Raw genomic sequence first — 72,089 nt, 5'->3', positions numbered from 1 at the left:
CTTTGCAATAAGCAGTGATTTTTTTTCAATCGTTTCACCATTAATTTGATGTTACCCTGTTAGCTATCATCAACTGTGTCTTCTGTCATCTTCAGACTAGTGCTGACTCACTTGTGAAAAGATGAACAAAGACTTGTGAATAGATGAACAAAGAGGAACATTGTCAATCTAATGAATATGTTTATGGATATATATGTTTGTATTGCAATAGAAGAAGATGATTAACCTACACTTTTCATAAAAAAAATAGTCGCTGATCTCATATCTTGTTCTCTATTAGGAAGGATATTATAACTCATGGTTGGGAGGATCTGACTGTTCAAGAAGGCTCCCTCTGTGTTGCTCAGTATTATCAAGATAATAGATGGTACAGAGCAAGAGTGGAGAAACTCAAAGAGGTGAGTATTATCTCTTTAGTAATTCCATGAAGTATGTACGTGTGACTTCATCTATATCGGACTTTGCTGAATTTATTATTCTCTGTTTCCTATTTTCTTGTATCATCTGCCCTGAAGTGCATTGAGCATGTGATTAGGATGGGAAGTGTGCTATATAAATCATATGTATTATTGCTATTATATGATCAGTTGTAATTTTCTCATATCGTCATAGCATGAGCAGTTCTTGAAGTAAAGAAAGGATTGAGAACAAAAACTTGTTGCTTCTACAGCTCTTTAACCTACTTCCCCAAAGCATTTACAATAGTTATGGAATGAAATTATGAAGAATGTCAAATCTGAACCCAGTCGAGGTGCGATTATTAGACTATGCACAGACTGATAAGATGCAGCTGCTGAGCCATAGTCGGTTGTAAAGATGGAAAATGTTCTATTTGATCTTTGAATCCTATGTATGATGATGATTTGTCTTTGCAGCATACAGCAGAGGTACGATGGTTAGATTATGCACACGCTGATGAGGTTCAGCTTAGTCACATTCAGCCGTTGAGAGAACGCTTCATGGATATTCCATTCCAGGTCAGTACATGTGTTATATCTTTGCTGTTACCACAACATCACATTTCATTGCTGTTCACCACAGGAGAAAGCAATGTATGCCTAGGTTATGAGGCAACCGTGACAAGGGGCTTTGGAATAGAATATATCAGTAGACATAACAATAATAATGATAATTATAATGTTATATTTACCCAGGGAAGCTTCCTAAATTCTGAAAACTAGTCTCCCAGCGGGCCTTGCTAGTATTATTATCCCCAGCTTTAGTCCTATTCAAAATTTTAGAGAAATCAAAATTCCTAGTATAAGTAAACTATTTGACGGATCAACTTCAGACTTGATGCAAGTTTGGATGATAAAGATCCGTTCCAATTGTGAAAATTGGGGGCCATTAGGTCAAAGGTCATTGATTTAAAATGTTGAAGTTGGGTGCTTAATGTATTTCTGATGTGACAGTGGCTGAGGTATTAATTTCAACTCTGCAATCAAGAATCTATCAAGATTTTGTTTTAGTGACTTGATGATCTATCCAGTTATTTCCTATTCAGATTTTTCTAGATGCATGCAAGGTTTTATCACTGGCAGTGTTATACTGGTGTTACATCACATTGACATGGTTTGATACCAGTTCTCCAAATTATGATACCTTTATATAATTGCTCAAATGAACCAATATGTTCTCATGGAAGCGTTCATTGCTCCTAAATAAAATGTTTGATTCTGATACTATCCCAGCTAAGAAACAAACTTTTGTACATACAGGGCTTGGAGTGTTCACTGTTTGCTGATATGTCAGAGGAAATGCCTCGTCAAGCTCGTTGGGAGTTCTCTGATCTTGTCTCTAATATGATCTTGGATTGCAGTGTCATCAGGAAGGTAAGGGATTAGTCAAATGATCAATGATGTAATAAAACTATCCCAAGGCTTGGTGTCGACGTAGATATCAATGACTTTATTTATTACAAAGAGAATTAAAATATGTATAGTTAGCATTGTCATATTATTACTGTATCATTACCTTTTTACCAAGAAATACCTTCTCTGTTGTGTTGATTTTTTTTTCTTCTCTATTTCCCCAATCCATAAAGAGATTTCTTCTGGATCTAGTATACTCAGACAAAAAATTAATGTGTTGTGCAATGAGAAGATTAGCTTATTTAAGTTTATTTAAGTATGTAATAAATTTACATTTATTAGTACATTATTGTACACAATCTCCATCTTGAATATGGAAGAATTATGATTAGAGAAATGCTGTTTTTCCATAGAACCATGGACTATGCTTTTTCATTGTGGTTAAACTGAGGTTTAATCATCAGAATACTTGTTTATCTTTCTTTGATGTAGTTATCTTCAGCCAATCAAGGGAAGGTTCCTCTGTATCTCATCAGATTGGATCAAACTGAGGGAGAAAAACATGATATTGCAGAATGTGTCTGGAACAAAGGTATCTATACCATTTCCATCTACGTCAAATTTCATTAGAAAGTCTGACTTTTTTCTCCCAAGTTATGAATTCCCTCTTTGTTACATGTATGTATGTTCATTGATCTCCTTGCATGCCTTTGCCTAGAATAATAAATATTCAGTTATTGTTTAGGGAATATCACATCATCTAGCATCTCTCTGTGTGTATTTCTCAGGACTTTGTCTTTTACAGTGCACAAGAATAATAATGAAAAAATTATTCCTGTTCGTGTTAATGAGTCAAACACAGTACTGTGTAGTTCAAAATCATACACATATGCACTGATAATGCCCTTTAGTTCAATTCCCCCCCCCCCAAAAAAAAAAAAATCTTTTTTTTCTCTATTCATCTCATTGTCTTTCTTAATATTTTCATTGTTTCTATTGTTCTCAGCCCAAGATTCAAGAAGTAGTAAGGTGAGTATCAGTGTAAGCCCCCACAGCAATGAAATCTTGCATCCATTTTGCTTCAAAATCTTATCAATTTTAGTTGTTTAGTTTAAGGTTAAGTCCACCTCAGAAAAATGTTGATTTGAATCAATAGAGAAAAATTAGACAAGCACAATGCTGAAAATTTCATCAAAATCGGATGAAGAAAGTTATGACATTTCAAAGTTTCGCTTATTTTTAACAAAATAGTTATATGAACGAGCCAGTTACATCCAAATGAGAGAATCGATGACATCACTCACTCACTATTTCTTTTGTTTTTTATTGTTTGAATTATACAATATTTCAATTTTTATGAATTTGATGATTAGGACCTCCTTGCCTGCAGCACAAAATGTTAAAATAATGGAATTTCACGTGTTCAGGGAGAAATGAATCTTCATTTTGCATGACAATGAGGAGAAATCAAAATATTTCATATTTCATATAATAAAATACAAAAGAAATAGTGAGTGAGTGATGTCATCAGTTCCCTCATTTGCATACCGACCGAGATGTGCATATAACTATTTTTGTGAAAGGAAGCGAAACTTTAAAATGTCATAACTTTCTTATTTTACATCCGATTTTGATGAAATTGTTAGTGTTATGCTTATTTTTCTCTTTTTATTCAAATCAAGTTTTTGTTGGGGTGGACTTGTCCTTTAAAGGACCTATGTATACGGAATTCAAGTTGATTACTATTGATGCATAGTGCTTAATCAAATTCTTATGTCGCTATTTAAGCATCCAAATAAGTTATGCAAATTGTGAAATGATTTTCAAAAGAATATTTTTCAACTTCCTGTGACTTCATCCGTCAATTTTCAGTCTTTTGTTAGTGAGCTAACAAAAGGATGGGAGTTTGTAGTTTTACCAGAGCTAACCATGTGTTAACAGTCTCAACATAAAGATGAAATAAGTTATAAAGTAAGGCAATATGATGGTATTGTACAAGTGTGTTTAATTCTTTCATCGGCATGTCGTGAGCTGTGGGAAGTAACATTGTCTAATTGATTTTAGGGAATCCGATATTGATGACTTGCACATTCTAGTGTCAATACCAATTAACAAATGTTTTGGAATTGTACAAGTTTTCTGAACAATTAACTGTTCAATTGTTGTCCCGCCCAATTGAAGGTCAGCAGAGACCTAGTGATTACTTTTCCTTTTGGTTTGTTACAAAAAAGTGTTTTCAAGTTTTTGTTCAATTTTCTAATATTTCTGTATCATTTATGTTAATACTTAGCATGTTTCATGCTTGGGGGATACTATATGTGTCTTGTTGAGGATGATGGGTCAAAGGTCATCTAGGGGTGAGGGCGCCCTTGACCATCTGTCATGAAAGTTGTGAGTGGAATTTAATCCCACATTTTCACTAAAAACCGGCGGAGGACACACGATTGGTGACAAGAAAAGTTATTGGTCTTTTTGAGCAGTGTTTCGTGAATTTTTAGGGACGAGATGAGTCTTAAGAGGCAGCTGAATACTCCAGAAAAGCCGAATCCGAATACGAAAATGGGGAAATCGAATAAGTTTGAAGTGCTACGGGATGAGCTGATGGACTCCCCCGCATCTTCGGCAAAGAAACCTGATGAATCTCCGATGAAGCAGAAAGTCGATAAAGATTTAGCTGATGCCAAGAACAGCGCAGCCAACATCAGGCGAGGGCTCACTCTTACGTTTGATGAACAAGAAGGAGATACCAATTCCCCTCCACGATGGTTCAGTAAGTTCACCAGCATGTTAGATCAAAGATTTACTAATCTAGAACATTATATGGAGATGCTTGTGGTGGAAAAAGTTGAGAAAATCAATGAGAAAGTAAAAGCCAACGAGGAAACAATATCAGCTTGTACTATCCAGTTGGATGAAGTTGTCAGGGAAGTGAACAAATTGAAAGCTGAGAACGAGGTTTTGGTATCAAAGCTAGACGACCTTGAGAATCGCAGCAGGAGAAATAACCTGGTATTCCATGGGGTCACAGACGCTCGAAGCCGTGGAGAAAACACCCAAAAGCTCGTGGAGAATCTCATTCATGATTTTGTCGGAGTTCAGCCATCCAGTGATGTTCCCAAGATATCTATTGAGCGTTGTCATCGCACACCCACTGTCGTACGAGCAGATTCACAAGCAGCCAAATCCCCAAGGGTCATCCATGTTGCTTTCTCAACATACGCTGGGAAAGAATTTGTGCGCAAAGCATGCATTGCTAAATTTAAGCAGAGCACCTACCAGGGGCAAAAAATCTATGTTTCTGAAGATTTTTCAAAACGCGTGGCTGAGCTGAGAAGGGGAAAACTAGACCAACTCAAGAACTTGAAAAGAGAGGGCAAGAAAGCATTTTTTATGTACCCGGCAAGGTTGGCTTTTAGAGACGCTGCAGGGAAACTTCATGTTGTTGGTTAAATATTTATTAGCTTATGTACAAGGAAACCTCATTTTATAGGAAAGCTGTTTACACAGTATACAGCAAGTTGGTTTAGCTGGATCATGATATTTACAGTTGACCTTTTGCTGGGTCTTTTTATTTTTATGTTATATTTTATCTTTAAGTAGACCAAACAGATTAATTATTTTCTTTTGCCAGAAGTCGGTTTTTAGTGCATATGTGTGTGTGGTTTTTTTTTTTTGCCTATCTTTTCATCAGTGCACATATGATCAGGACTGTGTTTTGATTTGAAGTCCTGTCCTTTTATCATGTGCCCGCCTTCCTTTTTCTTGTCTTTAATAATAGTTTTCAATCTTTTTTCTTTTTTATTTATATTTATTAATTGTGAGAAGAAAATATACCCATACGTCATGAAGATCAACCATAATTTGTTGCTTGTGTTTTTCAATTATTATTATCCTTTTTTACAAAGCATGGTTAATATTTTTTTATATGATGATTTTTACAATGAACTGCAGCTAACATTCATATTGTGTAAGTTTTGTATGCTTTGCTTGCTGGCAGTACCTTATTTCTGTTTGAAGAATTCAGCAGGCCTGCCTGTATGCATCAAGGTGGTTATTCAATTGGAATTATGGACATGAAATTCCTTACTTTTAACTGTAGGGGCTTACAAGATTTTGTGAAAAGACGAAAAATATTTCATTATTTAAGATCACTTGAGTCAGATATAATTTTTCTTCAAGAGACTCACTCTTCAAAATCAGACGAAGTTACCTGGAAACAGCAATGGGGTGAAAGAATTTGGTTTTCGAGTCATAATTCTAATAGTAGAGGAGTCGCTATTTTAATTCGTAATTCTGTGTCTTTTACTTTTAAATCACTGTATAATGACCCGAATGGTAGATATTTATTGTTATCTGCTAGTATCAATGATGTACCATTGATTTTAATGAACGTATATGGTCCCAATAACGATGACCCAGACTTTTTTCTGGAAGTGTTTAGCAAATTGGACAATTTTGAGTATTCATCCATAATTTGTGCAGGGGATTTTAATGTTGTTTTAGGGCCTTTGGATTATCAACTAACCAAAGAGAGACACTCAAACGTGAATGCAAGTAATATGTTACTTGCGCTCATTGAGGAATTTAATTTATGTGACATCTGGCGGAATTTTCACCAGAATGTTAAACAATATTCCAGGCATCAAAAAAAACCCAAAGTCTTATCTCGTCTTGATTTTATTCTGGTTTCAGATAACTTTATTACAAATTGTTTGCAATCTAAAATTATTCCTGGTATTCAATCTGACCATTCTGCAGTTATACTAAAATTTAAAGGAATCCATCCAGTTAGAGGTAAATCTTTTTGGAAGTTAAATTGCCAATACCTGCACAATGATTCAAACTTTATTGAAACCATAAAACACAAAATTGAAGAATTTAAGATGATTCATATAGACTCAAAATGTAATGCTAACGTATTATGGGATGCCTTGAAATGTACTTTGACAGGAACATGTCTGGAGTATTGTGCGAGGAAAAAGAAGGAAAAAAACTTTGCTAAAAATCATTTGTTGAAGGAAATAGAAGAAATTGATGGAAAATTGAAGGTTGATTCTGATAATGAAGCTTTGCTTGTTGAAAAGGAATTTCTGACCAAGGCTTTAGATGATATGTTAGAAGTGGAAACAAGGGGTCTCATTGTTCGTTCTAGAATCAAATGGGCTGAAGAAGGAGAAAGAAGTTCAAAATATTTCTGCAATCTAGAAAAGCGAATGGGTGAAAAAAAGACTATTTTTAAACTTAAAGATGGAGATGGAAATATATATGGCAGTCAAAAGAAAATACTTGAGGAAATTCACTCTTTTTACCAAAATTTGTACACAGAGAATCATTGTACTGACCAAAATAAAACCATAGAGGACTTTTTGAACTCTATTGAAACACCATCTGTAAATGAAGATGACAGGCATTTTCTTGAAAAACCCTTTTCAAAACAGGAACTTTATACTACTATTTGCTCTATGAAACAGAATAAATCACCTGGATTTGATGGTTTACCAGTAGAATTTTATATTGTTTTTTGGAAGGATTTATCAGATATGCTTCTTGACTCATTTAATTTTTCCTTACAAAATGGTTCGATGTCCTCTTCTCAAAGGAATGGAGTAATCACATTGATTCCTAAAAAAGATAAAGATATTTTATATTTAAAAAATTATAGACCCATATCTCTTCTAACAGTTGATTATAAAATTTTAGCAAAAACAATTGCAAATCGTTTGAAAAGGTGTTTGGATTCACTTATTCATTCTGATCAGTCTGGGTTTTTGAAAGGAAGAAGTATTGGAAATAATGTTCGCTTAATTATAGACATAATTGAATACACCAAATCAAAAGACATCCCTGGTGCAATCCTCCTCCTTGATATCCAAAAAGCTTTTGATAGTGTCTCACATTCCTTTTCAAGGTTTTATCTAAATTCAATTTTAGTGAAAATTTTATCAGTTGGATCAAGGTTTTGTATGCTGAAAGAAAAAGTTATTTAATTAATTATGGAAATCTGACAAACCAAATAGATATGCAAAGAGGAATTTTCCAGGGGTGCCCAATTTCCCCATATTTATTTTTGTTAGTAATAGAATGTATGGCACTTGCAATTAGACAAAACCCTAATATCAGAGGAATACCTGTAGAAAACACAGACCTAAAAATTTCCTTATTGGCAGATGACTCCACTTGCTTTATTGATGGTTCAGAAAACTCATTCCAATCTTTATTTGATACCATTGAATTCTTTTCCGAGAGTTCAGGATGTAGATTAAATATCAATAAATCAGAGGCAATATGGATTGGCTCAAAAGAGGGCTTAACCTCCTACCCCTTTGCAAGTAAGGAATTAAAATGGAGCCAACGTACGTTTAAAACATTGGGCATCCATTTTTTCAATAAACACAGCTGATCTATATAATCTTAATCATAAACTAAAACTTAAATCTATTGAAACTACCTTAAATTGTTGGAGAGCCAGAAATTTGTCCCTTGTTGGGAAGATCTGTGTGATAAAGACCCTATTGCTACCACAGCTGCTTTATTTCTTTTCTGTGCTGTGTATTAGAATTCCTAAAAGATTTTTTAAACAATTGAATTCACTGTTTTACAAGTTTATTTGGAACAATGGTAGTGATAGGGTCAGAAGGCAATTCTTGTGTAATGATTTTTCTCAGGGGGGTTTACGCATGATTGACCCCTATACCTTTTCTCTGGCGCAGAAAATGTTTTGGGTAAAATTATTATTGGATGACAAGTATCAAAGTTTGTGGAAAGAGATAGAAATTTCTGTTCAAAAGAGATTTAGTTCTAAAGAAAATTTATTATGGTATGCTAATGCTCCCTCATGTGTTCTTGATAAATTAATTTCCTCGCAATTAGCTGAATCACTTCAAACATGGTACTTGTTTAGGGAATATTTTACTATACTGGAATGGGATACACCATTTTCATTGATTGGTAAATGCCAGTGTATTTGGTACAATAAAAATGTCAGATCTAAGTCAAAGCAGTATTTCTTGTATCAGAATTGGCTAAATAATGGAATTGTATTTATTTCTGATTTACTGAACCCCCCTCTCCCTGGCAGTATGTTATTTGAAGAGTTGATACTAGAGTATGATATAGCCCCTCATGAGAGGAGAAAATATAATTTCCTGATGAAGAATATTCCTGAAGACTGGCTGTCCTACTCTGAGTTCACACCTGACACAATATTTGAGGAAATTAAAAGAAAACTTCTTGCAAGTCACAAAATCCCAAAATATGCTTATGGTGTCATGTTGAAAACTTTTTTACCCGAAAAACAATTTGAATATTGGGGGAATTTCAGTGAATCAGGTATAAATGATTGGGAGAAAATTCATTTAAGTAATTTGAAATCTACAAATATTACACGTATTCGTTCATTTTACTTCAAACTGTTTCATAGGGCTATAGCCCTGAACAATTTTTTATATAAAATAAAAAGGAAAGATTCCCCAGATTGTGTTTTTTGTTCCTCATCACCAGAGACCTATATTCACTTGTTTGTGGAATGCCCTGTAATTAAACCCATTTGGAGCGAGATTATTCATGTTATGAGTAAGAAAATGAATAGAGTGGTGAACCCCTCGATCTTTGAGAAGATGTTTGGTTGTGAGAAGGACAAATTTGTTACATTTCTGTTTCTTTTACTTAAATATTACATATATATATGTAAATTTCAAGGGAAAATTCCATCATTTGAAGGTTACAAAACATATATTGTTACTCACAAAAATTTAGAATATGCTATTGCAAAAAAGAATAACAAATTGCCTCTTCATTTCAAGAAATGGAGGTTTATATTTTGAATCCTCTATTGTATTTTTTATAAGGTGCCACAAATTTTAATGGCTGTACAGTATTCCCCCTATACCCAAAACAATATTCAACTGACCTACCCTACTAGACGGAAACACTCATAAGAAAGTTGTACAGGATAATCAATACTGAGAAGGATGCTATCTGACAAAAGGTGTAATATTTTGGTTTCTTTATAATGTTTACATTTTGCCATTTTATAGGGTAGAAAGCTATTTTTTCACATAATGATGCTGAGCTTCAGCTTGTTTTGGTTTGCAGAGGTCATTGGTTCGCAGAGGTCATTCGCATCCTGTTAATGTGTTTTCTTCCCACCCCCCTAAATTCCACCAATAGGGCAGACATCATTCAATCCTGATCTTTATTCTGATTAATGATTGTGAAGCTTAGCGAGTAGTTTTACCAAGCAGACACCATGCTTTGTATTATGTGTTTTTTTTCTAACTTTTTTTTTTTTTTTTTTTTTTTTTGTTTTGTTATATTGTAACTATTGTTTTACATCTATTTTAAATCATTGTAACAATCACTTGTAAATTTGTAATTTTGTTGATCCAATAAAACATATAAAAAAAAAAAAAAAAAAAAAAAAAAAAAAAAAAAGGTCATCTAGGGGTCAAATGATACGAGGTCATGTCTATCCTTTTTGAAGTTTTGTTCAACTTGCTCCCATTTCTTTATTTCTGCATAAATTTTTATCGCACAAGGTTCAAATGATCCTTTGGTAATATGAAATGAGTGTTCATGAGGATAATGAGGATAATAAGGTCGAAGGTCATCTAAGGGTAAAAAAAATCATTTTATATAATATTGATCGCAAAATTAGGTAAAACTCCTGGTTTGTGATCCACCTTGTTGAAAATGGCATTGTGGGTTACTTGCTTGTCCATTTTGGTCATGATCATTGGATCAACTGCCAGGTTTTTTTTTCTTTGAAGGGAGGGGGCTGAATCAGCCTCCTTGTCTTGTTAGGCATCAACATAGTCCAGACCTAAGGGTTAAAGGTGACTTGCAAAAAAACATTTCATATAGTACATGCAGGTCTTGCAAACCCTAAATGATATATTTTATGTAACAATATGTACATGTAGGGGAAGGCGGGGTAAGTTGTGACAGTTTTTGCTTTTTGCATGTTAGAATTTATATGATTAACAATCTTGTCGAAATAAGTACCTTGCCTTGAAATTTAATTCTTCTGAAATATTTTCCACCTATATATAACTTTCTATCCCCACACTGAAAGTCATTGTGACCTTTGAAAAAAACGATGTCAAATGGCTCAACTTGCCCCATATATGGGGTAAGTTTGAGCCACCTTCTGGGGTAAGTTGAGCCACAAAAACTATGTACAAAATGTATGAGGGGAGAACCAGCATGTCAATTTTTTGTTTAAAGTCTTTTCACTTGCTAATTCTCTATAAATACTTACATCCTTTAAAAGGAAAAGAGCAGTCATTTAAATTTGCTCCTTTCAGCCAGCATTTCAATTGATTTTTATGGTTTGTTTAATTTTTAAGATACATTACCATAGGAATTACCATGGCTCAACTTGCCCCATGCTGTTTGGCTCAACTTACCCCAGTCCGTACTTAGTGCGATAATTTTGTATCCACACATTTATTATGCATCCATCATATAAAAGACTATGACAAGAATAAAGATCCATACCTGGACTAATAATGTTGTTATCATGTCTTTATTATATTTAAAGACGTGTGTGTTTTCAAAGCACTTATCTATTTCACACTCTTTTTTACTTTTTTGGCTGAAATTCATGTTTTTCCCTCTAAAAAACTACTTTTTGTTTCAAAGTTGAAAACAATGTGGTGGGGTTAGGGGTTATGCTATGGGTCATGTCTGACTCATTCATTATTGGCCTGGGGCTGGTGGCTCAACTTGCCCCTATGCTCAACTTACCCCGCCTTCCCCTACTATTTATGGAAGCATCGTGGTGTAGTGGTTCTAACTCTTGCAGTGTAATCAGAGGGTCATGTGTTCAACTCCCACTATGGCCTAGCGTCAATCCGCACTTGGCCAGTGTCATCAAGGGGCTAATTGGTTACCGGTAGGAAACAACCGTCATTTTTGGCTTAGCAAGTGTATGTCTAATAGGCTGTAAAAAAAAAAGAATCCAGTGACCGGTTAATAATAATTGTGAAGTGCTTTGAGCAGTCATAGCTTGATATCTCGCTATATAAAAGCCAATTATTATCATTATTATTATTGTTATTATTATCATTATTATTATTATCAGGGACCAATTGCATACCGGGACATCCGTCTACTCAACGAAGAAGCCAAGGATATACAGGTCATCAAGGAAGTGGTCAATTCAAGCAAGAAAGCGTCTGATGATGCAGCCAAGACGACATCGGAGGAGATAGAGGGTGACAAGGATGAGGAAGGGCAGAAAGAAGATGGTGAGGAGAAGAATGAACAACTAAAAGAAGAAGAAAAACCTCTTGAATCTGAAGATGGACCTCCCATGAATGATGAGAAGAAAGAAGAATTGAAAAAAGAAGAAAAGAAAGCAGATAGAAGGGAAGATGAAAAACCTCTTGAAATGGAAAGGGAACCTCCAAAGGTGGGGAAGAATGAGGAAGAAGGGGAATCAAAGATAGAAGAGATTGACAAGAATAAGAAAGAAGAAAACACAAGTGAAGAGTCACAAAGAGGTAATGATGGGATGAAGATGAGTGAAAAAAAGAAGAGGAGAAAGTTGAATTTTTGTTTTAAAGGATTATAAAATCTCTGGGTAAACAACCGTTCTTTATTTTTGGCATCGTAGATGTAGAAAGAGATTTAGCTATTACTTGTAATTTGTGTGTTCTGCAATCTATTTAATCTCTTTTTTCATTGCACAAACTATTCTCTGCAAGGCTTATCCGAAAAATCTAGCATGCCCTTTGTTTTTGTGTATATCCTAAAAGTATGCTTTATTTCTTATTTTACTTAGTATTCATATAATTTCTCTTTCTCTTTTTTTCTTCTGTCTTTATTCAGTTCTCTTTCATTCAGCTTTCCATTCATTTCTATATACCTGTTTCTGTCTCCCTTTGTTTGAGTATTTTTGTGTCACTAATTTTATCCCCCCTCTCTCCTCAGGTTGTTATTTGTTCTATGTCTTTGATATCTTTATCTAATTTTCATGCCATCCTTTCTTTATCTTTCTTACTTTGTCAATGACTTTATGGTCTGCATTCTCACATTTCTTTCCTCTGTATTTATACTGAATGTCTTGCACAAATGCTTCATGTTTCCTTGTTTGTTTAGACAAATTTTTAGACACTGTTAAAAAATAGATGAGCACATTCTAAGTATCAGTGCTGACTCATATTTTTTCCCTCATATTGTGTATTGTACTTTGCATTCCTGCTTAGCAGAAGAAACTAAGGAGTCAAAGCCAGAAGACGAAGAAGAAGACGTGAAGCTGTTGAATGGAGAGACTGAAGGTGTGAAAGATGAAGGATTGAAGGATGAAGAAGAAGTGAAAGAAGAAGGGAAAGATGGAGAAGAAGACCTAAGTCTAGCTCAGAAGCTTGAAAAACAAGGAGATACTGCCCCGGCTGATGGAGGTAAGAGTTGAACAAGTCCATGTTTATTTACATACACATTCATTAAGGGTCTTAGACAAGAAGTGTAATTCTTTGAGCTTAACATGACAAATTGTATGAAAATTTTTACTTTACAGAGATTTTGTAAAAATACCACACTGACCTCCTTGTCCATTTGTGTGGATGTGATTGTAGACATAGAATTTCATTTGGTCCAACTTCAATTGGAATAAAGATCAAGTCGTACTAATAGACATATGTATGAAAGCAGCTTTGTAACCTATGCAAAAGTGCTCAATTTGTGTCTCTTATTGTAACCAATGTGAAAAAGATTGACATTGGTTTAAAAATCAACACCAAGTTGCGAGTTCCGTATCATTACCAGGGGCTAATGACATGAAACTCAGTGAATGATTGTATACCCGGTAGTTTATTTGTATGTTTGAATATTGATCAAAATTATCAATATTCAAAATCTTACTGATTGTATACAAAGCACTTCTCAGTCAAGCTCCCGGCTATACACTGGCGTACGTAGGATTTTCCAAAAGGGGGGCACATTTTTGGTAAAAAATTTGACAAGAAAAAAATAGGTCTTTTACCCCCAAAATAATTTCTTAGCAGAAAAAAATTTGACAAGAAGAAAAAAAAGGTCGTCAAGTTCAAAAGAGGGGGTATACATCTTTTTTCATTGCATTTTTACATTACAAATTATTAATTTGGCTTCTCAAAAGGGGGGGGACGTCCCCTAGATCAGTTGTGACTCGTCAAGGGGGGGGCAGGGATACGTCCCCTGCATGAGTTATCACTCGTGGGGGGGGTAGGCAGTCTGCTCCCCTTAGATATGCTAATGTGGCTATATAACAGAATTGTTAATTTATAAAACCAGTCATCTAGGTTGCAACTTGCGTAGTTCATTGGATTCCTTACTTTTGCAGATCCCATCCTTCCAAAAAAAGTGATGCTAGTTGATCAAGCATTTTTTTGTGTAACCCCAAAATTCTGGAACAGCTTACCCTTGGAAGTCAGGAAGCCGCCATCTGTAAATAACTTCAAAACATCACTTAAAACACATCAATTCCATGGACAATTGCATACTTAAGTTGATAGTTAATGCACTCTACAAGTTAGTGTTATTGGTTTTATTATTATCATATTCAACTGTAAAAATCAGCTGAATGATCATTGCTAAGCTTTGTGTTTTGAAGCCCAGGGCCCCATCTTACAAAGAGTTGCGATTGGTCCGTCCAGCCTCAACTATGTGGAAATCCATCATTGTCAGAAGTTTTTCTCCTGGACATTTTCACAATGTCCTTTGTAAACAAAGAGAATCACACTGAATTCTCTTGAAAGCAATTATTGTATGAATATACTTCATATCTACAAAGTATTTTTGAAGAAATGTGTATTTTAGATGTTGACATTGCTGGCTTTCCATAGTTGTGGTTGATTGGATCAATCGTAACTCTTTGTAAGACAGGCCCAGGGTAGGTATATTGAAGAGAGGTTACAATCAAAAGTACATTGGGGCAAAATATATACAGTGCATGTGCTCTATTTTTTTAACATAAGTAGTCTTTCATAAAGACTTCCCTTACCTTAAAGACTGATATTCCTTTATTTCTTGAGTAATCTTTCATTTCATCCCTAAATTATTTCAACTGTCTAAATGTTCATTGATGTTTCAGTTCCTACTGGTACACGTATGTCCCCGATGGCATTCATCGCAGCCCATGGGAGCTATACTGCTATCAATGGTATCAGTAGCAATGAGAATACTGGTAACACCATGCCACCGTTTGTTGGACCTCAACCTCAACTAGACACTGGATGGTATCAACACTATACAAGCCATTATGCTGTTACCAGTATGGGGTAAGTCCTTCCTTGGAGCAATATATGTGAACATTTTTGGAATAGAACAGTGTAGAAAGTGTTAGGGGTACCTACCCCCGGTGTCATTGCTTTGAGAGAGATGGGGGTGGGGGGTCATGCTTGGTTGGAGAGTTTTGTTTGTGGGGGCTTGTCACAGAATTTTTTAATTAGAGTAGGCCCCTTTGTTGGCCCCAACTGCTGGTCAATCCTGGATCTAATGGCAAAATCTTGACTGAAATTATGGAAAGCCAGAATAAAAAAATAAAATAAAAATTTGTCTCCATTATTTACGTTTTGGGGTCTTTTATTATGCTTTCATATTTGTGAGAATTGTTTTCTTTCCCAGACTGTTTCCAATAGTTCGAGAGTCGTATGTGCTGACAAATTGAGCGTAGGACTACTATTAGAGTGTATTACACTTGGCTATCCATAATAAACCATCAATTGAATATTGCTAGCCCTAGCAATGTCTTTTTTTTGCATGATGAGTGTATTGCTCAATCTTTCTGAACTAAATGTGTTTCCCTATTATTATAAGGATAGAATTCCACCATGTGTTCATGAACTCATTTTATGCATTATAAATTTGATGTTGGGATGGAAATTTCCTTGATGAGACAAAGCTGCATGATAGATGATATGCACTGTAGTCATGTATAATGTTTTTATGTATTGTTAACTGTGCTCTCTCTTTCTTTCTCTCATTCTTTTTTCTATTCATTTTTTTTCGTTTGACTAACTTTCATTATATTTATAATATATCTTTCTCATTTCCACAATCTTTTTCCTGTCCTTGCTATTTCTTTTTGCCACCCCTAACTCCTTTTCCCCATTTCAATCTCATGCCCCTGATCCTCACATTCTCTCTTCTCACATTGCAGGCTTCCAGCAGTGGTATCAGCTTCAAATGGTGATGCCTATGGCATGGGTACGTTAACAAAACATGTATTATCCTGTATCAATATGCAGTTGAATGGCATCCTTGTGTTCATTGCAATAATTTTTTTTTTTATCAGCTTGTAAATGATTGCAAACTTTTATTCATGGGCAGTGTAAATTAATGTAAACAAATGTAAAAATGTGTAAATGAATGCTGAGTGAAAAAGTTGGCTTGTGTTATATTTGTTCTTAACCCTATCTAGGCCGGGGGGGGCCTCGGAGGCCCCCCCCTCAACGAATCGCGCGATATTTTTGCCGTGCAAAATTTTTTGACCGCGCCGCTCGCTGACTTTTTACTTTCAAGTCTTGCGCAACTTTTGAGACCAATTTTGCATCACCCGGGTACGTGGTTCCGAAATTACGCAACATTATGTAAGTGCATGTCAGACCGAAAATTGCTCAAAAACGTGATTTCGTGTACAAAGTCAATGCAAATTGTGTTTTCAACCAAAATTCATAAATGTATGATTATTTTTAGTTTTGCTAGTCTAAATGTATTAATTTTAGGCTTTTTATGATCACAGAAGAGTCCCCAACAAATTTCATTGAAAAAACAATGAAAAACAAAAGGTCCAAAAAACAAAGAAATACATAAGAAATTGCAAAAAACAATATAATACATAAGAAAATGATTTGATATCACAATTTTTTTCATGTACACTTGCTAAGGACACCACAAATACTTTCTATACCAAAAATTAGTACATTTGGAGTTTTATTTAGGGAGTTAGAGGAAAAAGTATGATTTCGCATACTAATTACGCATAAATTAGCATAATCACTTAATAGCGATTTGCATGAAATAAATTACTATACAATCTTGTAGATTATGTCCCAGGCAACCCGCGTGCCAATTTTCGGCGCGATCGCGCGGTCGACGGCCGAGATCTTAGGGGGGGGCCTGGGAGGCCCCCCCGGCCATAGGAACTCCCAAAATACCCCGGCCTAGATAGGGTTATGAGATATGCTTTCAGCTCACAAATACGTTTTATCAAGGTTATCTAAGGATCGGTAAACCTCTCATTCTTTTCATGAAATGATATCTGTCTTGTAGAGTTACTTTATTAGTCTTCATCTTTGATTCAAAGCAATATTTACCTTTCTCTCTTCCCCCTGTATTATCAGTACCAGGGTCCCATCTTGGTGTTCATGTTGCCACCCCTCTGACAGCGGATGGAACATTCTGGGCAGCTAAGGTCAGAGGTCATGAGCAAGAGATTAGATTCAGGAGGCTCATGCATGAGATCAGGTATGAAGGATGTTCATTAGTCTTAACCGGTTGGAACACTAAATTCTAGAATTCACATAGGCATTTCCAGCAGACAGCAGGTTCTTGCAGCCAATGGGTTAACAGTAACTTGGTGTTTGTAGTTTCATAAAGCACAGTGAAACCTGCTGTACAATACCTGCATAGAAGTACCACCTGTCTATAAAGAAGTAGTTGGTTTCCAAGAACCTGAACACAAAGAACACCTTGGCTCCATCTTACAAACATTTGCAATGGATTCAAACCAAACTGAAGTTATGATTGATCTCAAATTTCATCACACAAATATAGATCTATGGCAATTTAAGTTTTGACTGTTTGTTAGACGGGCCCTGATCAAGTTTGTTTTCCTCTAGCAGTCTTCACGTACAGTTTTCACTATCACAGATATGGAAGTTGAGGTCACTAGTCAACTTGGGGACAAGTTAGTATGGTATAAATGGTCATCAGATTACTAAAGTCATGTGCAGAGGACAAGGTGTATTGAGAAATTTATCATTCCATATTAAATACCTTTTTTGAATATTAGCATTCTACAAACCTATCACTTTGTTCAGATATATATCAGTAGTATAGTTGTACATGTACATGGACGCTGTTCCATGTCTTGATTTGTATGTACATTGATGATGACCATGTGATGTGCCGGTTCAGGATAGTTCCTTGTAATATCTGTATTTTACCATTTGGTGCATACTCTCTCATGCATTCTCTTTGTCCTCCCTCCTCTCTGTCTCTGCCTCTCTTTCTCAAACTCTTGTTTGCCCCTGTATTCTGTAACCATCTGTCTCTCTTGCTCAAACTTCTGTTTGCCCCATCTGGGAGTCTCTCTCTCTCTCTTTCCCTCACTCTCCCTCTATTCTCTATTACCCTCTGTCTTTTTTGTTTAAAGAAAAATTCCAGTTTTGGTAACGATCTCAAAATGACTTTTTACAGAATCTAATATAATGACCACCCAAGTGTCTGTTTGTATGAATAAAAAATATGTGCCAAAGGATTCTGGAAGAAATTGTGTAATTACTGAGAAATAAGCAAAATAAGCGCGGATTCGGTCACTTCCGTGTGAATATTTTTCAGCGTAGATTTCAAGATTTCACAAAGTTCAGTTTATGTAACTGTACCAGATCTAGATCCTCGATAATATACTGACAATTAAGCCTGGATTTACAGACTTTCTCATGAAATCAGTGTTTACTGCAACTACTGGAATTTCTCTTTAATCCTACTATGTTTCTTTCTGTACCACATTCTCCTTTTATTTCTGTCCCACAGTGCTCCAGGTGATCCATTGCCCAAAGATCAGCTTCACAGAGGCAAGATGGTCTGCGCCTTTCAACATGATATGGGACATTGGTGCAGGGCTAAGGTGGAAGAAATCGCTCAAGACACGGTAAGTTTGAACGTTCTCTTTTGCTGTGTAGATACTGCAGTAAGGTTGATTTTTTTTTCAAAAGGAGTCAGTCATCTATGTTTTAAATCCAGTTTAGTTCCCAACTACGGGGATAGACAGCTTCACCTCGCACTCACAGTGATCACCCATTCCCCTCGCTCCACTTTCCTTTAGTTAGTGCGTCCTTTTCCCTCAACACAGCCCTCAGACTACACTTGCCAGCACTTGCTTCTTCTTCCTTCTACTTGCTTTCCCAACACGCTTCAGCTTTAGTGGAGACATTGTACACTATTGGCAACAACAGTCTCGATAATTCCATGATAGTGTTTGATGCATTGTCTTAATGATATTTGACAAAATATAAAATCGTAATGAACCAAGTATCGTTTTAACTCTTTGTTTGATTTAACCTTTCAGGTTCATGTTCGATTGATAGACTTTGGATCTGTAGCTTCATTGGATTGTAAGCAGCTCAAAGCATTGGATGTAAGGCATGGTGTCTTCCCATTCCAGGTCAGTTAATCCTTTTCATGTCATTACCATACACTTATATTGCATAGAGCTAAGCTTTCCTTGATTGTCTAAAGTTTCGGGCAGGTTTATATTTTGAAGAACTTTGTTCTGCCTCTCTACTCTCCAGTTTCTAGATATTGGATAAAGTCGGTTGATTTTCATTTTATGAAATGTTACTTTCATAAAGAATCACATCACAATTGATCTGTTCTGTTGGTATTTTTGATCTTGTTGAGCAAAATCAGATGTTGTCTTTTTCAAGTTGCCAAAATGTAGGAAAAATTGCGATTCCAGCATTTTTAGCAGATATGCCAATGCTCCTGATTTGGTCTGGAGGCTTTCGGAAATTCATGCCTTTACTCTATCACCTTTGCCATCTTCCTGAACTTGTTGAAATTTTGCAGTGATGAGAATTAAGTACATGACATGTAAATTGAGTCAGAAATATTGTTTGTTTTCCTAAATTTGTGCATGTAGTAATACTGTGATGTTCGCTGTTACTGAATTCTGTGTGAATGCATAATGAAATTTGGAGCAGCGAAACTTTGGTTTGGCCTGCGATGAAGCAGCTACAATGTACGCATGCAATGTGCCTAAGCTGGAGTGGATATCTGACCAGCCCTGTAGGTGATGTGTGAGCAGCTGTCAGAGTTGAAAGCTCTCAATTTGCGCAATGGAATGTCAATGGATAATGCTGGGTGTAACCAATTTGGAAATTGGCACAGAATGGCAGGAGATATGCGTGACAACATCATTATTCTTTGAAGCGTATTGACGGATTATAGTCGCCAAAACTTTTGTATCATCAAATTTGAAAGGCACAATATGCACAAAATGTGGTGTTGAAATTCACTCGATTGAGAATACACAGACGTGAATGAAAAGGAGCGCTTGCGGCAGGCTGGAGAGAAAGGCATGGATATGTTTGCTATACTCTGACATTAAGGTGAGCTTAGGGAGGTCAGTGGGTTATTGCATGGACACACAGGGCAAGCTTCTCTGAAATATAGCAGAACCTTTATTCATACATCGTGGAAGTGAACATACCAATATATGTACACTCCATGATGACCCCTTGTTTATATTCAATCTGCTTCTCGATATTGTTTTAGGTTTAGTAAATGAGGCCAAATCTAACTTTATCTAGTTAAATATGCTTGTTATATATTTTTCTTAAAAATCTGTGTTTTGTTAAAAAGAAGTCACTATTCAAAAAAAAGTAGAATCCTCCCAACTTGTTCACACCCTCTTAACTTACTTAAAAATCAAATGATGTCCATCTGCTCATGCTTATGATATCTTGATTAGAAGACAAATTATAAGTGCACTTCTGTAAAATAGTTTATCTTTGTGATCATTTCAAGGCATTTGAGTGCAGTCTAGCAAAGAAGGACCTGACAAATTTCTCAGAGAGTTCCAGACAGCTGTTCCATCATCTCACTGCTGTTAAATTAATCACTGCCAAAGTGGTGAGTATATCTAATACGCACATTCCAGGGCCATGTCTTACAAAGAATTACAATCAATCTCAAGCATGGAGATCAAGTAATGTCTCTATTCTTCATATAGGAGACATACGAGATATATACAACCTTTCTGTGTGATTGAAGAGGCGCACAATTATTGGTCAAGATAATAATGCATACATGAGTTTACATCGTACAGACATATTTGATCAAACATGGATCTTAGGTGCTGTTGTCACTGGATTTTCAAAGCTGAACATAGTCTGATCTGCTATGTGAGACAGGGCCGAAAGCTGACAATTTTTGTTTTTTATGTGAGAAGATGTCTAGCAAATTTAATCATTTAAAGAATGAACATTACCAGCAGTCAATGTCTTCCAGACTGTTACATGAGCTGCTTTGATAAGTTGTATGTTGTGCAATTAGAGGATCATATCCCTTGTAGTGAATTCTCTCTGGAGTCAATAAGAAACCACATTGGGCTTCTTACCAAGCAATTAGAGCTTTGTCTTGTCCAAGAATCCCATTGCTTTGTCTCTGTCCCAAAACCTTTCCTGCAATCCCCATTGTTTTTCTATGACGAATGTGAAGATTTGTGATAAAATGATGCTTTCTGGATTCCTGTTTGATAGATGAGGCTCTGGCATTTTTTCAGGTTGCCTTTATGATTTTAGCTATACAGTGAGATCATAGACCCCCAAAAAAGAAATTAAATCTTCAGGGAATGAAATAACAGATATAAGAAAAAAAGTAAATATGAGAAAGATACAATATAAACAAATTGTTGACATCTTTGGCTTCCCATAATTTTAGCACAGAGTTGGACCATGGTCTAGTGAAACTGGAGTTCATATTACAGGCCATAGTATTGTAAATATAATGTTATTTTTTCATAAATGATTTCTGTTCAACCAGGATGCTGTCTCAGACTTCGTTGTGTATGTGTCTCTCTTCTTGACTGCTGAGGGAGGAGATGTGGTAGATGTGGTGGCAGAACTCGCCAAAAATGGTAAGCAATAATCATTATCGATGATGAGTGTCGGAGCGTTGTGGTCTGATGGTTGTTAGTCTCGTCTCTCAAAAGGGAGGCCATGGCTTTGAGTCGGGGTCACAGCGGGTTTTCCTTCTGTAGGAAATTTGTCCACATTGTGATTGTGCTGCACTCAACCCAGGTGACATAACTGGCTACCTGGTGGGAGTCAATCCCTGTGGGAAAGATGTTATATAAATCCAGTTACTATTATTATCAACTAGCCCAAAGACTTGAAAAATCGGTGCAAGAGCTATAATTGGAATATACTTTTTGTGATATCAGTAGCATAAATTCAAAGTGGCTTCAAATTTTCCTCTCCTACTTCTGGTTAGCCAATTCCTTCTGATCCTAAAGACAAACTTTTCCAAGGCTACTCTATCCTGAGCAAACGTTCAATAGATTTGCCAAATTCTGTGGTTATCCACTTCTATCATTTATCAGTTCATTAATCTATTTACCTCTGTATCTTTCATAGAATACTTGGCCTTCTTGTCATCTGACTTCATTTTACTCTATTCTGGAATAATTTCATGTTCATTAGCCCAAACCATCTTGATTTGATATCATTGTAATATTCATGAACTAGAAAACTGAAATAATTTCAAGAAGGTCCCTTATAGAGTATGGGAGATACATAATTTACGGCATCGCCCCTCTTCCTCCTCTGAGAGGTCTTTCTATTCTTTTATATCATTTAATTTTTTTTAATTTCATTTTTCTTCTAAACAAAAGAATCTTCCAGAGGAGCTCAAGGGAAAGAAGAAATTGCACCTTCACAACAAAAAGGGTCAGTATCTCATTTCAGATTCTCGTAAATAAACCCAAAACATAGGTTGTCTTTGACAACTAGCATTGGAAATACTTACAGTGAAAATGTGATTACATTCTTGCATAATCATGTTCCTACACTTGTGACATCTTTATGAAAGGGATGTTTGGTGTGAACCCAGATTTTTGGTCTTACAATCATTTTATGTCTTTGGTCTTAAAGTCATTCTCAAAGTAATGAACTTTTAGGCTATTAATCATCAGGTTACCATCAGGTTAAATGGGAATCTCTTTGGTCATATTTTATTTTTTATTAATGTATCGTAGTTTCTCATTTTAGTTTCAGTCTCATTTGTTCAAAATCTACTATGTTATTAACAAGGTTAAATATTTGTTTTATGGTGATTGCAATCATCTATTATATTCATAAGCTTATCATATTCTTTACATTTTTTATCAGTTGTAACACACAAGTTTCTGTTTGTTTTGAATCTGTAACATTTTTATTGTTTATTCCCTGATAGGAGCATGACAAATGGCCAGCCCAAATCTACATCGAAAGTAAGCTTCTCGCCATTCCTGAAAGAAACATATAGGTATGTTGAAGAAAATAATAACAAATATAATCACTCAATTCAGTCAGTATAATGCTCATTTTACTAAAGAGTTTTCATATTTTGCCATCTTTCTTGTATTTACCTTATTTCAAAATATTTATTCTTATGTAGAATTTTTTTCAAGTTAATTTAGATTTAATAGTCATAATCTTTATTTATCCCAAATCTAAATTTCATGAACAAAAAGTGCTAAAACATGAATGTACATGGCAGTTTGTTGATATTATTCAACTTGTACAAAATTATACTAAGTGCACTCTGTAGGGTCTGGCTTGACTAGTTACATCCAAATGAGAGTGTCGATGATGTCACTCACTCACTATTTCTTTCGTTTTTTATTGTTTGAATTATACAATATTTCAATTTTTACGAATTTGATGATTAGTACCTCCTTGCCTGAAGCACAAAATGTTAAAATAATGGAATTCCACGTGTTCAGGGAGGAATGAAACTTCATTTCACACAAAATGTTAAAATAATGGAATTCCACGTGTTCAGGGAGGAATGAAACTTCATTTCACATGACAATGACGAGAAAATCAAAATATTTCATATGTCATATAATAAAATACAAAAGAAATAGTGATGTCATCAGTTCCCTCATTTGCATACCGACCGAGATGTGCATATAACTGTTTTGTGAAATGAAGTGAAACTTTAAAATGCCATAACTTTCTTATTTTACATCCGATTTTGATGAAATTTTCAGTGTTATGCTTGTTGAATTTTTCTCTTTTAATTCAAATCAAGTTTTTGTTGGGGTGGACCTGTCCTTCAACGATACAGACCTTTATAGGTATGAAGGTGTAACTTTAAGTGAAAGCTTGTAAAGCATGTTAAAGCACTTTTATTGTGACGTCCCTCATACATGTTCCTAAGAGATGCACATTCTACATGCACCTTATTATTTTTCAAAGTGATTACAAACCTCACTACATATTTCCTAGGATCTCATAGCTCTGCTGATTGATCTTTATTCTACCCTTTATTTTCAATTCATTGTAACATATTTCTTTGATTTTCCAATTCATACTTGTGACCTGTGCTATGGTGTATGTCTTGGAAAAAATGATAAACCAACAAATCTCAGAACCCAATCACACAGTCGAAGCCTGCGAAGTTCCACAGATAAATTATTGTTCCAGATCCTATTTCACAAAGCAAAAGTTGCACTTGGTGATCGTGCATTTGCACTTGCTGCCCCCAAACTATGGAATAGCCTGCCAATTGACATAAGAAGCTCTTCATCCTTGACTCTCTTCAAATTGAAATTAAAAACATACCTCTTTAGTTAAGAAAATTTGCTGTTTAGAATTAAGTAAAAAAAGCTGTGAACAAGCACAGCTGAATATACCTGTATAAAAGCTGTGCTATAAAAACCTCTTATGATAACAAACGTTGGTTGCGAATTGATTATGAAACCCCCAAACTAATAAATCTTTTTCTGTTATATTGATTTTGTTTCCATTTCACAGGAAGTCACCCCCTTTTGTGGCTGATGTTGAAAGAGATTTTGCCAACTTAATAAACAGCGTGAATAAAGAGGTAAGATTATGGCTCATTTTAAATTTAATAATTGATCAAAGTTAAATTTTAGCTTATGAGTTTATTTCGGAGTGACAGTAACCTGATGTGATTTGTGACATTGTCAAAGGTTATATAAAGGTCATTACTCATTGTCACAATCATTGATTCCATAGATAGCTGAGAATTAAACCTGGTTCATGGATGTACATGGTTGTGCCAATCAGATGGGATTAGGACAGCTTATGACAATTTTTAATAGAAAGATAGTAGTGCAATATATTTCAAATCACTGGTGCCAGCGTAGGTTTCAACACAGTGCAATGAAGAATTCATCAATTTAACTATTTGAATACTAAATATATATATTATATAAGAGCCATTTTAAAGTGAAAATATGATATTGTTAACCAATAACTTATGATTTCTCTATTGTCTCCTCTCCAGTCACAACATCCAACCCAGAACTATACATTCCCTCCTATGCCCAGAGACCAACGTGCATTTGTTCATGAGTTAGCTGATTTATACTGCCTACCATCAGATAGTGCAGGTCAGGATGCTGCAAGGCATGTTATCATCACTGCTACAAGGTAATTAAAAAATCCCTTTTATCATCAGGGGTGTTTGTCAGAAGGTGGTTTCAAACCGCCTCGATCACAAGAATCCCCGTTAAATTACGAGAACTTTCTTCAGGCAAGGTAATACCTGTTTATTATTCACACATTCAAACCGCCCTGAAACATACCTGTCGGGATAAGTTCCTGAAGGTACGAGCATGCGCAGTATACGGTCTGATAAGCAAACAAGGCGCGAGATTCAAAATCGCTAGCTCAGCAGCCACCCACGGCGCCCGCGCCCTACAACGCTGTGCTAAAAGTTCCCGTAATTTGCTTTCACATTGCCAAAATACCTGCGACCTTGGACAATCCCTGCGAAAGTTCTCATAATTTTGACAAGTACCTACTATTTAGTTGTTGTTTTTTTCGGGGAGATTACGCGTAATTTGCTTTCACATTACCAAAATACCTGGAACTGACGGACTTCGAGTCGGTCTGAAACCACCTATTGTGTGACTCAAAAGCAAACTTAAATACCATGTGCATACCTGTCAACCGTACCATAGGGTTATCTATGGGGGTATCAGTGACCGTCCTGATTTTTGTGTTTGTGAAATAGTGAGAGCCACTTCATCCACTACACCTGTTTTAGTAAAAAATGTATATAAAGCTATGCATGACCCTATTTTCAGCCTCTGTCTCCCTGTTATTGGTATTATAACATGTAGATCTAGTATCAGGTATATCATTAGCTACCTATTTAAACCTTTTTAGTTTGACATGTTGAGGTGAGGATGTTGCTAATGGCGAGTTAATACTTTGGCGAGCTTAACGTTGATGGAATGTCAATCTTATCTGGCACGTAGTGAACAATGAAGTTTGATGGGCCACCACCCCGCGTCTGGCCGCCTGGAAACCTCTTGTCCTGCATGGTGATGAATTGCCCAGTGCTGTAGCTCGGTACCTTCAACTCGGTTCGATCCCGGCTCGTAAATATTATGACAATCAAAGCTCGACCCGGAAAAGCCCGGTAACCCGGTCCACCTAAAATTGATTTATGTACATGTACAAATACAATTTTTTTAACCCACTTGACTCTAAATCTATGACCATACCACCTTCTGACCTTGTTCTCAAAAGAGGATACAAACCCTGATGATGATTTATTCACTGTTTATATTATCCAGTAATAATGTGGAGAGGGGATGAGATGAGGCCAACTTGCCTCCAACCACCTGTAGTCTGCCAGCACAGACTCATATTTGACACTTCAACCAATGACAGGTCTAGGGTGAAGACTAGATGCCAGTAGCTCTGTCTGTTGTTTGAGCCAGCAGCACTACATTGTGTATCTAGTCTCACTAATTAAGACTCTGCATTATATACTATGCCAATTGCAAAAACCAATGGTCTGTGTCTGCAGACTAGTCATCATGGGGGGAAAGAATAAAAAACTGTAAGGTCAGAAGATATGGCCTCTGACCTGTCCCCTTGATCATCACACTGGGTGAATTGATTGATTGTTAAAACATTTTAATGGCTCTTAGTCTTATTGCGATGCCTTAATAAATCTTTTTAAACCTTTCGAGTTTATTTACCGGGTTCAAGGGATTACAAATGAAACTCGACCCGAAACATCCGGCCGGACAACCTTAACCCGGCAAGTTTCAGTCCGGTAAACAATCCGAGCTACAGGACTATGATGAATTGCCCAGTTATGTTGATAAAGCCAACATGAAGTTGAAATTGAATAAGTTTAAATGTCAATCTTCGACAATATGGTAATGAAAATCAATCCAAATTGATTGGTGGGTTAGATGAAAATGAAATAATTCTAAGACAGAACTGGGAAATAATAATTTTAATCCAAAAATGGATTTAGAGGAGATTTTGCTCCTCCGGAGTACCAAAAAATGTGACCCCTCTCTCATGTGCGTGCGCGATTTGGTTGTTTCGGGAGTGTTTCATAAAAGGACTTTACCAAGGCTATTTCCGACAAGTCCGTCTTATCTGACAGTTACCATGGTTACAGAGATCCCCAGCCAATCAAAATCAAGAATAGTTGTCAGATCTGACAACTTGTCAGTCAGACAGAAGTGTTGATGAAATGTTACCCTGATTAAGATAATATTCCCTGTAAAGTACATATAGAATTTTCCTTGAATGGTGAACATCAATAGTAATTAATTTACAATATTTTTCTTTTCTTGTTGATTAGGGGAAAGAGTTTTGTTCCATCTCCTACTCTGTCAGAGGTGTGTCAGAATGAACCAGTAAATCCACCAGGGGCTTATGTAGAAGAACAACAGAGGTATGGTAGTAGAGAAAATAAGATGAAGAATTGATGGGAGTGAGGAGAAGGGCTGGGAGGAGAGACAATAAGATGAAGAATTGAGCAAAGATGGGAGTGAGGAGTAGGGCTGGGAGGAGAGACAATAAGATGAAGAATTGAGCAAAGATGGGAGTGAGGAGTAGGGCCGGGAGGAGAGACAATAAGATGAAGAATTGAGTAAAGATAGGAGTGAGGGGTAGGGCCGGGAGGAGAGACAATAACATGAAGAATTGAGTAAAGATGGGAGTGAGGAGTAGGGCTGGGAGGAGAGACAATAAGATGAAGAATTGAGCAAAGATAGGAGTGAGGGGTAGGGCCGGGAGGAGAGACAATAAGATGAAGAATTGAGCAAAGATAGGAGTGAGGAGTAGGGTCTGGAGGAGAGACAATAAGATGAAGAATTGAGCAAAGATAGGAGTGAGGAGTAGGGTCTGGAGGAGAGACAATAAGATGAAGAATTGAGCAAAGATGGGAGTGAGGAGTAGGGCCGGGAGGAGAGACAATAAGATGAAGAATTGAGCAAAGATGGGAGTGAGGAGTAGGGCCGGGAGGAGAGACATAAGATGAAGAATTGAGTAAAGATGGGAGTGAGGAGTAGGGCCGGGAGGAGAGACAATAAGATGAAGAATTGAGTAAAGATGGGAGTGAGGGGTAGGGCCGGGAGGAGAGACAATAAGATGAAGAATTGAGCAAAGATGGGAGTGAGGAGTAGGGCCGGGAGGAGAGACAATAAAATGAAGAATTGAGTAAAGATGGGAGTGAGGAGTAGGGCCGGGAGGAGAGACAATAAGATGAAGAATTGAGCAAAGATGGGAGTGAGGAGTAGGGCCGGAGGAGAGACAATAAGATGAAGAATTGAGTAAAGATAGGAGTGAGGGGTAGGGCCGGGAGGAGAGACAATAAGATGAAGAATTGAGTAAAGATGGGAGTGAGGAGTAGGGCCGGGAGGAGAGACATAAGATGAAGAATTGAGTAAAGATGGGAGTGAGGAGTAGGGCTGGGAGGAGAGACAATAAGATGAAGAATTGAGCAAAGATGGGAGTGAGGAGTAGGGCTGGGAGGAGAGACAATAAGATGAAGAATTGAGCAAAGATGGGAGTGAGGAGGAGGGCGAGGAGGAGAGACAGTAAAGTACATTGAGGCGTTGTGGTATCAGTGATGCAATTTATGTCTGGCTTTCAATTGGAATGATGATAGAAACTGTTTCAAAGTGAACATGAAATGTTGTTCATAAAAATGAGCATAAGAACTTTTGTTTTATTTAAAGCAATGGAGTTGTCAAAATTATAGAGAAATTTACGCTATTATTTCAAAGTGCACCTGGATATAGATTATTTCTTGATAGATGGCACTATATTATTGATTTTTATTATTGTTATTTAAGTTTACATGTACTGCACATGGATAAGCATGTATAGGACTACACTCAAATTGTTGGCTTGACAGATTTGGCTATTGTATTTTGAATCCATAAGTTGTGTTTAGTTTAATAGAGAGGTAGATTGGGATTCATGCACCCAAGCTGCCTCATTCAAATAACTAGTTTCAGTCGCATGTGATGAGGAACTAAGCTGGCTAGTTTTGGAAAAACAAGGGAAAACTCAAGAATTTCAAAATTTATAAGCCTTTTTAATTCCTCCTCTGATGGGCTAAGACTGCACACTGAAATGTTATCAATAATAATAATAATAATACTCAATATTTATAACGCGCTTTTCCCAAATGGCCCAAAGTGCTCACAATTTCAATTAACATATTTATACAAACAAAAATCAGAATGATATATTATTATACTGAAGGCAACTGCCTAGAGCAATAGAGTTTTAAGGGACTTGATTGTTGGGGATTGTCTTATTGCGAGAGAGAGCTTGTTCCATTCCACTGAGGACGCAAAGGTGAATGTTCTATCTGTTTTCTTTTTGTTGGATATGTTAATTTAAGTGGGTCTTCAGAGGTTCTAGTTCTTCTACCTGGGACATCAATTTCTAAACAATCAGACAAGTATCGGACAAGACAATTATCATTGAAGTTAGGAAACCAAAAGAGGAATTTCAGTCTATGCTTCTGTCGTCTGCAGACGGCAAAAGCTTGCATTGGGTAGGGACACCCACAATCAACTTTCTGGACTAACATCGGCTAGTTTTCTTTTGTTTGTCTAGTGAGAGAGACCATGGGAGGTACATGGGAGGTAATGTACGAGGTGATGATGGTAGACAAGGATGCTTCGTCTGTGGTGATATAGGACACCGGAAAACAAACTGCCCTAGGAATAGGAACCGAGAAAGGAGTAAGAACGCATCATGGTGGGGAGGAGATAGTGGAAGAAAGGTAAGTCATGTCTCAAGGATAGATTTTATTTCTAGGTCGGAATTCTGAAATTTATTCTGAAATTGTGATGAAAAATTTTGAAGGTGCTCTTGTGGTTGATCAAAGTGCGCAGCTCTACACTCATGGACAAGCATGCAGGTCAAAAGTATGCAGTGTTAACATAGAGCCGGGATATCTGGACCCTTGTTTGATAGTCAGGAGGGGGGGGTAAAACTATGTCACATCTCATCTCTGATAACTATGACAATAAAAATAAGATAATTGATATTTTTTCAGAATACCGGCCGAAATCATATATCCTTGAAAATCTACTATTTTCACTATAAAGTTGTATTGTATTCAAATGCGTTGACTCTCTGATTTGGGAATTTCTTAAATGATACAAATATTTATTCATTCATGCTTTCCAAAAGATAATTGCACTTGATACAGAAAGAGATATACATGTATGTGAAGATTCTGCCCCAATGAGCTTTACACTGTTATTCTCATCAATATATTTTACTCAGTGCAGTAGCCTGTATTATTCATGGGTCTTGTAGAGGGATCATCTTGTTCCAGTAGAGAACTTGTTAATATTAATCTCTTTATTGTTTGTTTGCATTATAAAACCTCAGCATAAACTGTGTCTGTGCACTCATAACTGTAAATTGTAAGAATGCTGGTGTCTTATTTGTTTACTACATTACATTGTTATAATGTCTCTCCTCACCTCATATTACAGGGTCGCAAAGGAGGCGGCGGAGGCAGGAGAAACTGATCGTTTTATATCATTGGAGGGAAATAGACTGAGAATGAAGAAGAGAAGACCTTTATTCATGATCTAGGGAGCCAATTCAGATATGTTTCTTGCAATCTTCATAGTGCATCGAGACGGGTGTTGAAAAGTATGTCTCTGTTCATTGAAAACATCGATCGGTTGGAAATCCAAGTTTTGGTGCTTGAAGTGTATGCATTAACATCTTGTACTAATGCAAACACCAAGTTATTAGCACCAAACTGTGTTGCTATATATTAGTAGTTGGTTTTTTTCTGCGTTGAAGATTGGCCTGGCAATTGGACTTTGTGGTCTGTTAAGGGCATTGAAGTCAAACAAAATAGAAGGGATTCCATCAGCTATTATTTTCTGAAAAGATAACAGTTTCTTATTTTGTTTTATTTTATTTTTGGACAGTTGCCATCAGAGGAAAACGGTAGATCAATTGCTGTTATTGTGTAGCCCTTGGGGAAATTAAAAACTGATCAAGACAAAGTATTATTCTCTATTTGATTATTATTATTTTCATTTTTATTCTTGTTATTCATATCATCATTATTATATATTTTTTTATTCCAGCTTTTGTGGTAAGGAAAGGAAAAGAAGGGAAATTGAAAGGCAGTATCAGTTTACTTAATTTTGATCATTAAATGTAATTTTTTGAGATCTTAAAGCTCCCAAAGTTTTCATATATCCCCGCAAGTGTCTGTCACTTTTCCATGTGATTACTCCATAGTAAAAACTTGTCTGTCCGAAAACCTTCATGGTGTTGATAATAATGAAAAAGCTTTATTTGATGTAGTTTATGATCTTACAAGCACATTCTTTTTTGATTGGATGCCTGATCAAAATAAAATATCAACATATCTTTTTGATGTAAAGTAACTTTTCAATTAAGGAATGGGCTGAAATTTTCAGGATATGATCATTGTATGTAGCTTTCATGTATGTCATCAGTGAATTCTTAATTAGGTGTTCAAAGAGTCCTCCCCCAAAAAAAAGGACTGAAAGAATGCAATGTAAATTTTACTTTTGATAATTTAGAATTTTTTCATTAATGACCCTTGGTACTGAAATTTCATTTTGGAAAGAAAAGGGAGCGACATGCAGTTAGATTGAGGTGCAAAAGCAATTTTGCATGATTTTTTTTGTACTTTATTTTGTACAGGGTCATAAATATGGGCAATGATTCTTTGAATATGCAGAAATGGAAACCAATTTAAATTGTCACTTATTTTCAATTTTCCATGATGCAGTCATCTTGGATGCTCATAAATCCAGTCCTTCTCAATCAGGGGGATGTTTCACAAAGATTTTACTATGACTTATGGGGCGTTGCAAGAAACTTGCGATCAATTGCAAGTCTATTTCCGTTCACAAAATCAAGCATATGCCGTGCAATTAATTGCAAATTTGCGATTGATTGCTAATCTGCTCCATGAAACAAGGAGTGTAATATGATTTGCTATAGTTAAAAGTGATCAATCAATTGTAAAATTGCTACTGAATATTTGCGATTGCATTATTTTCTTGCAGCACCCCCTTGGAGTTGCACTTAAATGCCGACTTGCACATATATGAAATGCGCAATCTTATTGATCAATGCGCAGTAGTGCGCATCCTCTTCGCATGATCTGAAGAATGCAGTCATGCCTTTTATTCTGCATGCAACTAGGCATTTAAGTGCGACGCATAAGTCATACTTAAGTTTTTGTGAAACACCCCCTGGGGATCATTTCATAGGGCTGTGACATCAACTGTTGATCCTTTCTTCTGCTTAATCTTACACCACTATGGAGCTGACTTACACCTAAAAAATTGTTTCAGTAGTCCATCAGCTTTGTGAGACATTCCACTGTTGTTCTAGTACATTGACATCACAAAGTGTGACCAGTGTTTCTAACCCCCTTTCCAGCGGGGGGGTGTTTCACAAAGATTTATGTATGACTTAGAGTCGCACTTAAAGGCCTGGTTGCGTACGGTATAAAAGGCATTATCGCATTCTTTAGTTCATGCCAAGAGGACCACACTACTGCCCATTGATCAATAAGATTGCGCGTTGTGTATCGTACACGCCGACATTTAAGTGCAACTCTAAGTCATACTTCAATCTTTGTGAAAAACCCCCCAGATGTTATTGCCACTAGCCAGCGGTGACTTATCATCTTTTTGATAGAACAACGTCTGGATGTAAGTAAATCATGAGTGGCAATCAATCAATTTATCACCCCTTCAAACCGTGTTTGTCGTACGGATAACAAGCAGTGATTTCGCTGAATAAAGTACGATTTATCACTGAGATTAGACTGCATTATGCCTCTCAGTGCACAACATGCTATTATTTGCATTAATAACATACGTCACAACAAGTATTATATGATATGTCGCAATACTGTCTATGAGGTTCATAAACTGTGGTGATAACATCTGAATTACCTGTTGCTATCGATCCCATGTGTGAATAACAAGGTAGTGATCCTCAATGAATGGTGATAAGGTCTGATAAGACCTAAAGTCGTCCATATGTCTCCTTTTACCTTCTTTTCTTGCCATTCTAGTAACATTACCTCGTATTTCTTGTTTATATTTGCCTGCACAAATATATCTCTTTTATTACTTACGTTATGTGATTATATGTCTACACCAGTTCACAAATGTCACATCGTATTCTTCCCTCGCTGTAATCTCAAGTATTTTCTTTATTGATTGAGTAAGATTGAGTTTTCACAAGTTTTTATGATTGCTTTGGAATTTCTATCGCAACCAAGATATACATGGATTCGTACTTACATAGTTGCATATATAGCCCATCCATAACAACTGTGTGGAATAGTTACAGTTAGTTGGAACAATTGTTTAGACCATATCCCCTTTAACATAGAGAGATACGATAAATAGTTGAAATGATTTATATATTTTTTTGTACATGGTTGGCCATAAACTGTTAATTACAATTGCCTGTATCGTGTTTGACACAGGGTTTATATTGTGCAAAATGCGATATTTTTTTTTGGTCCAATTTCTTGCTAAGAGATCTGACTTTCATTGGCAAATTCACCTTCACCCCTAGTGCTGCTATGATGGATCTGACCAGAATTTCTTGGCCTCAGCCTTGGCTCGAGTCACATGTACAAAGTCTATTTGAGAAGTTTTTTTTCCAGTGGCCTCATGACTCGGAAATACCAAACTCAACTACTTCCCTGATTTCTCTGCAGGCTCAAGAGCATCCCTCTCTTTCTATCACACTTCAATACCTCTGTTCATGCAAGATTCTTTAGGCCTTTTGCTATGTGTAATGTGACGCATGGAGACATTGGTTACTAGTAAGTGACAAAGGCCTAAAACGATCCTGAAACGCCTAGAAAGAGACAGAGAGAATGACACATGAACCTTAATCCAATTTATTGCTTCTATTTACTCCAGTTTTCAGGGATTGCTTTGTATGCAGATGATCTTTGGAAAAGAAAATGAAATCCTGATCAATACCACTCAAAAAAAAGAAGAAAAGAACATGGAAGTACAGGATAGGCTAAAAAAAATCGGCCATATGTATGTCTAAAAATTCCTTGGGTATTGTATAATCCTTGGTGAAAAATAAGTAATTTTAAATATTGAAAATTGGTCAGATGTTGTGATTTTTTAAAGAGTTCTTACGAAGTTTCACTGTGTATACTTCAAAGATTAGGCTTTTGCATGGACAGGAATGATGTATTTTAATGAAAAGAATAGTTTACGTCAGATTTTTTGTCTTAAAAAGTTTTGAAAAGGCGTAATCTGAATTAAGTTAATTCTTTCTTACTTTCAGTTATTAAAATAAATTTTTGAAAATGTTGAATTGGTTAGCACTTTACTTCATTTTCACTCCAGCTTTAATGGTCTATATTCGTGAATTAATTTATCAAAGATACATGTCCGAGAGAACACAGATGTGTTCAGGATTACAGTATGTACAGGCGAAAACATTGATTTGACAATGCGTATCATCTGATCTATATATTTTTTGTAATGTGTAATATCAACACCTTTTTTAAGCATCACACTTCCAGTCATTGATTGTTCCATATTATGTGCACAGAAAATGAGGTGGGCGTTTTCATTTGGTCAAAGTGAAATGTAGAATATGTTAATATGTTAGACACATGTATAAAACAAACATGGATGGAATATTTCCGTGACAATTGAGAATAAGATGAATACAAGCACAAGCCAGTGACATGGTAGTTTATTTTTGGTGAATCATGAAAAGCAAAGTGGGTTTCGCCATTGAAATTTTTGGTAATTTTTTCATTCATTTCAGGCACTTCTGGTTGAAATATAAGCACAAGATGCTCTCCTGTGTAATAAACAACTTCCCATGATAAACTTAATAGCTGTATGCAGACATTTTTCTTGGGGGAGGAGAGTAAGCATTTTTGAAAAAAACTTGGAAAGCAAGGAAGCTTGTCATTTGGATGCTTTTGCATTTTGTTAAGTGAAATTGAAAGACTTTGTGTAGACTTTTGTTGAATTTGATTTGGCCAAGAAGATATCTTGGGTCTTTCATAACAGACCCCTGATTAGGTCACCAAAGTTGAAGGGAACATGACAAATGTGAAAGGTGACGAAATGTGACCTCTCAAGACCTTTCAAACTATTGTTTGAATACCTTTTTGCTAAGAAAACTTTTGACACATTTTAGTATTAAATTGCTATGGAAATGAGAACTAGAAGATTGCGATGAAGCATGGACCCATTACAAAGTAGCAGTAGGTCCATGGATGAAGTGAGTAAATAATTCATGTACATTTCTGATCACCCATTTATGATTTCCTTTCCAAACTGAACAAATTTGTTGTAATAGAAAGAAAAAATCAGATAAAGCAGAGATTTAAAGATAAGTACACTTTGTCGTCACCAAATATGGGAAATTTTGATAAAAATGTACGAAAGAATTAGTGTATGTTGATATCATGTAATCACCAGAACGATTGAGATATTGAGCGTTTGGCTGCAAATTCAAAATACATGTTTAAGACTGCATGCAATTTTTCAACCTGAACTTTTCAGCTCTTTGTCTTGTTTTGAATATTAGGTCATTTGGAGAATAGTCCTTTGCATGTTTTTTTTTCTTTTTTTAACCATAAATGATGTTTAATGAATAACTGGAAAACATTTTTCACTTTTCCAACAATGAGAGGTTGGGTTGGCTTAATTTTTTTCTGTCATTTTTTTTTTAAACAATTTTTTTTGGTTTATTTATGTTTATATGAGAAGAGGGGGTTAATTGTCTTTGCTTTACAGAGAGAGAGAGAATTTTTTTTTAGATGATAGCTTAGTCCCTTGAAAAGTAGTTATACCTGCATGGTGTACAAATACACTGTCATGTATGTGATGCTAAGACATGTATGATGGATTTCATTAGCACAATGTGGAAGAAAAAAGAAAAGGGATGGAAGAAATTTCAAGCACAGACTATTCATTTTATGTACTTCATACAGTAACCTTACATTGGATAATGTGTATTCATGTTTTGTGCTACTGTTGGTTGTTCATTTTGTGTATGTTTTATGACATGTTGTGAACTACCTATAAATGCATTGGTAGTTTGTAATAAATCAAGTCAAGAAGTTGAATTAGTCATGACTTTGTTTTGGCTTTGAATTTTATCGGAATCAGGTTATCAATAATATTATGATGATGGTATTTATAAAGATGATGACAATGATGATGGTAATATTGATCATGATGATATTGACGATGATATTCATAACAATGATGAGGAGGATGTTGATACTAGTATTATGAGGAGGAGGATGGTGATAATGGTATTAATGATGATGAAGTGGATGGTGATAATGGTATTAATGATGAGGAGGATGGTGAGATTGGTATTAATGATGATGAGGAGGATGGTGATAATGGTATTAATGATGATGAGGAGGATGGTGATAATGGTATTAATGATGATGATGATGAGGAGGATGGTGATAATGGTATTAATGATGAGGAGGATGATGGTGATAATGGTATTAATGATGATGATGATGGTGATAATGGTATTAATGATGAGGAGGAGGATGGTGATAATGGTATTAATGATGAGGAGGAGGATGGTGATAATGGTATTAATGAGGAGGATGGTGATAATGGTATTAATGATGATGAGGAGGATGGTGATAATGGTATTAATGAGGAGGATGGTGATAATGGTATTAATGATGATGAGGAGGATGGTGATAATGGTATTAATGATGAGGAGGAGGATGGTGATAATGGTATTAATGAGGAGGATGGTGATAATGGTATTAATGATGATGAGGAGGATGGTGATAATGGTATTAATGATGATGAGGAGGATGGTGATAATGGTATTAATGAGGAGGATGGTGATAATGGTATTAATGATGATGAGGAGGATGGTGATAATGGTATTAATGATGAGGAGGAGGATGGTGATAATGGTATTAATGATGATGAGGAGGATGGTGATAATGGTATTAATGAGGATGATGATGAGGAGGATGGTGATAATGGTATTAATGATGAGGAGGATGGTGATAATGGTATTTATGAGGAGGATGATGATAATGGTATTAATGATGATGAGGAGGATGGTGATAATGGTATTAATGATGATGAGGAGGATGGTGATAATGGTATTAATGATGATGATGATGAGGATGGTGATAATGGTATTAATGATGATGAGGAGGATGGTGATAATGGTATTAATGATGATGAGGAGGATGGTGATAATGGTATTAATGATGATGAGGAGGAGGAGGATGGTGATAATGGTATTAATGATGAGGAGGATGGTGATAAAAGTATAATGATGAGGAAGAGGATGGTGATAATGGTATTAATGATGATGAGGATGGTGATATTGGTATTAATGATGATGAGGAGGATGGTGATATTGGTATTAATGATGATGATGAGGATGGTGAGATTGGTATTAATGATGATGATGAGGATGGTGAGATTGGTATTAATGATGATGAGGAGGATGGTGATAATGGTATTAATGATGATGAGGAGGATGGTGAGATTGGTATTAATGATGATGAGGAGGATGGTGATATTGGTATTAATGATGATGATGAGGATGGTGGTAATGATGAGAAGGAGGAAGGTATTAATGATGATGGTGATAATGGTATGGAGGATGATTATGAGGATGGTGATAATGGTGTAATTGATGAGGAGGATAGTGATATTTTTTATGATGATAATGATGAGGAGATGTTGATAATATGTGAGTAGGATGCTAGCTGATAACATAGTATTATTGACGAGGAGGATGGTGATATTTGTATTGGTGATGAAGAGGAGGATGGTGATATTGGTATTGATGATGAGGATGGTGATAATGGTATTAATAATAGCTAGAGGGAGGGGGGGTGTGACACCCCCCAAACATTCATGGCAGTCGGCAAAATCATGTACCAGTCGGCAAAATGGAGGATAGGGGAGAAAAGGAAAGAGGGAAAGAAAGGAAGAGAAAAAAAGAAAGAAGGAGAGAGGGGAGAGAAAGAAAGAAAGAAAGAAAGAAAGAAAAAAGAGAAAAATAGGGGTACTAACTTCGAAGAAGGTTACGACATAGAGCTATTAATAGCTCCATGGTTACGACTTATAGAGTAAAGACAACCAGTTGGCAAATCCAAGTCCATGTTGCCAGGCTTAGAGCCCTATTAGTCGGCAAAATACAAAGGACAAAACAGATAGAGCTTTAATAACGCACAAAGTTAGCCCAGGGCCTCCCCCAATATAAACAAGCTTATGAGTTTGCAAATTATACCACTTATTGTTGACGATTTAACAAACACATTAGTTTTGTAAAAATAGAGGCAAGACTAGGTAAATAAATATGGGGTGGGATGAATTTCCAAGGTTTAAATTGAATAATCAAAGCCAAAGTATAGTTGGCAATTTAAAGTGGGCCTATTAAAGTGGCAGAACACTTTACACCTTACCAGTCATCCAAACAAGTACTGCCCCGTTTCAGATCTGAAAAGAACAGAACACAAGACTTTAAAAACTGGTAACTCTGCAGTTGGCAAATTCATGAAGACAATTCTACAACTTGTAGACTTGTTTACAAGTTTGCAGTTGGCAAAAAACACAAAGATCTTCTAAGTTATACAGGCTTCTCATGACAGCACCAGTTATAAGTGTTAGATCAACCATGGGAGACCGGCGACTGGACAACCTGCTACTCCTGAACTGTGTGAAAAGGACCTTACATATACTGCCGACTTAAATCGCTTGCTAACAACTTGGTCATCAAAACCAAGACGTTAAATATTATGATATAGAATAACATACAAGATAAAGGTAACTTCAATAATTTCTGTAACATTTTTAATGACTGAAAGAAAATACATGTTAGCAATAGCACTCTTGAAATTTTAGTAGTTGAGACATCTTGCACAGAAGGTCAATTAAAAATTAACAAATCTTTGATTTCGATGTTATTAATTCATAGGGTTATATCAGTGGCGTAACTACGGGGGGGGGGGGCAGCCGATGCCCCCCCCACAAAAAAAAAACGGGAGAAAAAGAGGGAGAATAATGAAACGTAGTGGGAAAGAAGAAATTATTGTACATTATAATGTTATATTATATTACATATGTTATGTTACATTACATATTTTTCATAACTTTATGAAACATTATTTGCTCAGGGTCTATTTACTCGCATTGTCGGTTTAACGAGATATATAATCATGTTGTACTAAAACGTCCTGTTTTCAAGTCAATATGCACCAAATATATTTGATCGCACTTTGAGTTATTATTGTTTTATGTAGTGACATATGCTTCTACTTAAAGTGATTGCCCCATTTCAAGGTCTGCATATAAAAAAAATTTAATACGAATTTCTTATATCTTCAGCTCGCACTTTGCGCTAGTGAGATGTGTATGATAATCATGATTACTAATAATGATAATAATAATAATAAACAGTTCTTGCATAGCGCATATCACAATTATGAATAATGCACTTCCAAAGGATTTGGATATTATTTGGATACTATGACCATGACTACAAAAAGCTCTCCATGTGTTTGGATGTGATTCTAACAAAATCAGCAATCACTTAGCACTCGCATTAGATGACTATATGGTGAGATAAGTCTTAATGGATTCTAAAAAAAAGAAATAGTCCTTAAAATGTCCCTTTTTAGGGTCAATATATACAAAATTTTCAGCTCGCACTTCGCACTCGCATTATTTTGTTATTGAAATAGATAAGGTCTTCGTAAATTCCTACACACAAGACTTAAAATGCTTCTCTTCAGGTATGAACTTAATTTTCAGCTCGCGCTCCGCGCTCGCAACATTTGATTAGTCAGATGCGTATTTTAATCATGATTACAATGACTACAAAAAGTGTTTCATGTTTTCTAACAAAATCAGCAAGCGCTCTGCACTCAAATTAGATGAGTATGGTGAGATGTGTATTCTCTTATTTGATTCCTAATATAGTCCTTAAACTTTCTCTGTTTGGGGTCAATAAATACAAATAATTCATCTCGCACTTCGCGCTCACATTGTTTGTTTAGCGAGACAGATACGTATTTTTTTATTTTTTTAAGACTTGCTATTATGGCCCTTTTCAGGTCTGAATATCAAAACTTTTCAGCTCGCGCTCCGCGCTCGCATCATTTGATCAGTGACTACATTACATATCCGTTTAATGGCACAGTCCATAAAATGTCTCTATAAGGTCAATAAGCCTATACGTGGCGCTTTGCGCGTATAGTGACTCAAAATATTTTCCGGTGCCCCCCCCCCCCCACCATGCCGTGACCCATGGTACGCCACATTAGGTTAAAGCATTATCCTGCAAGTTAGCTACTACGGCACACTACAATCATATCAATTTGTTTGCGCTCCTTTTTTGCAGTGCGTAGCGTGTTAAATTATTTCCCTATGGAGAATAATAGAAAATACGCAGTTTTTGAGGGATTTACTAAGATATCTCCCAAACGCGTCAACAAGGTGATCTATCAAAACAGAATAGAATAGAGCAGATTCTCACCTTGAACATGATATGATTTTCATTTAATTTTAGTCAAATTAAGTTCTGTCACTTTTTAGGTTTTTGGAACCTTTCTTGATGATTTTGGAAATCCATTTGTACATGAGCCAATGGGCAAGTGCGGGAAACGAAACGTTTGATGCGACTTCACGTTATTGTAAAAAAATATATACGTCACAATAGACACTATCAAAAAAAGACATTTTGCAGAAAATGCTGTAGATTGCGAATACCTAAGAATTATTTTGATTGGATAAAAAAAAACCTCTGTCACTTTTCACATTTGCAAAAGCTTCAGTGCAATAATTGGTCACTATAGTTTGGCGGGTTCAGCCGATGGCATTGTGTGTACACAGTATAGTACACAGTACACACGCATAGCTAGGCAACGCGCAGCGCGTGAAGAATTTTGCACGTTTTCATTATTCGTACAGCGACGACTTGAGTGTATGTTGGATAGGACTGTACCATTTTTGACCGGGGGTGTGCTAATGAATGCAAGTGATCAAAAAGAGTTACAAAACTGAAGGGAGTGAGAAAACAAGGAAAGTGAGAGGGAAATTTATGAAAACAAGTAATGCGAGGAAAAATGACAAGAAAAGGAGAGAAGGGAGAAGAAGTGAAAACACGCGCAGCTGAGTGCGCTCACGATATGTAAGTTGAACACCCCTGCACCGCAATGTAGCAGCCCGCGCGCGCCACTATACACGTAGACTGCCTGCACGATGCGAAGACAGCGGCGCGTATTAGTGACTGTGTGTTAATCGTCCCATTTCTATGCCTTATAAGAGGAGCGTTTTTTGTACACAACAAATTGATATGGCCTTTCTATTTTGATCCAAAATGTTTATTTTTACAGTGCAAATATTTTTCCATATCTTTGTATAATTTACCTTAAAGTATTCACCAAATGGGACCAAATGCCAGTAATTCAATTCCAAAAATTCAAAATCTTTTTACATGTGATTATTGTAGGGGGGGGGGACATTCCCCATCAAACTCCCCCTGTGCTCGAATTGGCGCTGTAACGCAATATTTAGTTGGCAAATTTAGCTGGTACACCCCCCACAAAATGATTATGGCTAGGGCCCTGTTAATGATGAGGATGATGATGATGATGATGATGATTAATGGTATTATTAGGTGGAGTATGCATGCTAATGATGAGGAGGATCGATGGTGATATTGGTATAGTGATGAGGAGGATGGTGATATAATGGTATTTATGAAGAGGATGATCCAGGGTTGATGAGGAGGATGGTGATAATTGTGATATATCAATGATAAGGAGGCCGAGGATGGTTAATGCCGGAGGATCAATTGGCCCCATTAAACATCAATTGGTCTTCAATTGGTCCCAGTTTTGCATTCTAATGGGGCCAGTTTGCCAAATTGAGACCAATGGCACTACATTAATAGGAACTCGATCGACTGGTATCTAATTTGGACCCATTGGACCTATTGAAACAAACTGATACCAATTGAATCCAAATGAAAACCAATTGAAACCATGCAATTGAAAATTCAATGGGTCTTCAATTGTTCCCCACATTTAATTCTAACGGGGCCAGTTTGATCACTTGTCCCTACAAAATAAGGATCTCAATAGGTATCTAATTTGGACCCATTGGACCTATTGAAACCCATTAATACCAATTGAACCAATTTTGAAAAAAAAATGGAAATTCAATTGGTATTGGTTTTCAGTTGGTCCCAACATTGATCTCTAGTGGGGTTAGTTCATCTAATTGACCCTAAAATAGGACCTCAATTGGTATCCGATCGACCCATTGAACCTATTGAAACCAATTGATACCAATTTAATCCAAATTGAAGTTTTTTTTTAAGTTCTGTTTTTATTACAGCAAATTAAAATAAATCACAAAATCTACAAGAAACCAATTGAAGTTCAACGGGTTTCAATTGGAATTTTGTCCGGGCTCCGGTTGGCTAGGGTGCTGATCTCGTGCCCCCAAGATTTCATGGGGGCCCCCAGGAAATCTTGGGGGGTGCATGGAATCAGCACCCTATATAGCCGACCCCCGCCTCTAGCTTAAGGCATACATGACTTTCATTTATTTAGACTCCTCAAAAAAGAATTGGCGCATTACGTCCGCTGTTTACACAGCGGGACCCGGGAGACACCAACTTCAATGCCTATAAAAAAAAAATGAATGATGCAATCTGACTGAAACTTCTAACATTTGGCTTGGTTCAAACCATAAAGAGATGTCTCTATGGTTCAAACCGCCTGCGCTGATCTCTTATTTCAGTTTAATAGTTGAGCACAGCATGGCTGACGACGTGTCCGCGGGCGTGGCAAAACTTCAAGTTGGGGACAAGCCAAAGGCACGCTGAATTTTAGTTTTTCTTTGTTAAGTTTTACATTTTATATTTCTCTATGATATCAAGTTTGCTATTTCGACATTGCAAGCGTGTACTCCTGCTAACACGTCAAAGAAGAATGTCTGTGGTTAGTTGGAGATCTTTTTTTTTTTAGAGTAACGTGTGAATGTATGTGTGGGACTGAAGTGAATTGAAGACGTCAATGACATGACACGTCCACTGCACTGACGTTTTTGGTTTATGACAAATTATGAAAATATACTTTGTAACGTTAGATCTTAGTACGTATTCTAGATCTACATGTATTTTAGATGAGATGTATGCATAAGTGATGAAACTTTTGAAGTTCAAGTAGGCCTATGTAGTTTAAAGGCCAAGACAAGTCCACCCCCCAAAAGAAAATCCAAGACAATCGACAAGCCAACGTCTAACGTTTCTCTATCATCTATACAGGGTGACCAGACGTCCCGTATTTTTCGGGATTGTCCCGTATTTTGCTTCTTTGTCCAGGCATACCGACAATCCCTTCCCGGGATGTCTATTTGTCCCGTAGCTAGCCTAATTCATTTTCAGAATATTGAACAAAATGTATTTTAAAGTGATGAATTTTTATCAAAATAACCAACAAATGACGAAGCAGAGACAACAATAAAATCGTTAAAATAAACTTTTGCAAGTTTTGCAGTGATTTTCTTGCTAACCCAATACATCGTAAACGAACTGGCCTCCTGCCATCGTGTGGTAGGCTACTATGCCAAAATAATCACAAAATCGGTGGGTAATTTGTATAATTATATTATGGGTTCTCAGATTACTGATTTGGAGTTATAGAGTTTTCATAACTAGATCTAGTTGTTTCAGCTTTCGTTTTGGGTCTTGTATATGATGCCGCGATGTTTCATCTAATTCTTAAGTAAAAACAAAAATCACTTTTAAATTTTATTCATTTCTAAACCTTTTTTTTATTTTTAAAGTATATTTGAAAAACACCACATATCATGATTTTGTTAGAAGATTGGATTTTTGTTTGCTTGAAGTTTGAACTTTTTTCCTCTTTCTTTCTTTTCTATCCTTCTTTCTTCATCCTTCTATCCTTCATCCTTCTATCCTTCCCGCTTGCCCATTTTTGTTCCATCTGTCTTTATTTCCTATTTGTCTTTCCTGATCCTTTCTCTGTTCATTTGTCTTGAATTTCCTCTTTCTTACCCGTCTTCTTTATCAAATTTCCCTTTTTTATTTTCTTCGTTCTTTCTTTCTTTAAACTTTTTTTTTCTCCCCCTCCCTTCCTCTCCTTTTTCTTTTAATTCTTTCTCTTCTACCATTATGTTTTCATTCCCTCTTCACTTCATTCTTCCTCCCTCTCTTTCCTCCTTTTTTCATTAATTTTATTTTTCCTTCTAATTCTTTCCCTTATTCTCTCTCTCACTCCCTTCCTTAATTCCTTCCTTCCCTCCTTCCTTACTGTTTTTTTTTCTTTCTTTGTTTGTTTCTGTCTTTCAAAGAATGAAGGAAACATTTTTCTTTTATTCAATCTTTCGTCCTTTTTGTTACTTTCTTTTTTTTTCTTTTCTCCTTTATTTTGTCTTTCACACATGTATTCTTCTTCCAATCCTTTCTTTTTCTTTCTGTATTCAATTCAAAGAATGACGGAAACTTTTTTCTCTTTTATTCTTTCTTTCATTCTTTTGTTCTAACTTTTTTATATTCTTTTTTATTTTCCCTTAATTTTCCCCTTAATTTTTTCTTCTCAATTCATCTCTTTTGTCTTTTCTTTCTCTCCATTGTCTCGTTCACCCTCCCTTCCAATTCCTTCCAATTCACAGGTGTAACACTGTATAGCCTTCTTTGTTGATCTTTTGTGTCGATCGTCCCATATTTCATTTTGTGAAATCTGGTCACTCTGCATCTATGACTATATGAGTTTATCTAGTAACACTGAAAATTTCATCAAAACTGGAAATAAGAAAGTTATGAACATTTAAAGTTTTTGCTTATATGCACATACTGGTTGGTATGCAAATGAGGGAACTGATGATATCACTCACTTTGTCTTGTAAAGTTGTATTTTATTAGAAGAAATATGAAATATTCTAAATTTGTCCTCAATGTCATAATATGTGAAACTAACTTTTATTTCTCATTGAACATGTGAAATTGCCATTGTTTAACACTATATGGTTCAGTCAAGTTGGTCCTTATTGTCAAATCTGTAAATTCAAATAATAAAAAACATAAGAAAGAATGAGTGAGGGACATCATTGATTCTTTTATTTGCATGTGACTAAATAATTGTGCATATATTTTTTGAAAAATAGCAAAACTTTAAAATCAAATGTCATAACTTATTTTACATCCGATTTTGAGGAAATTTTCAGCATTGTGCTTGTCTGATTTTTCTCTTTTGATTTAAATCAACATTTTGATGTAGTGGACTTGACCTTTAACATCAAAGCATTGATTTAATGTCAATCAACAATCAATCTCACTGGTTCATGGTTCCAAAAAGACCAAATGGCATAGAGGCTAGCCAGGAGGCTTCTAATCTAGAGAGTAAAAATCATTTACTAACGTATGCTTACTCTTCACAAAGCCAGGAATTCCTTTCTATTCATCTGCACTTACATGTATGCTCTACAGTATGAAGCCAGTCATCTGCGTGCACTGCCCCAAAAACCTGCAACTTTCGCCCCAAGATTTCTACCTTCATTCTATCAGATCTAGCCCTAAATCAGAACATTGAGAAACAATATGGTGGCATAAACATTGGGCAAATCTCCCCCGTCTTTTCATAATGTTTTTCTCATTTTTTTGATGAATTCTTGTTCAAGAATGAAATTGATACTAGCTTAGAAATTTCGTAAATGAAGTTGTATGTGTCTGTAAAGTTGGGGAAGAACAATGAGAAACAAGATGGTGGCGTAAACATCATCTTTTCATACTATTTTTCTCATTTTTTTATGAATTTTTGTTTTAAATGAAATCGATAGTGTAGAAATGTCGGAAATGGTATTCAGTTAGTCATTTTGAAAATATCCTAAACTCACAAAAAGTCAAAACTAAATCACCACTTTCAATTTCTTCATTTCTAGCACATCTCTTTAAATCTTGGCCAAGCCTCTGTACATTTAGATCCTACTTTTGTTTCTTTATTGTAGGAAGCAATGGCTTCATCTGGCAAGGGGGAAGGGAAGCAAGGGAAGAAGAAAAAGGACAAAAAAGGAGGAGGAGGAGGAGGAGGAGGGGCTCAACAACATGAGGTATGTAAGCATCTATTGGATTATCCAATTATACATTTGTTACCATACTGTAATGAAAGTTTTTTTGCTTTGTGACTTTGCTGTTAAACTATTTTTGGAAAGAGACAGAAACTCAAGAGGAACTTACATGCACACAGTGCACCTAACTTTCTTTTGATAGCTAGATCTGTAGAGCAGTAGTTTTGCTGTCTGGCAACCAAGGTTTAAAGCATTATAGATTAGATTTTATTGTACTGTTTTGATTATTATAATAGCTTGGCCATTTGTTGCATTCTGCAAGCATTCATGCTCTCTCAAGTAATTTGACCATCAACTACCTCTACTAAGAAAAAAAGAGAAAAGGTTTCAAATTGAACTTACTCAGTTATAAATCATTGATCTTATGCAAAATGATCATGATGGAGTTTGAAATGGATCTGACTGAGCCTGCATATTCATCTAAAGAAAATACTCTTCATAGATGTACCACAATCAACCAGTCTGCTACAGATGATATCATACATGTCTAGCAATGTGGTGGATGAAAGACAACTTCAGAAGTCAAATCATATTCAAACTTTGAATGAGTTCTAATGTTACTATTCTGTATGTTGATCCTGTTTTCAGCTGAATCCATGGCCAGAATACATTCAGAATAGAATTGATCTGTTTGATAGACTAAAGGCTGAAGCTGATGCTCAATTTGCAGGTTTGAATTCATTTCTATTTTTATCCTACATAGATTAAACCCTTCATGGTTAATGGTTCAAATGGCATCATGTGACCGATATATTCCAACTATGTTGAGTGACATCAAACCTCGACTTTGCAAATTATCTGATGTCATTGTTTAAGATAACAACATATTTAGGGCAATTCCATAAAATATGTACGTCCGACCCCCACTATGTGGGACATTCATGAAATTTTCTGTCTCTGATTTCTTGTTCTTTTGACAGTCTGTAATGTTCTCAAAGGACCATGACTTGATCAGTTTATAAAGTGAAGTAAAACTTGAGAAAAATGGGGGTTGGATGTAGAAAAAGGTTGATCATTTAATATGGAATTGCCCGTTAAGTAATCATTTGGGTGCCTCAGTCAGCGAGCTGTCTCTCCCGGTGAAGTCATGTGATTCCTCAGCGCAGCCACTTATTCCCATTCTGTGGATTAGTGGCTTGGGGAAATGTAGGTCATTTGAAGCAAATTACTATACTCAACATGCTCAGTGGCTAGATTTTGCGTAGCTGCGGAGTAGTACAGATTTTCTGTATTTAATTCTGAAAAATTTGAACACTAATGGTTTCATGCAAAATACAGATTTCTAAAGTTCCAGTTTTATGTGTTGTCTTATAGTATTTCTTTTAAAGTACTGATCTCCTTACCAAAATACAGATTTTCAGCTTTTATTACTGAAATTTTCTTGTTCAGATTAGCAGCTATGACCCTGGTTGTAATTCATTAAAAGTATGATATAAAGCAAATACATTAGGGGTTTTCTTTGAAAGCATAGTAGGAATTATTGATCCTCAGATAGACTGGCAATTTAGCTATTTTTTTGTTTTTTGTCAGACCAATCTCTGATAAGTAATTCCCACTCTACTTTCTCAAAACCTGATTTATTTTAATATTATATCAGGAAAGTGGGACAGGGGGGGGGGGGGGGGTGATGTTTACACCATGATTGATTTCATTAACAAGTTTATAATATATGCCAATGCCCTGTGATTGCTGGCCATGTTTACATGTAGGTACTCCCCCCCCCCCTCCCCGTCTTAATTTTTATATGTTTTGGGGGCTAAGCCGCTTTTAAATATCACACACACAGCACTACACAAATAGGAAAGTGAAATAGAGTGTAACAAATTTATAAGACCAATGAGGGTCATAAAGGCCAGTCAACAGGGGATCCATCATGACTGTGGTCTACTTGGCTTAAATTACCCCCCCCCCCTTTCCTTTATTTCATCTAATTATTATTGACCCATGATGGAGTTGGGAAGATTTGGAGAGAAAGACCTGTCGGCTATTGTTATTGGGTTAACCTTTTCCTTACTCAGCCAGCCTCTCTGTCATCCAGATCCTATTTTCTTTATCATGCAATATGACATTGTTCTCAGTGACTTGTTTAATATGGATGTAAATCTGTATTCTCTAGAAATGCCAAATAAAATAATGATATTACTAGTTCATCAAACTAGATGTAGATCAGATCACTATCTGGGAATGTTTGTAAAGCACTGCTTATGATTACCCCAGTCCTAGCATTGCTACCCAGATCAGATGCTCAAGCATTTAAAGCATTGATCCCACTGGGTGCCTAACTACACCTTGTTGGAGAGTGGCAAATTTAGGTAAATGCCTTGCCAATAGACGATGATGGGTTATGGACCCTGGACCTAATGTAGTAGTTCAAAGATCAGAAACTTATCCACTGATCCAAAATACCTTGGACTCCATTCACATTTAAAACAATCACTTCTCATGGGTATGCTTGAAATCATTCTGATCTGTGTATGTAACATGATTAAACTCTGTTTTTTGTTCTCTCCAGCCAAGGTCCCAGCACCAATCAAAGTCACATTACCTGATGGTAAGGTGGTTGATGGTCAGTCATGGCGTACTACTCCATATGAAATAGCTCAATCTATTAGGTAAGTTGTACTTGATCAAACCTTATGGTACATATTCATAAGTCAGTTTAACCAGCCAAGTGGAAACTCCCACTTCCCTGGTTTAACCATCGTGGGTTAGATCACTACCAATGCCAAACTTATGGGAAGTAAAAAAATAATTGATTTGTACATTTTATTTTTTAAACAAGATTGCTGTGCTCTTTGCTCATGATTTTATGCTTGAAAAATTACACACAGTTATAAATGAATTGAACCCAAAATGTTTTTATGAAGTGAACCTTAAAACGGTTTTATGAAGTGAACCTTCACTGTTGGCTATCCATAGTTATACTACAACGTTAGACCCTAATTTAGATTTAAAGAGAGATAGGAATATATGCCATTGAATTGTGTCGTTCCTCTCCTCATGTTTCACAATGTTCATATAGGTTATGGTTTGACAGCATTATGATTCTCCAAGTGCAATTCACAGCTAGATTTTACATACCATTGTTTGAATGGTATGTCCATTGTAATATGATATGAAGTTGAATTGAATAAAATCAAGTAACCATACTGGAGCATTTATTCAAATCAGAGTTGAAATTGTAGTCGAAGTATTTGACAGTTAAAAATTGTTATATTGTTTGTTACAATCTGTCTCCTAGGAAGTGCTTGCTACAGATTAACCAATGTTTTTATGTGTATCTGTTGCATAACTGGTTTATTAGAAACAAATTTTACTTCTTAATTGCCTTTTCTTGACACTACAGCCAAGGACTTGCAGACAATGCAGTGATTGCCAAGGTGAATGGTGTGCTATGGGATCTTGATAGACCGTTTGAAGAAGACAGCAAGCTTGAGCTTCATAAGTTTGATAGCGAAGAAGGACAACAGGTGTTCTGGCATTCCAGTGCTCATGTGTTGGGTGAAGCTATGGAAAGAAAGTATGGAGGATGTCTATGTTACGGGCCTCCCATTGAGAATGGATTCTACTACGATTCATTCCTTGATGGACAGTGAGTATCTAGTGGTCCTGGGCCCCATCTTACAAAGAGTTGTGATTGATCTGATCAATCGCAATTATGGAAAGCCAGCAAAGTCAACATATAGAATGCATTTTTGCTCATATTTTTTTCTGGATATGAATGTATATCCATAAATTCATTGATTTCTTGGCAGATCGTTGTGTTCTCCTTTGTTTACAATGGACTTTTTACACATATCCTAAAAAAGATTTATGACAATGATGGATTTCCATAGAGTTTAGATTAATTGGATCAAGTTACGATGATTGGATCAATCGTAACACTTTGTAAGATGGGGCCCAGGCACATAACCATATCTGATATCAGTGGGGATGGGTTTCATGTCTAGGTCCCATCTTACAAAGAGTTATGATTGATCCAATCAACTACAACTATGGAAAGCCAACAACATCTAAATTACATGTTTGTTCAAAAGTTTTTTTTTCATATAAAGTATATTCAGAGTTATATATGTAATGTGCAGGGATTATATTAATGTGGTGGGCAAAGGGTTATATTCAATTCATCTAGGGAACATCCTCGTCTCTCATATCAGTGAGGATGGATTTCAGGTCTAGGTCCCGTCTTACAAAGAGTTATGATTGATCCAATCAACTACAACTATGGAAAGCCAACAACATCAAGATCTAAAAAAAAATGTTTGTTCAAAATATTTAGCATATAAAGTATACTATATTCATAGTTTTCTATTTAATATGGTTCTGGAGGTTTTATGAATGTGGTGGGCAAAGGGTTATATTCAATTCATCATAATTGAGTGATTTGTCTTGTCTTCCCGTTGTTGCCCACAATCATAAAAGTTGATTATTATGGCTAGTAGGATATGATGATCATTTCACAATGTTTCAAAGGATGTATTTCATATCCCTTTCTCGTGGTCAAGACTTGCTGATTTTTACTTGTATCAGTAAGTTGGAAAACAGAAAGGAGAGTAAACTAACCCATTATTTCCTGAGATCTCTTCAATATCATGGAGAGCTGGGAAGTTATGTGTACACCTTCTGCTAGAATGGGTGATTTCAAGTTCTGTGTTGACCTTTTGGTGTTGGTGTAAGGTCAATTTTTACACGATTATAACACCAAACACAAAATGAAAATGGTCCAGAAAAGTCACTCACTAGTTGTTTAGATGTCAATAATGTGATCTGAATCAGTTTTGCAAACTCTGAGTAAGTTTTGGAGCTAGGGGAAGCAATCCAAATTTCAACACCAACACCAGGGCCAAAACCGGACGTTAAATCACTCAATGTTTTTCAGTTATTGCCTGTGCAAATATATGTATGTTAAATTGGGCTATTTTCCTTTGCATCGACAGGCAAGTATCAAGCAATGATTTTGATAGCATCAACCAGATTGTAAAATCTATTCAGAAAGACAAGCAGCCTTTTGTTAGACTTGAGATGACCAAGGAAGACCTGCTCAAGATGTTTGAAGTAAGTCAACGTGGGGGGGGGTTGTTTCACAAACCTGTTAACTCCACATACATCTTTTAAATGATTGTTGTAGTCTTTAGGATAGTACCCATGAAGTTTTGCTTTTTAATGGTTTTGTGAAATGCACCTTTGGTTATAACTCACAAAGACAGTGATCAGCTTGAAGTTTTGACTCTGTCAAGCCAGCCATTGATACCACCTTTTCCATTCATCCTTTCCACCCCATAATGCTATACAGCCAGGAGGCTTTGATTTTCCAACATTCATCACAAAATTCTTTGCGACCCATTTTCTAGATCCAATACACTGATTCATGCAGTATGTAGAGTTTGAGAGCTAATCATGTGTACAAGAGTGTAGCAAGCTATCTTGGCGGATGTTTATTTATATACCATATTGAAGAAGACAAGACTGGAACCTCATTGTGCATTAGGACTGCAATTATTAAATTCAATTTTATTTATTTTTTCAAATTACAAGGTGAAAGTATGAAATAGGCAGCTTGGAATGATATATGAAATGTGATAAGACAAACCCTTGTGTAATTAATGCAGCCCATATGTGGTGGGAATAAACTTAAAGTTATAATATATACTGCTCAAGTACCATTCAATTTAGAATTTCCATGAGTGTGTCTTGGTAAATGCTGAACCGTTTCAAAGCTCAAGATATTGTTCACTAGCCTCGTATTGAGAAGTAATAAACATATCAGATAGCAATTGTACTTACCTGAGTGTTTCATAAAAGATGAAGTCATTCATTATATCAAATGATTTTTTTCTCAACAGTATAATGAATTCAAGAGACGTATCATCTCAGAACGTGTTCAAACTCGCACTACCACAGTGTATAGGTAATGTAAAAAGATTTAATTCAGGCTTGATATCCTTTCGGTAACTTTGAAAAAAAATGAAATGTATGATCTTCACATTCTCATCAAGCTGTAATGTTGTGTAAAATAATAATAATAATAATAATTAGACTTATATCGCGCCAAATCCACTCTGTAGAGTGCTCAAGGCGCTTTTTAGGAAATTATAAAAGAAATTAAGAAGAATTGAACACAAATGTTTTGAGGTAATTTTTGAAAGTTTCAGAAGTCAAGCACTGTTTGATGTTATGAGGGAGGCTATTCCATAGCTTCGAGGATGAATAAACAAATGATATTTCACCCCAGGTTTGGGAAACTTTGGGGGTAACAAGAGAATTGGAAAAGGAGGAACGTAAGGATCTTGAAGGGGTATGACTTTTGATCAGTGGAATAAGGTACTGGGGAGATGAGTAAAGGATTAAGAAATATTTGGTAATACTAATAATCTGATATATTTGAAATTTGAATTTTATAGATGATAACTGATGGGAAATCAAACAATTTTGTAATCATAGTATTTAGTCATCAATATTTTAATTAAAACAGTTGTTTATTTGTCCTTTATAATATATTTAATGTTGGTGCACACATATATTTGCTCACATCTGTGCAATTTTAATTGATAATAATGACTTCCCCTTGAACGTTTGGATGTACCCTGTATAAAGCATATTGAAATTCAAAGAATTCTAGTATTCAATTTATCAGTGTATTTCATTGTGTTCAGGTGTGGGCCTCTGATCGATTTTTTAATTGATTTGATAATAATGACTTCCCCTTCAACGTTTGGATGTACCCTGTATAAAGCATATTGAAATTCAAAGAATTCAAGCATTCTAATTTATGATTGTATTTCATTGTGTTCAGGTGTGGGCCTTTAATTGATCTGTGTCGTGGTCCTCATGTTAGGCATACTGGAAAAGTGAAAGCCTTTGATGTTGTCAAGGTAAGTGATGATTCAGACTTTCTTGGCCTGTGTTCTGAAGTCTAGTTAATTCAATCTCTGGGCCCGGTTGCATAAAAGTAACCATTATGGTAACTTTGTCATCAATTGGTATCTTTCATGGAATCCTTGATTCTGATTGGCTGTTACCATCGTTCCCATGGTAGTAACCATTGGATGGCAAATTTACCATAATAGTAACTTTAATGAAATGGAGCCCTGGTCTGAAGTTTTAGTTAAGCTATGGATTGCCAATTGTGACACAGGTCTCTGAGAGTTGAGGTTGATTCTATCAGCTTATTTGGCACTCCAAACATTCACAACTGTGTGAGAATATTTGAGAAAAAGTAGATTAAAAAGTAAGGCCTGGTGGGTGTTTCATAAAGCTGTTTGTAAGTTAAGAGCGACTTTAAGAATGACCGATGATTCTTTCTTGTGGTAAAGGGTATATTCATTGGCGATTGGTTAAGCACGTAAGAAAGGTTCACCAGTCATTCTTAAGTTGCTCTTAACTTACGAACAGCTTTATGAAACTGCCCCCTGGAGAAATAACTAAATAAACATAACAAGTGCACAATGTAAACAAAATTTTGACATGTTTGGCTTCCAATAATTTTAGCACCGACTAAAAGTTAAACTGGGCTTCAGAATACACATTATTGAATGCAGGTTAATTTGTAATATGCAAGAATATCACAGAAAATAGCCAGATCCTGGCAGAAGTAAGAAAGTTACTAAATTATTGATGTAACAGAAACAGACAATTTTTTTTGTTGAAAGAAATAATAGCTGTTTAAAAATCTATGGAAAGTTACATTGAATGTGATCAATCCTACAGCACCATTTATGCGAAAATTTATGATGATTTGTTTTATTGAAGGCGTAGGTAATTAGTGTCTGATTAGACATTGCATCCCTTTCTCGTGGTCAAGACTTGCTGGTCAGTTTTATATCAGTAAGTTGGAAAACAGAAAGGAGAGTGAGTTCTTGCATTATGTTTCCTTCACACTCTCTATTTTCTTTTATGGAAGAATTGGAAATAAATGCATACACAATGTTAATAGTTATAATTGCCCTCTGATAGTCTTGTGACATGCATTATTTTGTACTTTCACCTTCTCCATTCAAGGGCAACGGCAAACACTATTTCACAGTGTAGAGTGTTGAGGGATGACAGTATGCTTACAATGCGCAAGGTGGATGGAGGAGGTAGAGTGGAATAGCATTTGTTATACGCATCGCAATATTATTCTAGGCCTCTGATTGGTCAACGAACCAGCAATCCAAATTGATACTGCAGTATAGTGTACAAATAATGCAAGTGACAGAGGGCTTTGGTTACTATTGGATCTGTCCAATTGAGCAGATATTGAAAACACTTGAGGCAAAGGTAAAAGAGGGGAAATAATTCTCACTAATGCCCCCTGTTATTAGATTGTTTGTGTACTACACTGCCTACTACACAGCAGTTTGAATGGCTGGTTCTATGAACAATGTATCCATGTGGTTTGATAAAATATATAAAAGGAAGTTACCTTGTTTATTTAGGTTTATTAAAGTTTTATCCAATTCCAATTTACCATGGAGGAAATTTTCCAAACAGAAAACTCTGAACGATATGGTAAAAATGAATGTATCAAATTCCAAATACTTTGAAGGTTGAATAGAATCAAAGTTTAACGCATACACATAGAGTGTAGTTGTTTCATGGTACACAGCATTCTTTTGAGAGCATATGTTGGTCCTGAACTCGATGTTCATCCTTATTCAACTGGGGGGGTCAATTTAACCCCCCCCCCTCCCCTGGAGACTTAAAGACGCCGCTTTTCCGACAGCAGCGGCATTGTTAACATTGAAATCTTAATCAAGGTTAAGTTTTTGAAATGTCATCATAACTTAGAAAGTATATGGACCTATGGACATAGGATGATCAAGTGTTACTGAACATCCTGTCCGAGTGTCAGATCACATGACCAAGGTCAAAGGTCACTTAGGGTCAATGAACTTTGGTCATGTTATGGGTATTTGTGGAATTGCCATTATAACTTTGAAATTTTATGGATCTAGTTCATGAAACATGCAAGCCTTGAAATAAGTGGGCGCTGAGCGCAAATTCGCGCTCATAACGCCATCAATTGCGCCCATGAAGCCCCAAAATCATCAAAATTTTGACGACCGGGCGCAAATATTTTCCAGGTAATTGCGCCCGCCGTGAGTGAGCAGTGAAGCCATATCATACATGTAATTTAAATATCTGTAAAGCCAAAATCAAATAACTTTCAATTTACGATAAACACAGTTTAAAATTGCCAAGTGCGTCTTTTTCTCTGTACCATAAAAAGTGAGCTACGTCCGTCTTTTTTTTCCTGTAATACATATGCGCGCGTTCTTCCGGTAGCGGTTTTTCCATACTTCACCATGTGCAATTTCTAATGCACACATTTCCAGTCGGGATATCACAATTCTGTGATATAGTAATTCGAATTGCACAGGAGATAAATCCCTGTTCACAGCACATACGATGTGCAAGTCTTTTATCCTCACAGTCGCCGACCGTGCTTGTCAAAACGGAGCCTTAATAATCCAAAATAACTTAGCTTATAGTTGTGAATTGTAGCTTTTTAATTTCTTTCCTGGAGAGGGGTAAATATCAGACAATAAATAATCTAACAAGGCTCCATCTAAAAAAAAAATAAGGAGGACGCCGCGTGCACTTGAGTGTGGTGTTAGCAAGCCAGTTTTGAGCTCATGTCTGCCAGAGCTCTGGGTGAGAATTCTATCAGTAATGGCCTAAGTGATGGTGATTTTCCGTTTGAGATAGTTTAGATTTCATGTTAATATTTGAAAACTGTCAAAAAACTTTGATTTCTTCATTGTGATGAATATTTAAGTTATTAATGAATACATTTTCACCGAATTCAGACTCTCCCAGAATGAAAGGCATTTTCTGTGGAGATCTGCGTTTTCAAATAACTTGTGAAAAACTTACGGTACGTGAACCTACAATACATGTACATGTACATAGCCTGTGGCTATGTGCTGGAATTTGAATAGACTGAGTTATTTATTGATTTCGTATATGCAATCCAAGTGCACCTCACAGCCACAATCACACACAAACACTCACCCACTCCCATGATTCAAACCATAAAAAAAGCCTTAAATTTTTTTTTTTTTTGTAAATTTATTTTTTGATCTGAATTCTCTCTTTCTCCATCTCTCTCTTTTTTTAAAATTTTTATTTTATTTATTTAGATTTTTTTTTTTGGGGGGGGGTTCATTGATCATGGTTCATTAAAGACGAAAAATAAATAAGCCCATGTGTGTGTGGTTGTAAAGGGGATGTGGAGTGAGGGTGTCAAAACAACATTTAAATCTGATTTCTTAAATGTTTGAATAAGCCTAATACTTAGCATATGCTATTCATTTACTAATTAAAAAATTGCAGTAGCTGCGCTTACTATAAACAAATTTGCGGTGTGGTTCACCGTTATATATATATTTTTTTAAATTGCCCCTGGTTCCAGAAAATTGCCCCCGGTTCCTGTAAAAAGCCCGTGAGCCGGGGGCAATTTAAAAAAAAAATTGCCCCCGGCTCACAGGTGCTTATTTCAAGGCTTGGAAACATGGACGTAGAGCAATCAAGTATCCCTGAACATCCTTTGTGAGTTTCAGGCCAAAGATAATTTTGGATCAATGGACATAGTGTTTTATTTTATGAATGTTTGCCTTAGTGAATAATTATTCAATAGCTGTTTTCAAAGTCAACTCTGCTGCTATATCGAATCACGTATTGCAGGCGAGACTGCCAGAGGCATTCCACTTGTTCTACTATTTGAATCTCACCAAGATGGCTACCAAGAGAATCATAATAATAATAATAATAGCCAATTTTTATAAAGCGCTTTTCCCAGAATGGCCCAAAGCGCGTTACAGCATATTATTACCCCGGTCATTGGATTCATTTCAATCAAGCACGAAAAGTGCACAATTTCCACTCCCTGGGGAGCGTTCCTTGCATTCATCGCAGCCACATTATGGCGCACATTAGAAGCAGCCTTTTCTCATGAGTTCTCCACTGGGTTTACATGCACTATCCAAATCTGTTATGCAGGGAGCATGAAGACAATGATCGGTGTCAAGCTTCGCTTATCCTGCTCTTGGAAATTTTCTTCATCATATTTCTCAGTGTCTTCATGTTGAGCTTTGGAAATATATCTCTTAACACACTTCCTGAAATATACATGACACCCTTTGCTGGAAAACACCTCAACCATTACGTCTGTGGTCTTCATGATTATGATTTGTCTATTCATCTTTCTTTATACCATATTCCATCTGCAGCGATCTTGACTTTGAAATCATCTGGTTTCACTTCTCTGGGATTTTCTCAGCCTTGATAAAAAAAAAAAATCATTTCTACAAAGAAAATATTGTATTCTGCCAACCAGTTGCAGTATCACAATCTTGTTCATATGAGTTGAGAATTTTTGCCTGTCAATGACTGATATTGTAGATTCATGCTTCACAGATCCCTTTCTCAGAGCTGCCAAGTAGTACTGATTTTCAGTATTTAGTACTGAAAAGTGAATAAATACTGATAGTTTAATGTAAAATACTGATTTCTAAAGTTTCAGCCTTATGTGTTGTCCTATGGTATTTTTGAAAATACTGATTTCCTCATCGAAATACTGATTTTCAACTTTAGAAATACTGAAATGTTCTTTTTCAGGTTTGCAGCTCTGCTTTCTGTTTCTTTCTTTAGATTTGAATATCTTCATGCTTGTTGCAAATATTGATCAGATGTTGTAATTCTAGTCATCAAAAATATCTTTGAACACCATACCTAATTACCTGCATAGATTCATTCCTGGTACCCCTTGTAGAATTCATCTCTGGTAGCTCAATTTGTTTCATGTGAAGAAAAGCTTCAAATACTCGTCTTGGTACCAACCCCACCAATTCCTTTCCCAAGGCCTTACATTTTCATTTCTTGAAAGCGATTGGAAGCTCAAGGATTTTGATTCATTGGCAGCCGTCGTTGGTGAATCCCGTAGCCATTTCCCGCTTAATGATTCAAAGCTAATAAATTTGTTTTTTTTTATTTGACAGACTTCTTCCACATATTGGGAAGGTAAGGCTGATAAGGAGAGTTTACAGAGGATCTATGGTATTTCATTCCCTGATAATAAACAGCTGAAGGAATGGAAACACTTTCAAGCAGAAGCTGCCAAGAGAGACCATAGGAAGATTGGCAGGGTAGGTAGTACAGGATCATTCTAAACCTAGATGAGTGATTTTGATTAAAAATTATATCAAGTAAATTATCTGATATTAACAGCTAATTGAAACTTTTTAAACATGACATGGTTTTCCTTGGACTTAAATTATGCTTAATTGTATTTTTTGTGTTACAGTTAGTATCATTCATATTCATTAGATTTCTGATAAGTTTATGTAAACATGTCACATACCATGCAATTATCAACCATTATTTGCCCCATTTAATCTTATTCAGTCGGGGGGGGGGGGGTTCTTCATTAACCTTCCTGAAGTAAATTACAGCATGGAAAGCATGCATACCATTTTTCATTATAGTAGACTGCCACTTTTGATGTTCATTGATTACTAGATGAAAATATCATGTTGCTTAGTTGGTAATCAACTGACCTTTACAGATTTACTTATAATTGATCTTTTTCAGGAACAAGAGTTGTTTTTCTTCCATGAGCTGAGTCCCGGCAGTTGTTTCTTCCAACCCAAAGGAGCATTCATCTACAACACACTGATTGACTTTATCAGGGTATGTACCTTGACATCTCTTAGTATGAACACATACTCTGATTGACTTTATCAGGGTATGTACCTTGACATCTCATAGTATGAACACATACTCTGATTGACTTTATCAGGGTATGTACCTTGACATCTCATAGTATGAACACATACTCTGATTGACTTTATCAGGGTATGTACCTTGACATCTCGTAGTATGAACACATACTCTGATTGACTTTATCAGGGTATGTACCTTGACATCTCATAGTATGAACACATACTCTGATTAACTTTATCAGGGTATGTAACTTGACATTTCATAGTATGAACACATACTCTGATTGACTTTATCAGGGTATGTACCTTGACATCTCATAGTATGAACACATACTCTGATTGACTTTATCAGGGTATGTACCTTGACATCTCATAGTATGAACACATACTCTGATTGACTTTATCAGGGTATGTACCTTGACATCTCATAGTATGAACACATACTCTGATTAACTTTATCAGGGTATGTACCTTGACATCTCATAGTATGAACACATACTCTGATAGACTTTATCAGGGTATGTACCTTGACATCTCATAGTATGAACACATACTCTGATAGACCTTACTAGTTTATGTACCTTGACATCTCATAGTATGAACACATACTCTGATTAACTTTACTAGTGTATGTACCTTGACTCTATCAGGGTATGTACCTTGACATCTCTTAGTATGAACACATACTCTGATTAACTTCACAAGGGTCTGTATATTTGATAACATTCCTTAGATCATTTCCCCATGTATCCCTTTCTTGTGGTCAAGACTTGTTGGTTGTCTACCATACCAGTAAGTTGGAAAACAGAAAGGAAAGTGAATTCATCACATTTTATTCTCTTGATTACCCTTCTTATTGACTAGTTGAGGAGTTTGGAGTACATGTGAACATCTGATCATCAGTTCTTTATGTTTGCTAAAAAAATTACCTTTGCACTCTCATAGGTTTTGTTTGAATTTGAGAGACGTCAGTCAGAAATTAGTATTTATGTCTGGGACCTACATCTAACACGGTATCTAACATCACAATCTGAGAGACGTGACCAAGGCTTGAACCTCTGCATCAATTTGTATTTTCCCCAATGCAGCTATGATTATTGGTGCATACCCCAACATGCAGAAGGCTCGCCACTTTGTGTAGTGTTGTGATCATTTTGATGAAAATGGCTTAGTTATATTGAATTGAATTATTTGGTGGTTATGATCAAGAGGAAAAAAATACTACACTAATGATGGAGCTGCAAACTTTCTTAGAACAGTCTGATGAGTTTGACTTAAATTTATAGTTATTTTCAATGTTTCCTTATTTGTTTTAGTTTTTTGTTCTGATTTATATTCATAACCTCAATTGAATATGCGCCAGGCCCAAAAGAACCTGCGTAACACTTAAACTGCCAATAGGTTCATTCTGATTGCAACAAACCAAAATTGTTCTAAGATTTCCTATATACCTCATTCTGTTGTTGACCGGAACAACTTACCTAACTCAATCAAATCGAAATGACAAAGAAAAATTGAAAAAAATAAAAATTTATGAAGTACCTAACCAAACAAATCAGAACCAATACCATGGTCATATTTGCTCTACGGCGGCCGTACGGCGCTTCGAAAATAGCCGTTATAACATTTTTTTTACCAACTACATATAGGTGGTTTGAATTGAAACTGATAAAACGGCTGTTTTTGACTCGCCGTACAGCCGCCGTGAGCAAATGTGACCATGGTATAAGCAACAACTCTTACCTCCGCATAACAAACATCGGTGCACTCTATCCTATCTGTTTGAGTGGACAGTATCCTAGAAGTAGTAATTGAAAATACATACCCTTCTACCTCCCTACAATTTTCTTTAAATCAAATAAGATTTCATGAATTTGATAAATTGAATTATTATGTGTATTATTTGAACGATGTACTAGAGAATATAAGATCTAAAATAAAATTAATGCCTTTCTTTTCTTCAATGTTGTTTTAGTCTGAATACAAGAAGCGTGGATTCCAGGAAGTAGTTTCACCAAACATCTACAACAGTAAGCTGTGGATAACATCAGGTCACTGGCAGCATTATGATGTAAGTCTTTCTACCAAAACATGAAATTTATGTTAGGGCTGCATGACATTGCATGATTTAGGTTTTGAATTATCACCAATCGCAATTATGTTTGTCAAAGTGAATGAGTGTGAAACTTTGTCTTGTATTGTTCACATTACACCTTATTTAAAAAAAATATATAAAAAAATTACAGGATATTAATACTAATAGAATGGAAATGGTTGAAAGAAATATTCAGAAGAGATGACATATTCATGACCCTTTCTCTAAGATTCTTGGTGAGTTTCATTTTATAAATTAGAATATTGTCTGTGTTTCATAGCATTTAGAGGATGATTTCTAGTTTAAAACACATAAAAACCTCAATTGTTGACAATATAGGTATGCCAGTATCTTTGCCCAATGTCATCAATTTATTGAAATTTTATTATCAATCTTTTTTCTCACCTTCATAGCCCCTCCCCCCACCCCTAAAAAGGGAGAAATTTATAAATAAATATTATATAAATATTAATATCAATCAAAAGAAGGGAGAAGATATCTTTACAGTAATGAAATTAATATTTGATACAAAATAGACAAGCCAATCCTTCGATTTGTATAGAAATATTACATTCCTCTCATATGTAGTCATACCACTGATAATGCCTTCATGATCCAGCCTAGTAATCAAGGTTAGACAGTTGAAATGATGTAAACAAATTATGGAAAAGTTCCTTATTTTTTCAATGTTTGTTGAGTGGGAAGGAGTGAAATAAGATTTCATGAATAAACTGAATTGATATTGTTAAAAAAAATGCTTAGTTTCAATACATATGTGATGCTTTTACAAAATTTCAAGCTACTATCCGTACCTTAAAAGAACATCTTGTCATATGGCTCTTGTGGTGGTAATTGCACTCTAACCCCGGTGTGAAAGTCTCTAGTGGGAGAGTAGGGCTGTTTGATGTGATCATCAATTAGTTCGTCTCCACTAACACTGTCATTCTCCTCCATTAGTTTTCTAGTACTCGCTAATTCCGCCTTTAATTCACGGATCTCCCGCTCTAGATCTGACTTGCGCTTCCTTGGTGACATATTAGCTATTAAAACAGGCACGTGTTGAAGTATGAGATCCCACTTCTGACACCAGTGTAACGACGACTCGGTTTGTCCTACGAGTCTCGCTATAAGAGTCTAAAATAAATGTCGAGGATGGCCAGAGCTTAAATAACACAGTTGAAGCGAATAACAGTCATTACACAGGAAATTAAAGTTCAGTAGTTTATTACTTCTCAAAACTTAATGAAGGTGCAACAGAGTATGTGATGATGACAATTAAACAACCTCCAGCGATACATTAAACATGATAACTGAGATAACGTCGAGCGATGCTGGAACAATCGTAAGAAATTTACTTGTGATAATTCTGAAGTATACACGACTGGAATCGTGAAGGAAACTCTGAAGTAAAAACTAAAACTAAGAACTAAAAACCTGAACTCCAAAAAACTCAAACTAATTACTCAGAACTAAGAACTAAACTTGACTGAGATGCTGCTCGCTTATATACACTTTCTGGACATAGCATGAAGGTCATCCCCAGCACACAGCGAAAACCCAGATTCAGAGAGGGGAGAGAGAGAGAGAGAGGATAAATCATTCCAAACAAGGATAGGATAAAGTCAAGTAATAGAATAAGCACATAACGACCAATACACTGACCACAAGGTTAAACTAGGAGTTTGGACATTAGGAGTAGAGGGAGAGAAGTCTGAAGGGCAGGGCAAAGTCGAAGTGAGGAGAGAGAGAGCGGAGGGAGTTACTGAACATAAATGTGTAGCCAAGGTAATAAACAAGAACGAGTTTCTGAAAGTAGTCGCAAGGTTAAAGGGAATTACACAGGTTTGAAAGTCACTGGAAAGGGAAAGAGAGGAGGGATGAAAGTTACTGGAAAGAGTAAGTGAGGAGGGTTGAAAGTCACTGGGAAGAGAAAGTGAGGAACGAGGGTTGAAAGTCACTAGAAAGAGAAAGTGAGGAGAGTAAAACTATCTGAAAGTAGATGCAAGGTCGTAAAGAAGGGAGATGCACTGTTCGCATTTCTGAAAGACGAAGGCAAGCCAAATAGAATACAGAGTGGACAGACCAGAAGAGTTTGACCCTGAGCAAGTTACAGTACAAGAGAGGGCTTGGCTGTGTGCTGGTTACTGGGCAAGTTGAAAGTGACATTCACAATTGATCTTAGCAAGACATTCATTACATAAATGAGTATAATACAATTTAATATAATAATCAGTACTAATTAAAGCATAAGAATGGAATATATACATAAACATGATAAGAGAATATCGAACATCAACCAAAATGCGTGACAATATAAACAGTAAATGACTTATGATTCAAAACATTGAAACAAAGGAAATAAATCATGGAGTTATATTTGTATTTATTTTCAGGATAACATGTTTCAGTTTGATGTTGAGAAGGAGAGGTATGCTCTCAAGCCTATGAACTGCCCTGGTCATTGGTGAGTTCCATCTCAAATCTTATACATGCTAGAGTTGTGTAAGTTGTTCTGAAGAAGCTCTTAATCATCGGTTTTTGTCTCACCTGTATAGCAGAGTGAGACTATAGGCGCCGCTTTTCCGACGGCGACGGCGTCAACATCAAATCTTAACCTGAGGTTAAGTTTTTGAAATGACATCATAACTTAAAAAGTATATGGACCTAGTTTATGAAACTTGGCCATAAGGTTAATCAAGTATTACTGAACATCCTATTAGAGTTTCATGTCACATGACCAAGGTCAAAGGTCATTTAGGGTCAATGAAGTTAGACCATGTTGGGGGAATCAACATCAAAATCTTAACCTGAGGTTAAGTTTTTGAAATGTCATCATAACTTAGGAAATATATGGACCTAGGTCATATTTGGACATAAGATTAATCAAGTATCACCAAACATCCTGCATGAGTTTCACGTCACATGACCAAGGTCAAAGGTCATTTGGGGTCAATGAACTTTGGCCGATTTGGGGGTATCTATTGAATTACAATCAAAACTTTGAAAGTTTTTGGATTTGATTCATGAAACTTGGACATAATAGTAATCAAGTATCACTGAACATCCTGTGCAAGTTTCAGGTCACATGATCAAGGTCAAAGGTCATTTAGGGTCAATAGACTTTGGCCGAATTGGGGGTATTTGTTGAATTACCATCATAACTTTGAAAGTATGTTGGTCTAATTCATAAAACTTGGACACAAGAGTAATCAAGTATCACTGAACATCCTGTGCGCATTTTAGGTCACATGACCAAGGTCAAAGGTCAATGAACTTTGGCCATAATGGGGATATCTGTTGAATTACCATCATAACTTTGCAAGTTTATTGATCTGACTTTTGAAACTTGGACATAAGAGTAATCAAGTATCACTGAATATCCTGTGCAAGTTTAAGGTCATGTGATCAAGGTCAAAGGTCATGTGAGGTCAATGAATTTTGGCCACATTGGGGGTATTTGTTGAATTACCATCCTATGTCTGTAGAAGTATTGGTCTAGTTCATAAAACGTGGAAATAAGAGTAACCAAGTATCACTGAACATCTTGTGCGAGTTATAGTAGTTTTCAAAGTCAGCACTGCTGCTATGTTGAATCGCGTGATGCAGGTGAGACGGCCAGAGGCATTCCACTTGTTTGCAATGATGAGTGCATTTCCTTTTGTTAATAGTTGGGAAGTGCATTATTGATATATGTCTTTCTTAGCATTTTGTTTGTTACCAATGCAATCGCATTACAGCCTTCAGTAGGATGATCGGTGTAATCCAGTAGATCATTTTTTGTCATATTGGGAATCCATTTCTCAAATTAGGACATTCTACAAATTGATTTCTCTGTTAAGGTTTGATCTTTAACATTCGTTGCCACCTCATTTCTTGAATTAAACTCATTCTTCAAAATGTTTTCTTTATTTCAGTTTGATCTTTGACACTCGTCCACGTTCTTGGAGAGAGTTGCCTCTGAGAATGGCTGACTTTGGTGTGCTACATCGTAATGAACTATCTGGCGCCCTCAGTGGTCTGACCAGAGTAAGACGTTTCCAGCAGGATGATGCTCATATTTTCTGCCCTCAAGATACAGGTATTTTGTTAATTTCAGGATTAAAGTTTTATTTTAATAGATCTGCATATATCTCATTCTATGTTTCTCACCCATCCACTATTCATTAAACTTTCAAGAAATAAAGTATGGTTACTTAGGAATTAAAATCCGTCCGTCTGTCACAAACATGACAAATAATTTTGGTATCATTTGTAAAATAGTAGTATATCTGAAATGTTTTTTAATGCTGATGTGGAATTAGATTATTGTTTATTGATGTTTTGAAAGGATTGAGAGATTGATGCACATATTTGACAGTAGTGTGAATAGTTCATAAGGAGTATTGTTTCACATGTGGTTGTCTATCTGCTGATTACAAATGTAATTGTTCATTGCACAAGTTCCTTAAGAATTTAGTCTAAAGATTAAATTTTATATTCTAAGTGAGGTTGAGACAATATCTGTGACATGTTGATGTATTTGTTTCACACCTTTTTTCAGATTGAGCAAGAGATTGCTGGATGTCTAGATTTCTTGTCATCTGTATACAGTGTGTTTGGCTTCACTTACAAACTAGCCTTGTCTACTCGACCTGAGAAATATCTTGGAGAGATTGAAGTCTGGGACAGTGCTGAGAAGGTAATCACTCTTTATACACTACTGTATGCACTGTTTTAATACATTCATGGTAAAAAGCCAAGGTGTAATAATTAGCGAGGTATTATGACGAGACTGCATTGATGTGGGAAAATACGCAACGGTTTGACTTGCTTAATTCGCTACAATAAAAACACTGCAATATTTTCAGCCCTTGGAGTGTACATTAAACGAAAATAATATTTCACAGTTTAGCTTTAAAGTGGGAAGTTACACAATATTTTTCTAAACTTTATTACATTTCAGTCACTTGCAACATCAAGAAGTGAAGAGTTTCTTCACAGAGGTTGTCAAAATGTCACCTTTGCTACAGCTTCCGGTCCATGTCATTTGCTCCGGCGACAGTTGCTCCGCTGTAAATACTACACACTAATGAAATGACCAACTTCAACCCTTGAATTACTCTATCCTGAACCTAACATAAAACCGTATTGCAACCCTAATTGTACATCATAGACAAAATAAAACCAGAGCAATTGTCACTGGAGCAAATATCATGTCACCATAGCCTCAGCCTCTGCCAAAGTTGATTCACAATCTTAATCAGTGTGTAGATGATTTTAGAAAAGATTTGTTCATTTCAATGTTTATTTAGGAACTAATTTTCAATGTAAAGCTCATTTGTGCAATCTATCCTATAAAATGGATTTAGACTTGTCGACTTGTTGTCCGGTCAAGTGAATATTTAGTAAAATAAAAATCCTCTTCATTTCATTTTTGACTGATTTGATGAATATATTTCAAAGGATGTATTTCATATCCCTTTCTCGTGGTCAAGACTTGCTGATTTTTACTTGTATCAGTAAGTTGGAAAACAGAAAGGAGAGTAATTTAACCCATCATTTCCTGAGATCTCTTCAATATAACTTATTGAAGAGTGGGGAAATTATGTGTACACACTTCAATCATGAGCGAGCTGGCTGAGTCAGTAAAACATTTGACTCTGAAACCAAATATCACTTTAAATCATTTCTCGAAATCGAAATGACATTATCCTTTTTCTCTTTTGTTGTAGCAACTTGAGAATAGTTTGAATAAATTTGGAGCTGAATGGAGAATAAACCCTGCTGATGGAGCCTTCTATGGACCAAAGGTAAATTATAATTCCATTTTGATTCGATTTTCAATTGATTTTTGCAATTTCATAAAGAATATATGTCCGTACAATCTTCTTAAGAAGATTTGTCTCTGTTTCTCTTTCATATTAAATTACCGGTATATAATGCTTTCAAATTATGGTTTGGGCAGTTCATAAAGGAAAGTAAGATTTAAGAATTTGGGGTCTAACAATCCTAAAGATTGATCATTGTTTGGCATTTACCCAGTGCTGTTTAATAAGAATTATATAAGTCTTGCATGAAAAAGAAAGATACAATTTACAATTAGATACAATTTACGATTAGAGAATGAGAGAATTAGAGAATGAGTTGTGTGTTGATTGTTTTTATTCATGTGTTGTTGCAGGGTGATCTGTCTACCATGATTGTTTGAGAGTTTATGAATTAATCTGGGTGGGGTTGACTGATTGTGATTGATTGTGATTAATTGTGGGTGAATGTGTGTTGGGTGATAGGGTGGAAGGATGGATGGATGGGTGCGTAGGCCTACTCTTCAAATGGATCATGAGGTTTGGAAACGGTTCCTGGTTCCTCTTTTCTCTCTCATTTTAACTTGTAAATACTGATTCTCAATAAAATTGCGTAATACGAACTGCCATAGTCATTCTTTTTTTTAGCTTATTTATATGCAGCTGGTCGTATTCTTATATCAGCTTAGAATTTTGATGTTACTTTTTAACCTTTTCAGGACCTTGATGTAAAACAGTGTTTTTATACTGATCTTGTTTTTTCTTGAATAAATGTATTTCAATAAATGATAAATATAATAATTTGAATGTTTTTTTCCTCTCATTAGATTGACATCACGATTCAGGATGCTCTTCGTCGTTCTCATCAATGTGCAACTATCCAGCTTGACTTTCAGCTTCCTATTAGATTCAATCTCAAGTATTCAGCGTAAGTATACATCTGGGCCCCAACTTACTATGAGTTACGATTGATCCGATCAATTGCAACTATGGACGGCCAGCAACAACATCTATTATGCACGTTTGGTCAAAATATTTTCTAGTGATGATGTATATTCATGCATTCACTGTTTTCTTGAAAATTCACTGCGCTTCTCTTTGCATACAAAGGACATTGTGCAAATTTTTCGTAGAAAAAAAATGACACTGATGGATTTCCATAAAGTTATGTTTGATCATATTAATCGCAACTCTTTGTAAGACGGGGCCCTGGACCCTGTCTTACAAAGAGTTGCGATTGATCCACTCAACCACAACTATGGATGTCACTAGTGAGCCTGTGGGACAAATTGTACAACGCCTACTTACCTTGTATGCGAGCAAATGGGAGGTTGAATGTCAAACATTCGTACCGTTGCACGCAAGACGTACCATCCAAAATGTACCGTTGCACGGCTTTGGGAGGTGACGTCACAATACGATTCAATTCATTGCGCATAGTAAATGAAGGATAAATACGCGCATAGCTTGCTGGCTACATGCGCAATGCTGCCCGATTTTTTGCTCCCTTTTCATAGATACTGCAAGAAAAAAATTCCCTTTTCCCTGATATTTTCGCTAAAGTCTGAGGCGTTGTACAACACAAATAGCGAATATTCTTATTCGTGCAATGGTGCGAGATTTTGCATTCGGTGAAAGAAAGAAACACTCTATTCAACCACCTCATGCGAAATCTCGCACCATCGCGCTCATGCCTATTTGCTATTTGTATACTGTTGTGAAAGTGTTAAAGATAAGTGATCTGAGATGGATGGGACAGGTGTTGAGGAGGGGAGATGGTGAACCTGTAAAAACAACATGATCTACCCCCTCTATTAATCATCCATTCCATGTCTCATTAATGTAGGTGTAAATCTCTGAGTAACAAACAAAATGTAAGCCAATACACTTTTGAGACATTATCCTGATCTAAAACAATTCTAAATTAAATTATTTAGTAAGTACTATTGAATATTCATCACATTTCGAGCAGGGGAATAGCACATTCATTAGTTACACACAGGCATGGAGATACATAGATTTAACTTCAGACTTGCTTAAAATTCTTATTTAGAATTAAATGACTCAGGAAAGTAAAGTTTATTATTTTTTTTTTGCCTCTATACAGTGCTGATGGAACCGAGAAGAGGCCTGTTATCATTCATAGAGCTATCCTAGGATCAGTAGAACGTATGATTGCTATCCTCACTGAGAACTATGGAGGAAAATGGTAAGGAGATTAATTGTTTTTCCAGTAGGTTTTGTTGTGTTGAAGTAAAACTTTCAAGGTCACATCCACTGGCCCGTATAGTGAATTCTGGTTTATATTAGACCATGGTCTAACTCTCTGCTAAAATTATGGTAAGCCAAAAAGGTCCACATTTTTGTTTACAATGTATGTTTCCTAAGTTCACTGTACTCTTTTACCATGATATAATGAGAAAGAAAACTAATTCAGTTATCATTTCCAGAAAGCTATGAATGACCTTGAGTAACAGATGTCCTGCTAAATCAAAGCTGTACTGTTTTACAATTGACCATCTGTAGTTACACCACAGCTTTAGACCTGAGTTTGAATTGAAAAACATGGCATCAGGATGTGACCCAAAAGACTACATCCAGAGGCTATGCAAGATCTAGACAGGTGTCCATAAATTGCATGTTTTGAAGAGAGTTGAAAAGTGGGTCCCATTTTCTTATTCCTTTTCTTACCTTATTGTGGGGGCATCATGGTCTAGTGGTTCAGACTCGCGCCTTTCAAACAAGGGGCTGTGGGTTCAATTCCTAGCCATGGTGTGTTTTCCTTCAGCAAGAAATTTATCCACTCTGTGCTTCCCTTCACCCAGACAAGTGAATTGGTACGCGGCAGAATTCCTTGGATGCACTGAGCGCCGGTGATGGTAGCTCGAGCTAAAGCCGGGGTAATAATAGCAGCGCTCTGTATCCTCAGGCAAAAAGCACTTTATAAATCCAGCTATTATTATTAATTTCAGGCCATTCTGGTTATCACCTCGTCAGTGTATTGTAATTCCCGTCGGTCCTGTTTTCAATTACTATATTGTATGCTTTTCTTATTCTCTTTCAGGCCATTCTGGTTATCACCTCGTCAGTGTATTGTAATTCCCGTCGGTCCTGCTTTCAATGACTATGCTGTATCAGTCAAGGATAAACTTCATCAAGAAGGATTCTGTTGTGAGGTAGATACTGATGCAGGAGATACCATGAACAAGAAGATACGCAACGGTCAACTTGCTCAGTTCAACTTCATCCTCGGTGAGTAAACAAATCGATATGATTGAACTTTGTAGGGTTTAACATTCACTTCATGCAGGTATAGCTCAAATCACAAACAAGAATCACAAAATTATATGCTAGCCAAAAACACAGTTATTTGGGGAGAGCGTTCTATGGCTCTGTTTTCTTCTTTTTCTACGCCAACCACCAAACGTCAAAGATCAGTGAGAGTGACCCAGGATGCAAAGGTTGACCTTGGAGTGTATGTAGTGCATGAAAAACTGTCTGTTCTCGGTTTAGATCTCTATTACATTCATGTGTTCTATTTCGTTTTGTTACCCATAGATAAACAACAATTGTAGACCGGGGTCCTGTTTCATAAAAATTTGTTATGAAGGGTTTCTATGACAAATTTGCTCTCAGCCAATCATATTGAATGATTACAGTAGCTTTTAACTGTTACTATTACTACTAATTACTGTTACTATAACCATTTTTATGGAACAGGCCCCAGAGTAGAGATTATGTATGGATTCATCATTGTCTCGCTTCTTGCAATGCATACCCTATGAAAGCTAATGAGGCTTTGACGTCCCAGTAAAAGAGTAAATGTAGTATGATAATGGAATAGAATCTGTTATTAGGGGCCTATGACACAAAGCCTGATTGAGTTGTAAACCTGAGTGTGAATAATGATTAATGTAATCAAAGTGTAAACATCACCCCTACGCTGTATGTTGTTTGTCAATTTATTCAAAATTTTGAGATGGAAACATTCAGACATACCAGCCAAGTGGCTCTATTATATAGGAATATTTCTATTCTAGGGAAAGGAAAATTTGTTAACTTGTGTGATCCTATTTCTTGTTGAAAATTTTAATAAAGTTTTAAATAGGAAATGGAAGATTGTTCCTATTTTTGGAAATTCTGTATTAAATTTGTTCCTATTTCTTGGCTGTCAGAGTCGGCACGGATGTTCAGATGATTTTACTAAACAATTCATATTTGTATTTGTAGTTGTTGGTGAGAAGGAGAAGACGAACGGAACAGCCAATGTGCGTACCAGGGATAATCAGGTCCATGGTGAGAAGTCTATAGATGATATCATCAAGAGATTTAGTCATCTCAAGGAAACCAAGAGTCCTAACAGTGAAGAACCATTCTAAAGACACCTGTCTATTCATACCTACGGTAGACTCACATCATGCCGCCAATGAGTAATTGAGAGCCGATTGTTTCGGAGACGGATCCAGCTGGGTTAGATGCAGTAACATTATGTCCGTCATATTGTTTGTATCAACAATGCCATCTAGAGTTTGTATCTATGTAATACTTAACCCTATCTAGGCCGGGGTATTTTGGGAGTTCCTATGGCCGGGGGGGGCCTCCCAGGCCCCCCCCTAAGATCTCGGCCGTCGACCGCGCGATCGCGCCGAAAATTGGCACGCGGGTTGCCTGGGACATAATCTACAAGATTGTATAGTAATTTATTTCATGCGAATCGCTATTAAGTGATTATGCTAATTTATGCGTAATTAGTATGCGAAATCATACTTTTTCCTCTAACTCCCTAAATAAAGCTCCAAATGTACTAATTTTTGGTATAGAAACTCTTTGTGGTGTCCTTAGCAAGTGTACATGAAAAAAATTGTGATATCAAATCATTTTCTTATGTATTATATTGTTTTTTGCAATTTCTTATGTATTTCTTTGTTTTTTTACCTTTTGTTTTTCATTGTTTTTTCAATGAAATTTGTTGGGGACTCTTCTGTGATCATAAAAAGCATAAAATGAATACATTTAGACTAGCAAAACTAAAAATAATCATACATTTATGAATTTTGGTTGAAAACACAATTTGCATTGACTTTGTACACGAAATCACGTTTTTGAGCCATTTTCGGTCTGACATGCACTTACTCAATGTTACGTAATTTCGGAACCACGTACCCGGGTGACGCAAAATTGGTCTCAAAAGTTGCGCAAGACTTGAAAGTAAAAAGTCAGCGAGTGGCGCGGTCAAAAAATTTCGCACTGCGAAAATATCGCGCGATTCGTTGAGGGGGGGGCCTCCGAGGCCCC

At 36.1% G+C, this 72,089-nt stretch overlaps 2 protein-coding genes across 2 annotated transcripts in view; both read left to right on the top strand.

The window, feature by feature from the left end:
• The window catches only part of LOC121416257, a 38,474-nt gene extending 7,444 nt beyond the window's left edge, over positions 1-31,030 (top strand). Inside the window, exons 9-29 of the mRNA XM_041609772.1 lie at positions 281-398; positions 876-977; positions 1,719-1,832; positions 2,304-2,403; positions 2,818-2,840; positions 11,896-12,316; positions 13,022-13,216; positions 14,884-15,070; positions 15,952-15,998; positions 17,135-17,258; positions 18,549-18,666; positions 19,084-19,179; positions 20,544-20,648; positions 21,561-21,654; positions 22,411-22,465; positions 22,971-23,042; positions 24,539-24,608; positions 25,035-25,180; positions 27,366-27,458; positions 29,639-29,807; positions 30,532-31,030. Of these exons, the coding sequence (XP_041465706.1) occupies positions 281-398; positions 876-977; positions 1,719-1,832; positions 2,304-2,403; positions 2,818-2,840; positions 11,896-12,316; positions 13,022-13,216; positions 14,884-15,070; positions 15,952-15,998; positions 17,135-17,258; positions 18,549-18,666; positions 19,084-19,179; positions 20,544-20,648; positions 21,561-21,654; positions 22,411-22,465; positions 22,971-23,042; positions 24,539-24,608; positions 25,035-25,180; positions 27,366-27,458; positions 29,639-29,807; positions 30,532-30,567 (2,485 nt within the window). The 3' untranslated portion in view covers positions 30,568-31,030. The remainder of the gene's footprint in view (positions 1-280; positions 399-875; positions 978-1,718; positions 1,833-2,303; positions 2,404-2,817; positions 2,841-11,895; positions 12,317-13,021; positions 13,217-14,883; positions 15,071-15,951; positions 15,999-17,134; positions 17,259-18,548; positions 18,667-19,083; positions 19,180-20,543; positions 20,649-21,560; positions 21,655-22,410; positions 22,466-22,970; positions 23,043-24,538; positions 24,609-25,034; positions 25,181-27,365; positions 27,459-29,638; positions 29,808-30,531) is intronic.
• Positions 31,031-42,947: 11,917 nt separating this feature from the next.
• On the top strand, positions 42,948-71,344 carry LOC121416256 (threonine--tRNA ligase 1, cytoplasmic-like). Its single transcript, XM_041609771.1, has 19 exons — positions 42,948-43,064; positions 46,093-46,194; positions 46,801-46,882; positions 48,725-48,824; positions 49,559-49,804; positions 51,150-51,267; positions 52,056-52,120; positions 53,006-53,084; positions 58,194-58,340; positions 58,786-58,884; positions 60,892-60,987; positions 63,405-63,475; positions 64,926-65,084; positions 65,548-65,689; positions 66,723-66,800; positions 67,622-67,722; positions 68,902-69,003; positions 69,859-70,046; positions 71,025-71,344. The coding sequence occupies exons 1-19, from the start codon at positions 42,993-42,995 to the stop codon at positions 71,171-71,173; spliced, it is 2,196 nt and encodes a 731-aa protein (XP_041465705.1). The 5' UTR covers positions 42,948-42,992; the 3' UTR covers positions 71,174-71,344.
• The last annotated feature ends 745 nt before the right edge of the window (positions 71,345-72,089 follow it).

This window comes from Lytechinus variegatus, chromosome 5 (genome assembly GCF_018143015.1).
Source record: "Lytechinus variegatus isolate NC3 chromosome 5, Lvar_3.0, whole genome shotgun sequence".
Classification (NCBI taxonomy): domain Eukaryota; kingdom Metazoa; phylum Echinodermata; class Echinoidea; order Temnopleuroida; family Toxopneustidae; genus Lytechinus; species Lytechinus variegatus.
The sequence above is the reverse complement of the archived record's forward strand: the minus strand, read 5'-3'. Positions and strand labels throughout refer to the sequence as shown.

What these genes read in the sequence shown, in the direction of transcription:
- LOC121416256 (XM_041609771.1), top strand. Translation starts at nt 42,993, where the DNA reads ATGATATCAAGTTTGCTATTTCGACATTGCAAGCGTGTACTCCTGCTA. An exon ending in ACCTGCTCAAGATGTTTGAA is followed by an intron (nt 51,268 to 52,055) that starts GTAAGTCAACGT and finishes TTTTCTCAACAG; the next exon opens with TATAATGAATTCAAGAGACG. An exon ending in CACTGATTGACTTTATCAGG is followed by an intron (nt 58,885 to 60,891) that starts GTATGTACCTTG and finishes ATGTTGTTTTAG; the next exon opens with TCTGAATACAAGAAGCGTGG.